The 72,089-nt window shown below is 39.2% G+C and overlaps 2 protein-coding genes across 3 annotated transcripts; one reads left to right on the forward strand and one right to left on the reverse strand.

Annotated features, from left to right (window-relative positions):
• Positions 1–17,842: 17,842 nt before the first annotated feature.
• PPP1R3A (protein phosphatase 1 regulatory subunit 3A) lies at positions 17,843–46,960 on the reverse strand. 2 transcript variants are annotated; one of them, XM_062609587.1, is made up of 5 exons: positions 46,139–46,960; positions 25,569–25,627; positions 25,323–25,459; positions 22,042–23,143; positions 17,843–20,841 (listed from the first exon to the last, which is right to left on the reverse strand). In XM_062609587.1, exons 1-5 carry the CDS (start codon positions 46,930–46,932, stop codon positions 20,624–20,626), a joined length of 2,310 nt encoding a protein of 769 aa, XP_062465571.1. In that variant the 5' UTR covers positions 46,933–46,960; the 3' UTR covers positions 17,843–20,623. The 2 variants fall into 2 exon arrangements, with proteins under 2 accessions (XP_062465571.1, XP_062465570.1); XM_062609586.1 differs by having other exon boundaries at positions 17,843–23,143.
• Positions 46,961–54,585: 7,625 nt separating this feature from the next.
• Positions 54,586–55,859, forward strand: LOC134159039 (forkhead box protein fkh-2-like). The gene has a single exon (XM_062609549.1). It carries the CDS (start codon positions 54,729–54,731, stop codon positions 55,593–55,595), a length of 867 nt encoding a protein of 288 aa, XP_062465533.1. The 5' UTR covers positions 54,586–54,728; the 3' UTR covers positions 55,596–55,859.
• Positions 55,860–72,089: the final 16,230 nt, after the last annotated feature.

A 72,089-nucleotide genomic window follows, 5' to 3' on the forward strand; every position in this document is an offset into this window, starting at 1 on the left:
ACTTCCTTAAAATATATTTACTTAGATGCCCATGAAAGGTTATTCTGAGGAAGAAACGTCACCAGGAAAACTCAAAAGCCCTGTTCCTGGGGCTTCATCCCTTGTATATTTGGTTTCACTTTGGAGATGATGTGCCTCATAGACACTCCAGGCACAGATGTAAGCCAGAGGCCAAAGAAAAGGACAATCCTATAAGGCTGTCCTGAGCAAATGGAGCTAAAAGGTATTCAAGTGAACACATGGATTCAAACTTGGAGGTGGGGGAACTTTGTAAACCCATGCTAGCCTGTTAATCTGGCTCACCAGATTCATCACCTTAGACAATTTTGTGCTTGCTCCATGGACAGTATTTCAGCCTGGTTTTCTTTTCACTGCACCAGTATTTTTCAAAGAAATGCAAAAGATTCTTACTATTTAATAATACATTTGAAATATTCAAGTTAAATATAGACTATATCATGGATTTTCAGTTGAACAGAGTATTTCTACAGTCATATATATCTTGGCATTCTAAAAAAATCATAGGTTGTAGACACCATAATCTAACCATGTTTTTTCCCAAACACCATAGATTTGTCATAAGTATCCTGATTCTGTGCAGTTAAAATTAGTGGGAACTTTTGCACAAACTCAGACAAGTTGTGGATCATCCTACTGCCAACAAGACTTAGAGCCACCTTTGAATTTCATATCTGGAAGGTGATAACCGAAATGAGGATTTCAGGAATATTAATTTGAAATTGTACATCAAAGTTGTTAGCCTCAAATCTTTTTGAGGCTGAAGCAATGTTAAAGAGCACAGTATACACAAGCCTCCTTTCTTCCTACGCCCCAGCCAAATGCACACAGTTGCTTGGATATGAAATTCCAGCAAATAATCTGACAACACAAACACGAGCCCTTTAAATGTTTAAAATATCCTGATTACAACAGTATTAAATGTGTCCCTTTACTTGGAAACTCTGGTCTTGACAGGGACTAAAATGACTCTAAACCTCATCCCTTTTTCAGGCAGAATTTCCTAGCTCCTGCTGTGTGGCATCTACCACTAATCTGACATGCCAGAACAGTGGCAGAACAAAGAGGAAACCATTGTAAATGTATTTATTTCCTAAATCTGCATAAAATGAGTATTTCAGGGATGCACTATTCAACCTCTGACTGCAAAGTTTTGTCACCCCTAATCAGTCTTCAGTGGAGAATTTTATCAGTAAATGCAGAAAGAAACAGTTGCATTTCATAACTCCATCTGGAGGTAATAAAGTGTGGGTCTGTCTGTATGGGGAAGCTACAACAAAATATGTCAGGGTATGAATTTCAAGCACAATAACTGCTGTGCTCTAAGTCTCTATGTAGATGCTCTTCAGCACTAAGACTTCAGGGTTTTATTTCCAGTTTAACTTAATCCATTTTCACAGTGGACTCCTACAGAGGAATTAGTGTCCACACAGAAAACTATTTCTTAAAGGTATTCCGAGATATTTTCCAACTAGACAAGCACTAATTGTTAATATATTTAAAAATATATATTTCCCCATAGTAGTAAAATAACAAACCTGAGTACTTTTTCAGAAGAAATTAGAGTTCCTCAGAGACTAAATCACCCCCATCTGCTGTTTTGCAACGCATGTTGTATGGCAGCCTCTCCTACTTAGACATGCTAAAACAGTACATGAACAAAGAGCAACTCTGGCACATGCATACATTTCCCAAATTTACATAAAATTAGAATTTCCAGAATGCATAATGTGCCAGCCATCTCAAAGTATTGTTAGTCTGACTTGTCTTTGAACGGGGTTGGTACAGTATCGATTATATATGAAAAAGGCTGTTACTTTTGCTGTAGTACATGCTGTATTGCAGAAAATGTCACTAAAATCTAACAAATGTGCCAGACTGCTTGTACAAAGTGGCATGCAGAAAGCAGGCACGTTCCCTTTTTTTCACTTAGGAATTAATTTATTCACCAAATTTTTGGCTTTCCATGCCTGGAAGATGTGAATGTAAGCAGCCAGCCACATTCCCTGAAGCAGGTAGCTGAGTTACCCATTTATTGACCAGAAAGGCTTGCATGTGGTCTATGAAGATGGGGATCAGCAATGAAGCACATCGCTTTTCCTACTTGGGGCATTTCAGATACAAATATTATGCTGCTACTCTGTTACTTAGTGTCAGAACTTTAAAATGATTTTCAATATCTAGAAATTTAATCCACGGCATGAATTGCTCCAGGTCTGGCCTAATGAGTATTACTGGCATATCACATCTTTATTGCTGTTATTTTTAAGACAGATATGTGAGAAGAGGGAGCACACAGAGAAAGCGTTTCCCTCCATTAGGAGTAGAGCAAGGTAGCCCAAATTGTATCCTGTCTGCTGAGGGTATAGCATGAGATTTATTAGGAAAGGTTTCTCCATATTTCAGATTTAAACAACACCACCAAAACACAGTAGATTTTGTGGGAACTCACACTGAGGGGAAAAGAATATTAATGCAGTGAACATTGTTTCAAAATATTCATTTTACATGTATTAGGAGGGAAAACTGCACTTGGAGAAAAATTGCCCCAGCATATATTAAAAAGGCACCCTGACTTTTTTTAGAAATTCTTGGAACAATGAATCAGGAAACATCAGTAGTGTTCAAAACTGTGTTTCCAAAACGAATCTCACTGTTTCTTGAAGTATCTTGCTCTGAATTGTACCAAAAAATGCTAACTCAGCTCTTGATATTCCATTCTTATTCTGTTAAGAGAGTAGTAGTTTCCAGATATGACATATGACTAGGTTCATTTAGCACTTTTCATGGTACAGAAATGCCATGGAATAGAAATGTAAAAGAAAAAAAAACAACATAAATCAAGATTCCTCAATTTTGTCTGTAAATATTCTCACTAAGCCTAGGGGGCAGGAAATCAATTTCAGACTCTAGGTGTTAATCAGATGACAGTAGGCTAATGGAGTATCTCACAGCATCTTGTTATGTGTGAACTCAACATTCCTGTTATTGATACTCAGCAGCCGTTGCTCAGCAGAGTTTGAGGACAGCTGAGAAATTGTTTTTGCAGGCTCCAACTCTTCCAAGGAATTTCTGTGTCTCTGTTCTGTTCTTCAGTTCCAAAGTAATAAACAGATCTAATTATTCATTTAGGTTTAGTGATTGAAAAACATTTCTTAGTACATATAAAATATATTTGGTTTGGAGGTTTGGTTTTTTTTTTTCAGTTTTTCCCATGTAGTGCTACTGTAGATTCACACCCTGGTCATATGCCATAAATATTTATCTTTGAAGTTAAAACCTTGAGAATAAAAAAGCTTGCAGAGACATTATGCAGACATGTTGCTTACCAAATAACCTTTAAAATCAGGACACTTTCACTCTGTTTATCTGTTAAGCATGGCAAGAGTTTGGGGTTTAGGGACTTCTGTTGTTGATTTGTTTTCTTACTTTTGCATTGACAAACTTTTATATTAGTGAAAAGAACTCAGACAAAGAAATTGAAGATCTGGGGAATCTTCTGTTTGCCTTTTTTATTTTTTTTTTTTTTGTCACTAGTCCCAACCTAACTGGGGACAAATATTTTTCTAAAGATGCCTTATGAATAACTAGGGTATGTAATAAGCAACCATTATACATGATTTCCACACTCATGTGGAAAAACCCATAGCTAACTTTTCCAACATGTCTGTATTTGTTTTATACAGTGCCATGTTGAGTTTCCCTTACAGAGAGCATTACAGTGCTAAACTAAACATCTGACTTGATAAAAACTGGAATTACCTTCAAAGCCACAGCCCATGTGTTGTATTTCCAATTTAAAGCAGACGTTTGAAGTACATGGGTGCCTGGGTGAAATGTTCCTGAATATGCATGAAACCCACATTACAGAATCCAAGACTATCTTTATAAGCATGCTGCTTGGATAAGTCATGTTGTGGACTACACACCATTAGCACAACATTACAAATGTACCTTTAGAGGCATTGCTATCTGAGTCACCACTGTAAGGAGCAAATACAGCAGTTTTTAAGGCAGCAAGAGGTACATCATAGAATCGTAGTATAAAGGCAAATCCCCAGCAGGCAAATATGGATGATAGTGAGTGTTTGGACAGGCCACAGGGACTCGCCTTCCTGAAGAGGAAGTTCCCATATTTACATAGCTGAAGGCCTAAAGAGACCCTAAATTGTATTCTGCCTCAAAAATGCACTACTTAAAATGAGCAAACATGAGGCTAAGACAGGCTATGTGGTCGTGGTTGAAGTCCTTTGGATCTATCAGGACATAAAAGTTAAGAGATAATTAATTATGGGTTTTATAAATTGTTTTGAGATATTTCTATCCATGATGATATGAATTTGGCTGTGGGTTGTCCATGCCAGGTTACAGGGTCCAGCAGGTGTGGGAGAGCATCTCTTCACAGCCCTGGCTTGCAGGTTTGGGAAAGTTTTGACTGCTTTTATATGGCTTAGATATGGAATTAACAAACCCAGCTGGCTCCATGGAGAATGAGCTCATGCAAATCTGCAAGGCATTTTCAGAGCTGGAAATACTTAGAAAGTAACAGCAAGACCCAGCTGAAATCAAGCTGGCTCTTACCATGTTTATTTGTTCTGGCCCCGTAAGAGCTGACATGATTCCATGTTGCTCCACAAACTTTTCTAATATTCCACAGCACTTTCTACTTATCCTGCAAGAACACTTTTAATTGAAGCCCAGTACTATTAGGACAATAGTACCATCCCAGGACCAACAGCTCACCCAGCCTGTCGAGTTATGTTGAGTGCACAGCACAGAGTTCTTTCCAAGTGCTGTAGGAACCAAAGAAGGTCCAGGAACAGGAACAAAATGAATAAGCCCATCTGGACCTAGCTGCCTTCTTGGACAGACAGCAGAGTGCCTGTAGTCTCTTTAGCTATTTTATCTGAGCTTTAATACAGCCTCAAGCACTGACTGCCCATTATTTTAGTATGGAAACCTGTTACTTCTCTGCTATGCTCTTGTGTTGAATTAATGTTATTGTGTTTTTAAAAGGCTGCCAAAACTGCCTTCTACTGGCTTCATGGAGAGAAGTATTCATGTGCAGAAACAGATTCTGTTTTGCTTAGGCTACTGCTATGTATTGTGCCAGTAGTATTGGCCCAGAGGAAGAGAATTTGTGAAGTCCTAGAGACTCATAAGTTGAAGCCTGAGGCGCAAAACAATGAGGTGCTTCAGTTGTAACTGAACCTGCATGTATGTGTGGTTTCCAAATTAAAAGCTGGTCTCTATGACTAGTGGGAGAACTGAAGAAATGGGCATCAGACAATTCCTCAGCCATCAACCACCACCTGTGTGAGCAGCAGTGCTGGATCACTGTCATCCTGTGATACTTTGTGACTGTAAAATCAGTGGGTTTGCAAAGAGCTGACAGTATGAGTAGAATCCATGTCAAAGAAAAGAAGTTGCAGAATAACTGTCAGGATGCCAAAACCATCAAGGTACCTGAGATCTGCTCCTCTTAACTACCACAAGGGACTCTTCCTTGCTATTTCAGTCCCCATAGGACTTCACCTTTGAATGACCAACATTTGCTGGCTAAAACCAAAATGCTGTACTGTACAGAGATTCTTAGCGCCCCAGTGTGGGTGAAAATACCTTTTTTTTGTCTCAGCTGTGAAAAGAACTGGAGGCACAGCCTCTGCCTTGGCCTCCTGTGTGGGCACCAGGGAAGCTGGGCACATCCTAGGGCACAGGTAGATCATATCCCTAATGGAGGTAGCCAGGGCATAGGGGGCCCAGGCGTTTATGTCTGATTTTTAGACGTGGATGGAGTCATTCTTTCAAAAGACACTGTATTAAACCAGCTCAATGCTATTACAGTGTGTAAACATTTTTTACTCTTACTCTGCAATATATGTTGGAAGTGTGGTTGTAATATTGACCTGAAATAAGGAATCATCTTGAAAAGACTGAGGAAAACTGACCTAGAACACAAAGAGGTTATTAATGCTTTTGAAAAATATACCACCTGAGCTGCAATCAATAGCCAGTAAGGCAATTAATAAAGAGCAAGGCTAACAATATATTTGTATTCTCTTTGTGTACAAAATGTAACTGAATAGACATAAAATCCATCCTGCTATTGTCTTTCTCTTGCTGTGGTTGTGATGGAAAGGAGATGAATGGATTTAAGAGTGGTTTCCTATAGAGTGGTGGTCTTGTACAGTATCCCATTAACATTACAGAATAGGTTTGGTACTGCAATGAATTATCTGGACAAGAAGCTCTATATGTACTTCTCTATCACCCATTTAGGTTGTGTGACTAGACTTCCATACAAATTCACCAACTTCCCATAGAAATTAAACAGAAAATATGGCTACTTCTGTAAATTCTTTCTCTAGGAAAGCTGGAATCCTGAAGGTTTTTAAAAATACCCATTTCCAGGAAAGTAATTTTTTTTCCCCTTAGGCCTTTTAAGCATTTATTTTGAATGTTTACTTCATAATGTTACACAGCACTAAATCTCTCACTTTACATTAGATCTCGGGATGCATGCTGACAGCTGATTTTAAATTGCTGCTGAAAAGGCAGGTTTCCCTTCTCCCCACAGCCCTGTCTATGTGCATAGAGAGAAATCAGGTCCTTCCTTGAGCAAAAAAGATTGCCAAGAAAAAAGTGTTATAAGTGGCCCAACCACAGATTCCGAGGACCTGTTCATTGAGCGCAGTTTTCCCCATACAAATACCTGCTTGATCTTCCATCAAGCTATTTTCTGTCTTATTTTCAATTTCTATAAACTGCATTTTGCATACTTTAAAGGTGGTGACAAAGAAGATCATATTTTAGAATCTCTAGGAGGCAAGATTAATGAGCAGCTTAACCTCAGTTCCTTTGAATGGGCATTTATCGATCCTCACAATAACATAAAGAAGTGAATGATGAAGAATTCACTTATTCACTTTGTCTAGCTCACTTCTCTGGTGTGGTGGACTAAAAAGGGTTGAGACTAATGGTTGTGAGACTGTGAAAGTAATATATGAGACCTAAGAAACTTGTGTCGTTTAACATGCCAGGCATTCTTAGTGTCCTCTTACGTTCTTATTTTTGTAGTTAGCAAATTTAGGTGCATATACACTATTTTAAAATACAGAATTTGAATAAATTCCCACAAGAAAATTATGTGCTCACTTCACAACGTCAAAAGCTTTTTTTCCCTTTTCACTGACGACTCAGCTTGACTGTGTTGGACATTTAAAATTCAATTTGTGTTCTTTCTGCCAAATCTAGTACATAAGCATCAGCAATAATGATTTGGAAGCCACATATCTGTGCAGACTTAGCTGTTATTCCTAATGTGACCATAACTATAGCATCGAGGTGGAGTACTGATAGCCTTGTTAAAGATTCATGCAGTGCTTAGGACACAGCTCTGTTCTACTGCTACATCAGTGCTGCTGGGCTGACAAATATAGCAGTTTTTCTCACTGTGGTGTGACTCAAAAGCACATCTCACAGTAACAAGATTATACTTTTGTAAACTGAGTTTCTGAGCACTGCAGGATGCAACAATAATTTGTGAGAAAAAAACAACAAAACTGTAAACAAAAAATTAACATTTAAATAAATCATCTGCAAGTCTCATTCTTGTTTAGCTTGGCTTACTGTGGAATTAGTAGCAATTACAATATCTAAGATTAAACTTCTTTGAAAACAGGGATGTAAACTTCAATTTATGCTGTTATGTCTTAGTGTAAATTGTGGTAATTCTAGAAATTTACAATCATTATTCACTACATGATCTTATTTGTCCTAATTTTATACAAGTCAACGTCAACATTGGAAAGACTCTCTATTTACACAGGTATGAGAACAGCAGTGGGCCCTTCTGTGCAAATTTGCAGGTGCAAATTCTGTGCTATATCATGACCCAGACTGCCCTGTTGGCTATGGTGTGACTACATCATGTGTGAGACATCACAGCTAACATTTCCAAAAGCAACCCCTGTGCCCCCTGTGCCCATCAGAGATGCCTGACCCATATTCTATTTCAGCCAAGCACCCACAATCACAAGGCACCTTCACAAATGTGCCAAATGTTATGCCTCTTTCCTGACATTTCACTTGCAAACTCCCCAAACATTTTTTCCCACTGGCCAGCTTAAAGTCACATCTTGACCTGATGATTTGGTGGAAGAGGTTGCACTGCAGTGTGTGTAATCTGCTATGGGAGCTTAGGAAACTAAATACATCCTGCCAAATAGATTTTTGCTTCCATGCCTGTTTCTCTGCTACCTCTTGAGCAACTGCATGGAAAGAACTGAGCACTACAAACTATATTTAGTCCAACCTACATGTCCTATATGTCCAGAACTGGTTTAAATCCAGAGAGAAAGATGCTGCTACAGTCACAGAGTTGTGCTCTGCTCTGAGATGCCGCAAGCTCTCATTGTTCATAATGCATGAGAAGAACAAAGGAAATACACACAGATCCTTAATGTGAGCTATGCTAGGACATACACTTGAGGACAGAAGGCTGGGCTTTGGTGAGAGAAGCCATAATAATAAAGACATCAAACAGCACATTGAACTTCATCATCTCCCAGCTGCAACCCGTGGAAGGCAGGGCCTGATGCTGTAGCACTGCTCTCTCATGCCATGCTGCTGCTGGCAGATGTATTTCCCATCACATGGGCTCACATTACTCCAGCTGTGTGAGGGCTCTAGTCTGAACCACCACAATCACCACCACACATGGCTGATCTTCACACCTGCTACTGATCCTTAAGTAATGTCCGTATTGACTGCTGCTTTCCCAACGGCTGGATGTAGTCACATGCAGTGCCATAGGCTGTGTGTGCTGGCAGGCAGCATCAGTACTGCCAGCAGCTCACAAAACACACTCAGCTGACCAAAGATGTGCTGTAGGGAAGTGTATCATGGGCCACAGAACTGGGTCAGGCACATACCATGACTCTGCATTCAGCGCAGCAACAACACATGGGTCTTAACTTGTTCTAACTTCATTTTTTTCCCTATCTTATTCTTGAAGAAATAAGACTGTTAAATTAGCTTTATTTTGGGGGTGGTCAGGACGGTTTATGTCACACTTAGTGCAGTCTCATTTTGATTGGCAAAACTGTGGCCTTATAACAGTTAACCTGGCAACAAATTACTAACTTAAAGCATTTGTCCCAATTAAAAGAAAATCTTCATTTTTTTATAGAAACAAAAATGTCTTACAACTTTACTTGCTAATTATAGCTTTATTAAAGTGCCAAATTCTTTCAAAAATCATTTTGAGCCAGCTAAAAGGAGACATGAAAAACAGTTTTATCGTAATTGTATAATTGGAAAGTTTTATAATAGAGAAGTATTTCAGAATTTCCATTTGTCTAAAGTGCCTTGTAGATTTCTCCACAGTGTTTTAACTGCACAATCAAAACTGAACACCTGTTTGAAATTAGCATACATCCAAACAAGAAAAAAAGACATGAATTTTTGACAGTGAGAATAATTAACTGCTGGAACAGACTATCAAAGGATATAATGCGTTCTCATTCACCTTCTTTAAATCAAGAGTAGGTCTGTTTTTAAAAGACACCATCTCTCATTCTGGGATCATTTATTTGAAGTTCCACAACCTGTGCTATGCAGGAGATCATAATAATTATGGTCATTTTTTGCCCAATATGTCAAAGAATATTTTGGCTCCTGGGACACTCAAATACCACATGCCTGAGTGCTGGCTCCTGTCAGCTGCCACCAGCCTGAAATCCCTCTTTCCTGCAGATGAAACAGCTAGCAAATTTTAGAGGTATTTATCCCCATTTGGTCTGCATTTCTCACATTGCCCCTAGAACACCGGTTCACCTGGCTTTGAAATCTCTTGTTAGAATAAAAATAAAACAGTAATTCCTCTGAAAATGTTTTACGAAAGAAAAAGCTATCCAGCATCTTTTATTAAGATATAAGAGCCAAATTAAGAGGTGTTTTAGCCATCTTTCATTGATTTCACTGCCCTAAGACCTTTAAAAATATATCTATTACTTCTTAGACTTAAATATTTGGATCTCGTTGTGCCAAGAGTTGTTCAAACACTGAATTAAATGCTGTCCTAGGCATGAATAGCTTACATACCTGCTGCAAAGCAGTGAGCCAGATTCCACTGCAACGCAGAATTGTCCCCATTTCTACTCTTAAATATTTCCCATGCCCCTGCTCTGGCTGGGGATGTGGACTACACCTTCCTCTGACTTAAGTAGCCAGAGGATCCAGGAGCTTAGGGGATGTCACTACCTGTACGAAAGGACAGAGCCAGCCACTTCAGGATCTGTCACCCAAATCCAGCCTACCTTAGTCCTATCCTCCAGCTACTGCAAGAGGACACATCTTGAGCAGGGAAGCTATTGCTGACTTAAGCAGTACTTGTAAGTCAGGTAGAGATTTCTGTTGGGAAATACACCCAAGTACAACAGTATTTCTCTATGACGGTTTCTTTCTGCTTTTTCTCTATCCTTTCTCCTGCTTTCCTCTCATTTCATAGCTAAGTGGAGGTATCTGCAACTCTCAGGCAGCAGGCAGGATCCTCAGAGACTGTCCTTGTATCTGTAATTTTATGCAGTGTTTTTAATTTTCACTCAGTTTTAAGGGGTGAACATGTAGCTGCTGTCTTAAGTATCTACTCAGCCCAAAATACACAGTCTTCATAATAGAGAGCACAAGTAATAATAGCAAGGAGATGCTGTTAATATGATGTAAGGAAATATATTATCACTGTAGCATATGACAAAGACTGTAGCTGAAATTACACCAAAATACACAATGCATCACTGTCAGGCAACACAGACATGATCCACAGGCTGTGTCTTAGGAATGTAGCTTTTAAATATGCATTTTTTTGTCAGTGTTGTCCAATGCTCAGACTTTTACTGGAAATATTTTCCACTAATACTTTGAGAGAATTATTTCCAAGTATCACTGAAATTTTCATTCATTTCTTGAAACTGATGTCTTTACAGACTGAAACATTACATAACGAAACTTATGATTTCTACATTTCTTAATATGAAGTCAATAAGATTTTATGAGCAAATGCATGTGAAGAATTTATCTAAAATTCATGTATTTCAGATTAGGATTTGTGGAAGAATTTGCCTGGCATATGAGTAAATTATCTTCTGTATCTTTACATAAGTATGCCTTTGTGCTAAGCAGAATTAAGAAAAGCCAAATACAGTCCCCATAATGTCAAACTGAATGAGAGTGCTTATGAAATATGAACATTTAAAAGGACCTAAATATTAAAGAACTGGGCACCTAAAAAGGAGGTTCTCTTAATTATAGCTATGATGCCAGACAGGAGTCAAAATCTTGTCAAGATAGAAACAAGGTATTGAAGAGGAAAGGCAAGTTTTTGTTGTCAATTTAATTAAGAGTACAATGAAATTTTATTCCAAAAAACTGTATCTTCTCATGCACTGAATTTGGATAATATTAGCCTATATTCAATAAAGGTCTCATGTGCTTAAACTTAGAATTAGGTGAAGCTGAGTTATGTAAATCTAGTGACTCATGATGGCTTTTCAAGGCAGGGCCCACAGCGTTCTAGTTATTCTCTCCTGGTCATCCCCACCTGGAGACCTGACATATACTTGGTGTCCTCTCCTCTCACTGACCCCAAAAGAAGAAACCCAGATGTGCACAAGCGTGGTAGGGCAGCCCAGTCTTCTCCTGGACTTTGGAGTGAGAAGACCTCTGGGGGTAAGAATCTCCAGACTACTGGCACCTCTTCCCCACTGTGTATACATGGCCATGGCTTCTACCCAAGTCTGGATTTATTTTGACTCACCAGTTGTCTTTCTGTTCAAACTAGAGATGAGTCCATAGCCAGTGGGCTTCTGAGAGGTCATTTTGCACTGCATTGAATAGCAAGCACAGAAGCCTTACTCAGGGCTGTTGGTTGCACTCCCAGCTGGTGGACACCTGACCGTGAAGAAAGCTTGCCCACAACAGTATGACTGGCTTAAACACCCCACAGAACAAATAAAGATGAAGATTGTGACGCCTAGTGCATAGCAAAAAAAAAAAAAAGAAGGATAAAAGCAGCTTTGCAGCCACAGAATAGAACATGGTTTAGCACTGGTTTATTAAAAATACAATTAATGAAGTTACACTTGTCATGAATCTAATTTATAATCAATGTTGATTGAGTGCGTAAACTCTTGACTTCTGTGGAGTTAAAATGAGAGTACATGGCAAGTCATGCTGTTGTCTTATGAAGTATCAGACAACACACTTTTGAAAAATCACGTTGCTTCTCACTTGATATGTCTATGCCAAAAGATGATGTACAGCTACAGGTGTAAGTCTGTCCAGATCAGTTAGCCTAAAAGGTCGCAGTGCACTTGCTAGTGTTGAGTTTCTTGCACTGTACATCTTCCAATGTTTGATAATTTTAAGATAATAGCTGTGTCGTGGTTTAAACCCTAGCCAGACAGCTTGTTCACTCACTCCCAGTGAGTGGTGCTGGGCTGAGAGCAATTGAGCTCTCCCCTTCCCCGCTCCTGGAGGAACGGGGAGGAGGATCGAAAGAATGCAACTCCTATGGGTTGAGACAAGAACAGTCCAGCAACCAATGTACAACACAAATCACCACCGCTACCACCACCGACAACAATAAGAGAAAATAACAAGGGAGGACAATACAATACCACCGGCCAAGAAACGAGTCCCACCCGGAAGCCCGTGTCCTTCCAGGTAACTCCCAGTTACCCCCCACCCCAGGCATGACGTGCTGTGGTATGGAATACCTCTTTGGATAGCCTGGGTCAGGCGCCCCATCTCTGCTTCCTCATGGCTTCCCCTCCTCCCTAGCAGAGCATGAGCCTCACAAAGTCCTTGGTCAGGGTAAACATCACTTAGCAACAACCAAAAACATCGGTATCACCAGCACTGTTCCCAGGCTGGAAGTCAAAACACAGCACTGCACCAGCTACCATGAAGGAGAAACATGACTGCTATTGCTGAACCCAGGACAAGCTGCTTATTTAAATATTTTATACCAAATTACGTATCATGTAATGAATAAAACAGTGCACTACTGTACATGCAGTTTACCATGCACATTAGCATAAGACTGAAGGCGAGTGTCCACTCCAGGACATAGGTGACTTCAGTCACTGATAATGGTCACATAATGGAGTGTACTTGAAATGTGGAAGCAAAGTCCCAGCAAACAGCCACACCATCCCAACATTCTGCGTCTGCAGCATCCTCCTCACATCACCCCCAAGGCAAACAGAGGCATTGCTTCTGACCACAGGAACAAAGTCTTCATTAATTGGCTTTCTATTACTGATGATTTTGTTATTGTTAATATATGAAGAGGAGAAATGAAGAGGCTTACCCGAGTTCATGCCCTTTCCTGGAGTGCAGTAGGTCTTAGAGAAGAGTGCTGATCACAAGCTCAACCTGAATGTAGAAGATAATTCTCCTATTTCTGAATCTTTCCTCTACTATGGAGCAATGCAGACCTATGCCTGCTTGTTTACTTGCTTTTTTTCTCTCTTTTCCAGCTCTCTCTCTCTTCCTTTCTTCCCTCTGTTTTGTAAGTTTTATTAATAATTCTACCATAATTCTACAAAAATACTGCATCATATAAAAGGATTAAACACTAAAATTACATCACAAAATTGTGTAAAGTAGTTCTAGTTAGTACTTAGAAGGTCCTTTTATTAGGCAAATACTTTGCTATGGATAAACCAGTAGTTTATCAGACAGTATTTCTTTTTCACACATAACCTGTTAGAAAAGACTGACTTCTGTTGCCCATAACATGCAATTTTGATGGGTTCCAGGAAAGTACCCCTTTGACTGCTGACTCATTTCCCATAAGTTTTCTTAGTTCTGAGGATGGTCAAGGCATTACTTAGTGTGTCTAACTGCCCCAAGCCTTCAACAGCCTAGATCATTCAGCAAGGCAAGAAACCTTCACAAGATGCCTCCTACCCTTGTTGTCTCTCAGTCATGGGTCTTGGGTTATCCACAACACGGAGGGACAGACAACCATGTAGCTTGTATGAAAAAATAAGGAGTTTTGGAGGAGGTTGATCAAGACGTTCCCCCAAACAGGCCACTGTTCTATTTAAAGAGTTCAAGCTCCTCCTAATTGTCCCTAATTGCTCCTAATTGCCCTGGGAGTGGAAAGTGTTCCTCCCTAGTAAAGGAGCCTTTATTAGAGAGCTGGGTCTTTCACTGTCTATTCCTTGGCAGTTCTCGTCCCCTCTTCAGAGACACTGGGGGTGTAGAGCAGTATGGAGCAGTCTTCTGTCCTCCCCTGGAGGAGGCAGTGCCAGGAGCACAAGCACTTGACACACTCAGCCCCAGAAAGATCGTGTGTTGGAGAAAAGAAATTCCCACATAAATACAACCAGTATAGTGTGGCTCATGTGAGTCTGTATGTCCTGTGATCTCCATGCCATTACACATGCACAAGGCACATTTATGGCCTGTAGGCCATGGAAATCTGAGTGTTCTCCTGGAGCCGGGTACACTAAAACAAAATTAAAGAAGCTCCTAGGTGTCTCTGAACTACACTAGACAACATAGGGGTTGTGGTAGATTAACTATTTACAGGCAGTTTTATATTCTACACTAATAACCACAGGCTGACAAATACTCTTGTTTTCTCCTGATGTCCATAGCATCATGTCATTGGGGACTTACTTACCTGTGTAAATGGCCACAAGGCAGGTTTGTGGCTTCAGATGGAAGCCATATTTCCTTGGAAAGCTATAGCACCGTGAGAAGAATCCTGTGTTTCTGGTCCTCATAGCTATGTTCTAATCTTGAATCACTGAATATTTAGGTCAAGGGCAAGATAATATCCTCTATAATTCCATTAATTGGTAATTGATAAGTTACAAAAAGAAGTTAGCATATACTTTATTTTTTACTACTTTATATATCTAATACCATATTTGTGTTAATTGTCTAACCTACTCAGAACTTATTAAACTTTCACTTCTCTAGAGAAGGCTGTTCAGAAGCTTTGCAATTAGCCTTTTTGTTTATTATTTCTTCTCCATTCACCCATGAAATGTAGTTCTCACCTTTCCACTCACTTATCCTAGTGCTACCCACACACGTATGCATACACATATCTCATATATACCACTAAGTCACATATACATCAGTCGTTAGATGACTCAGCTCACCTAGCTCATGCCTGCTCAGAATGCTGAAATTACCAGTTTCCTTCCATGTACACATCCTGTTTCACAAATTCAGTTCTCACTCAGGCATATGTAGTTTTGGTCAAAAAATCTTCTCTGGTACTCAAAGAAGACTTGAGCTCTGGATTACTGCCTCAACTCTGAGTGCATCAAAACATCTTAGAATAGCAAAGCACCCTGAATTCTGTCATTGTCCATATACTTCTATGATCTCCTTTGCAGACAGTGCTCTCATAAAGACCTTCAAGTCTTACAAAATTTAGCTGAGATTCAGAAAATGACATGGTTTTCTGAAGTGGGACTGTGGTGGGATTTAAGCACCTTTGCAGGTCTAAAAGAAATCCACAAATTCCAGATGTCTTTAGATATTTACACATTTTACTAGTTGAGTTCCTTGTTCCAGTCAATTTAACTGAGCAGAGCAACGTTGACTGTGCTGGAAAAGGAGGGACCTGACCTTAAAGTACATCTATAACATCAAGCTCTTCAAAAAGCACAGTGGCTCAGCCACTGGAGATGCTACTCCTTTCCCTGTGATTTCTTCATGGCTAGAACGACTGTCGAGTCCCAGTTCTTAAGGCACTGGTGTAGGCTTGGAAGAGTGACTTTATAGACTAAGGAAGAAGTCGACTTCACTTAGGAGACATGAAGGTCTTGGTGTCAGTTTTGCATTTTATCTAACTAGAATTTCACACAAAATGCACAAGCTTTCCTTGAAACAGCAATATGCAAGTACGTCCTCTTAGATGAATGTCCCAGTCTATGCTTTAAGGGCTTAAACTTTGCCCTTCTTCAGTCCCAGAACTCTCGGATTGTTTTCTACCAAGTCCTGTTTCTGAAAACAGCAGTTTAGGTACTTCACTGCACAGGAGGTCTGCAGTATATGAAACCTGATAGGAATAAAAACATGTCCCTGCAACCCAGCATTAAGTACCTAATCCCTCTGACAAGGGCAAGGGTATAAGACTTAACTCTGCCGTCAGGGTTTCCTATCAGATAACTTTGGCAGCTCCCTATTTAACACATTGTCTATTTTGATTCTCATTCACAGGTTCAATGAATAGAGAGCTTAGGCTTTTTATTCTAGGATGTAAATACCACCTAAAATTTAGTATCGTGGCTCTGAACATTATCTCTTACATTATCATTAACTAATAACATATTAACTTTAGGGATCTTGTTCATACTCTGTCCCCTTTGTTTTTCATTTCCAATATTAAATAGGCCTTTAAAAGCTGTAGCTTGTTTCTGTAGCTTATTTATTGTTGAACCAGAAGTCACTGACAGATACAAAGCAGCAAGCAGTTAGCAACAACAAATATTTGGGGCATTAGAGATGTAGCTTGCTTTCACTATCCCTTATGAAGGTATCTGGATACAGAACTTCCTCTGACTCCTCTCCCTGCTGCCCTGAATATAGTTTTAAGTAAATTCAACAGATTTAGATGCCTCAATAGGAAAATTAATTTATTTGTTATGCTTACCATAACATGTTATGCTTACCAGCCATGGAAAAAGCCTCCTACAGTATAGGATGTCTATAGCAGTGCAAGCAATCCTTTTTCCATGATATTATTTTTAATCTATGGTTTCTAACAGAGTTCATGGCCTTTCATGACCAAGGGCTAGCCACACAGGATTATGATTTCTTTCTGTTGCATAGCCTGAAGAAATAATTGGAAGCTACTAGAATTGAAAGCATTAACTAGAAATATGTTATTGAGGCCTAGTAGGCAAGCTAAATATGAATCATTGCAAAACCACAACATAGCACTTCCTCCCTCAAATAATTAAAAAGCCGAATATTTTGCCAGTGTTATAAAGGTGTTGCTTCCATTTTACAAACAAAAGTAAGAGGACTGTTAAAAGATAACTTATCAAATGATAAATAAAAAAGATAAAATTACTTGCTTTGTTGTTTTAAGTACGTAAGTACTTAAAAGTTCGGGCACCTGTGTTCACAGATCTGTCTAGAGTCCTGTTTTGCAATAGTAAGATGTGATATGATGACTAAATATCTTAAATATAGAAAAAAAAATCCCATTCCAAATCTGAGAAATGTTAACAGTATTCCACTTGTATGTAGATGAAATATGCCTATTCAAACATTCAAATATTTACCTTAAATTCCAATTCTGAATGACTGTTATGTGTTAAAATGGGAGACCCAGATGTTTAACCTGTTGGACACAGAAATACAGCTGTTTGAAGCTAACTTTCTGTAGAGATTGAAGTGATTTAGCAGAATTTTAGCTGATATTTAGCAACTGGTTCAGGTATATTATGGCATACACTAAAAGCCCACTAACTTTTAATGAATGTCTGTATTAATAGATCCTCTCTATTTATCCTCTGCATTCTTTTTGCAGGTCATATTGACTCTCCTGGGCTCTCTGTAACATTTTTTGCTATTCTCCAGAGATGGATTCAATCCAAGGACTTATTTCCATTCACAGTCCTGGGCCCATCAATTATGCCTGACCCCTTTTCTTGCTGTCCAGTCAGACCAAATATTTTGGGTTGAAATAAATGAAAGAAACAATTTTCAACTTGCACATTACATACAGAGGACCAACACAAGGGTTCCCATGTCAAGGCTCACAGGTAAAAGAACAAACGATTCCTCAGAGTGCACACTCCTTGGAGTCCCCATGATTAAACAGAATACAGCCTCTCCCACTACCATGGTGGCTGAGCTGCTCAGCTCTGCTTGCAGTAAGGCCTGTGTCCAAGATGTTTAAGGTTTTTTAGCTATTTCAGATGCTTAAGTATTTGGACTATATCTGATCAATAGTTCTATAAGAAACAGACATTACTTGCCTCTTTCAAGACCAAATCTCTGGGAGAAGGAAACTCTCCTGGGATGTGAGCTGCAAATGAAAGTGTCTACCCTCAAATTGGAGAAAAAGTAGCTATTATTTTGTTCAGATAACAACTTTCAGCTTAACTCAGCTCAGAATGTAGGAACCCACCTACACAAAGAGGTATTTCTAAACCCTAGGGACCAGAATCCCCCTGAAAACAATAGTGGTCCAATGGCTGAAATATATCCTGCTGGATGGAAGGCCCAGGTTTGGTAAAGCTGAAGATATTCAAACAAGGATTTGAATCCCGTGGCTTAGTGAATAGACCATTTATCTAACAAGATAGGATCCTGGGGTTTGGTCCTTGCTCCTAATTTTCTGAATTTTGCTTTAAACTGTTATGGGGTACATAGATTGAAGGATGTTTTGACTTGGGCATTGCATATAAAGATTCTTATTTCTGGCATGGTGGTTTGAGCTATTAGGCTAAAATTCATCTTATGTGCTTGTTCTCTCTTCCCAAGAATCTGGTACTTGACTGCATGCTGACACTTCAGCAGGACAGATGCAGGGTGTTTTGTTCACTTTTTTAACCGTCTAACTGAAAACCTTGATCCTGTCAGAATATATTAGACACTATTTGAGAACTTCCATTGTACTGGGAAGCAAAGCAATACCTGACATCTCTATCCCAGTGAGGCTGAAATTCAGAAACACTTAGACCAGGGACTTGTCATGCTAGAGAAAGTGAACCGCCAAAAGTAAGGGAATGCCATGCTTTTTAAAATAAAAAGTACCTGTAAACATCGCGAAAAGGCTAGGTTTTTTTAACATTTGTAAAGAAGTGTTTGCTATCATTATTTTGGACTTAACACAGATTCAACCTCAATCCTCCTTTAAGTCTAAGCCTAAGCTTTTTATTGGATCTAGCTACTAATGCCTACTAAATTAGTTTCTTTATCTCAATGAACATTTTGCTCCTATATACCTTTGAACCTCTGGATACAGCCTTCCATGTCACTCTTGAATTCCTTTAGCCCACCTCTGAAACTCATGCATGGGTTTCTGTCAAAAGTTTTCAAGGTATCCAGCCATCAGCAATAGATCACCCACACACATGCTTCAAAATTTTGTCCCTCTGCAGAACAAGAATGCCAAGGTGCCTCCTGCAGCAGTCTCTTAACATCCTGAAACATCTGAATAAGTTTTAAGTAGACTTTAAAAGATTTATTTGGTTGCTAAACAGCTAAATAGCTTCAGCTGTATATTGCAACCATGCCTTTTACTGTTGGTGTGGTATTTCACAGTGGCAGTGAGGACAGACAAATGCAGCTTAAAACCGGGTCTTTTTCCTTCATAGTTTCTAGGGCTCTAGTAACATTATGTAGCCTTGGTGTATCTTTTGACAAACTACATAAGATGGCATTTGTGACAATATCCTGGGAAATGGCTGAAGCTCAAAATAATCTATCCATCCTTTTCCTTCTGGACAATCTCCAGGCATGACTCTATGTGGGACACACTCAGTGTTGGAAGAGTGGAGCCACCAGTGTGCCTGCCCTGTAGGACTCCTACTGCACAGGATCAATCTGGGCTTTCCTTAGGGCAGATACCAGGCTTTTGCACCTCACCCAAACCACAGGAAGTAGTCTCACTGAAAGCCAGGGTTATTCCCTGTGCTTTCAGTTGGTGTTTGATCAAATCTAGGTAACAAGCCATAGAAAAAAGCAGTAAACTGAATTCAGTCATGGTCAACACTGTCATAGCACTTTTGTAAAATTTATTTAATGCTTTGTAGATATGCTCAAGCGACACTGATGAAAAATGTTATCCAAAAGGGTTTGTCTGGAATAACAGATCAGTGAAATTCTCAGTCATGTTACACAGTCCTCATTTACAAAAAATGAAAACATTCCTGCACATGAGTGAATAGTAAAATGCCTGGGCCTTTAATCTCCTCAGGGTGGAAACAGCACATCTATTCTGCTATGCAGTTACATCCTGAAAGTTACATCATGTTACTGAAGTGAAAGCCTTATGTTCTTCCAACAAGGGTACCACTGGAGCTTTAAGTCAAAACAGTGAAATAAAAATTTGGAAAAAAACATTAACCTATCAACAGATGTCATATTTCTTAGAGCACTGGCTAATTACGCTAGCAGATTATCAACTGCAGTGTCAGTACCAAAACACTGAGTTAGTTTTATATCGTTCCTTGTGTTGTTATGTATTACACAAAGTCTTAAAAAAAACCTTCCAGAAATATATGAAGCTTTACTGCAGAAGAAATTAATGCAAGAAAACAGTGGTTTTAAGTACTAGAGATATGAAGCATTGTTTCTTCATATCCTCCTAAGGAGAAAACAACTGTACTTCATTTTAACTTGATGTGCTTCAGAACTCATATTCATATAGGTATTTAATGATCCAAATATAATGGTCCTATATAGTATAATTACTTATACGAAGGCTCAACTTCATATGTAATATTTTAAAAAAGATGCTTTAGTGGAAAACTTTCTTTGGTTCTAACAGTGAATAAGCTGTGAAATGCTTTGGAGGCTATTGACCATAAATTTTGAGCACAGTTGACAATCAATGCTATTCCTTCTTGAGAGACTCTTTGCTTCTTCCTCCTTTGCAGTATAGCCAACACAAGGAGAACAGGTAGAGTGCAAGACAAACCATCAAATCGTAGTGGTAAAGTGTTGCAGCAAAAAGAAGAAAGAAGAAGAAATAAAAGATTTTGAAAACAACATGTTTTAAACCTGAAGACTCACTAGGTAACTTAGGCGCTTCACTCTTCTGGTTAGAAATACCTGCAGAATCAGAAATGTGCAGGTTTTCCTTCTGTGAGTCATCAAACCAGTTTGGTGTTTTCCCCTCAGTTATTAAATGGACAGATTGAAAGCCTGTTCCTTCAGCTTCTTTTGTAGGCTTACTAATCAAAACCTGTGGACTCCATGACTTCTCCTGTTTCAACTCTGCTTGATGGAAACATTGATCCATACTTCTTCCTCTTCGTTCTCTAGAAATTGCTAAGTCTGAAGTGGAAGTTACTTCTTTTTTCTCAGCTTCAGGATATAGGTTTTTATTAATACATGTAATTTCATTTGCTAGATTTAAATCATAGCCTGACTCAGCAGCAACCTTATCAAAGTCTCTATACAGATGCTCCATGTCTCCTGCCCCAGTGGACATTTCAGAAGATGCCAGTGAAGAGCTTATGTAATGGTAGCTGGGCACAGTATTTGCACCAGAAGGTGGCATTTTTGTTTCAGCTTTAACATTTAAATGGCAAAGTACATCAATGTGTCTTTCTTCCCTATAGAGCTTTTCTGCTTTCTCACTGTACAGGTGCTTCTGAGCGCTCAGGGGACACTGAGATACTTCTGAACATAAGCCTTGCTTCAGATCCTCCTTCTTTCCTGTGGAAGAAGCCTTTACTGTTTCTCCTACAGGTAGAATATTGCCCATGTCTGGTTGTGCTTTGGCACGCTTTTCCTTGCTATTGCATACAGACATCGTTTCTCCTTGCAGTGTTTCATGTACGCATGCATTATAAATACCTAAAACTGATTCCTTTTCAAATTCAGTGTCATATAATACACCCACTGTGTTGAGTTGACAAAGAGCATAATGTGAACCATCATTTCTCCCTTCATGTGTATCAAACGCTGTTTCCTTTTCCTCTGTGGGCCTGTCACTTAGTGCAGTCTCTTGAGGTAGCTTAGCAATTACTGCTTTTTCACTGGCAGACATTTTTTCTGGAGCACTTTCTGATGTTGTTTTAATTATATAAGCTGTACCTGCCTCTGCTTCTGCTGTAATACCCTGCTCAGAGACAGAAGACTTCTCACAACTCTCTGCCTCCTGGCAGGTAAACAACTCCCTTGTGGAAGCCGTACTCTGAGGCTCTGTGCTCCCCCTTGCTCCCCACCGAACCTCTCTACCCGTTTCATGCCAACTCCACTCTACGGGGTTTGCTTCACTTTCCTTTCCTATCAGTCTTCCTTTACTTGTGTGTTCTGACTTCCCTCTGTCTTTTAACCTCCTGAATCCTCCGTGTTCCCGCGTGTCCTCAGTTCTTCTTTCATCCTCCGGAAAGGACGCTGGCAAATCTGCAGACCTGGGTGGCTGTTTGTTGTCTTCAGCTGACAGAGGCATTGGGTTCAATGCTTTGGTGGCATGTTTTCTATGTGACTTGAAAGGCTTGGGTGCTTCCTCCTCACCAATTATTGTTAAGTCTGCTACTTCGATGACTTTCTTCTCATTCCCTGCATCAGTGTTATAGTTCTTTCCTGACATTTCACCATCTCCTTTTTTTTGTGTATATTGGCTTTGTGTGGAATCTATTGAGACATCAGCACGTGCAAAAGTGTCAGCATATAAATCTCCTCTTAAGTGTACCTGAACTTTGCTTTCAATCATCTTGATTTTTCCTTCATTTTTGTCAGCGCCTGACAACAATGAATCCAGAGTTTGGTGAGACATTTGCAGTGCCTGGTGCTCCAGAGCTGGATTAGCATTGCCATCCAGCATCCCTGCTATGCATACATTTAATTGCATAGATTCATCATGCTCTGGAGAAATGGTTTCTGGCCTCGTTTCACAGGCCCCTTTTGAGATATCAACATCATCCTCAGTGATGAATAACCTCTCCATCATCTTACTTCCTGAGGCACTATCTCTTTCACCTTTTGAAATATCTGTGTGGCTCTCTCCTTGTCTGCTTGAGACAGTAGCTGTAATATCGATAGCCTCATTCTGCTTTGTCCCAGGAAAATATTTTGCTGATAAAAGGCTTTCACTGGTACCAGTACATTCCAAAGACCGCTCACCACTCTTTACTGAGCCAGCAGCAGCTTCTTTCCCTGATGGCTGACTATCATAACCTCTTAGGGAATACTTGACTTTATCTTTTAATTCTCTTATCCCTTCTGAAGCGTTTTCAGATGAGGAACTGATAGGCACAGGGTGCAAGTGACTGCTTCTTTCTGTCCAGGTTAGCTTTTCCTCCAATCTTTCAGTTTCACTAGGAAAATTAACTGGTTCTATTGTGTGTAAGTTTCTTTCATCTCTGGAAGAGGTACCTCTAGCTCTTGCGAAGTTCTGACTTAGCTGAAACAATAGAACATAAAAGAATGATCAAAAACTGCTTTTGCAAAAAGATTACTAATGAAGAAGGCAGGATTTTGTTATGGAAAGTTTTGTTTTCAATAACAAAGCTTTTACAGAAACATGTTCCAAACCATTCGCAAAATTTGCATTGTATGTATTTTTTAACATAGGTAATGAGCTTTAGGGTGGTGTTGAAAGGAGTGGGAAATAAAACAGCATTCAGAACTCTCTCTTTATTCATGAGTTCAGTAAGCTGCTAGTGCATTTTATACAAATTAAATCTGAAGAGAATATTTCCTTAAAGGGAGGCTAATTCAGTCTCTATAAATTTGGTTCTAGGTTTGGAGGGAGGGAGTTGTGGGTGAGGGGGGAGGATTGGTGCTTAAATAAGGGCATTGATATAGTACATCAAAGCCTGGTAATGTACAGTATTGTCCAGTAAAATAAAGACACATTTCACACTGACAAATACTGGAAGGATTATCTGTGCTTCATTTCTCCCAGGGACCATTTTACAGGCTTCAAACCAGACTGTTTTTAGACAGTCTGGTAAGACATGAGTTGGAAATGAGATTAGCAAAGTAAAAGGCCAGAAACTAATCATTCTTCCTCCTAGTTCCCAAATATCATATTGTATTATTCAGCTATGCCTGCTTGTCATTGCACTCACTTTTCACTTTAGCGTAGTCACACTGATAGCACCAGCTAATCAATTAGAGGCTAGCTTCTTGGGCACCCCTTTATGCATTTGCACTTGCTGTAGATACTCCCATTACAGTTTCTCTTATTAATATGTTTTCTGCAAAGCCTCTGCAAACTATTAATAGTAAAACGTCACTCAAAGAAAAGTGAGGGAGCTAATGTCTCTGCAAATTCTGTTTTAATGACCCTCTGCCAACCAGTGCTCAAGTGTATTTGAGTTCTTCGGTGATGCCAACTGTCAGGATTTAACAGTGAGATGCCTGTGTTTTTTTCCCCTCCTCATAACTGACATTTGCATGATCTCAATAATTATATGCAAATCTTACGATTTCCCCTTCTTCTCACATAAGGCTCATGTTACTTGTCAACTGCACAGCTGTCTTGTGAGCCAATGCCTGTGCGTTTCAAAGATTTGGTTGTATTTCCATCTATTATAAGCCTTCATTGTTTAATTCATTAAAGAGAGCATAGTGCAAATTAACATCTAAATTATAGCTCCCCCTTCATTTATTGTATGGACAATCCTGGCAATCGCCAAACAAATGGTTATATTTGATCCTGCTTTTAGTAACAGGGTGGACTGAGGATTTTAGAGGTCCTCCTTTATATGTTTCACCATTTAAAAAAAAAAGGTCCCAAAATAGGCAACAATTTTCAACTTTTTTAAAGTAAAAGATAAGAAAATTTTATATTCAAATAAGAGGAATTTATTCTCTATCCATAAGAAAAAAAAAAAAAAAAGAATGGTTCTCATCTTCCTTCCCTGTCTGATTCAGTATTCACATTTTCACAGGTGATAGCTATTATAATCTATGATTATGAATCTATGCACCCAAATGATATGAGCTGAGAACAGATACTGAGAATAATAGATTGCTGTACGTGTCTCATTTATTGCCATTTTTTCTTTCATACTGAAAAATGCAAGCCAAAGCACACACACACAAATCCAAACACATTGAATGTTCACTGAGTGTGCAATTTATTTTAAAAAATCTAATGTCGAATACAGATATAGAAAAATCTGCTAATATGAATATATATATTTATTTTGCTCATATAGCATGTTACAGAGTTATCCTTTGAAAAACCCCAAAAGCAAACAGTACCATAAATATAAGAATTTTGCCAAATACAAAACATTTATTTAAGAATATTCCTATCCTACTTTCTAGGAGGACAGGTTTTTAAAATATTACTCTTATAATTCCTTCAAACTGTCCTTCAGAGGCTCTGGCAAAGAAGTAAAATGGAGAAGTCATTAATTTAAGACCAGAAAAAGTTGATGCACTATGTTGAAATCAAAGCACCTTCTATTGTTGAATCGGTTAGAGACTCAATGAAAGTACAGACCAGGGCTTTACATTTGTAAATTAGTACATCAGTCAGCTCTGTTAAAAGGGGGCATTTCACCAGCTTTGAAGCGTAAATGGATTCAAATCATTTAATACTGTAGATATAATTGTATAACACTTACCAGCAACTCTAATTCTTTTTCATCTTCTTCATGATTACCCTGGTTGTATTCTGCATTTTTATCTCTTCTGTTTTCTTTATCTGGTTTGGTGTCTTTGTCTTCTGCTTGTGAATAAACAATTGCTGGGATGTTTGTTCCTGAAGGGTTAACAAAACATACTTGAATAATTTCCATGAGGTTGTTTGTTACACTATTTTTTAATTAACATGTGCAGTAAGGAAGAACTAATTAAACAGGGTGTTGTACCTGAAGTCCTTGAATTATTCCACGTGTCATTGTCAGACGTTGTCACTATTTCTTCTTTGCTGTTAAAGAAAAAGAAACTTGCTGTGTTATTCTGCAAAAATTATTGTTCTAATGCCTCTTAGAGCCAGATATAAAGACCATTAGTTGATTACACAGTATTTTGAATGCTGTTTGAAATACTGAAAGTAACAGCTTTATAAAATATAGGATTTTTTTCTGAATGACCTGATATTAAGCCTTGGTCAAAGAAAATTGGCCAAGAAAATGAAAATGTGTTGACCTTCAGATTACATGGCAAAGCTGATGGGTTTTCCCAGGCCTTTTCTGAGAAAGCAGCACAAAAGTGATTAGATGGGTCAGTGACAGGAGAGCGCAACTTTGGGGTCAAGCAAGGGTCTGGAAGGATATATGTGTTCCAGAGACGGCACCTCTCTCTTGCTTGTATTTTTCAATACATATTTTAATATTTGTACATACGCAGAGATCACTGGAAAAAGACATCTTTGTTACCTGAAATAAATCAAAAGCTTCTCCCTGTGTGTATACAGTATAAATCCTGTTGCTAAGCTGTGCCTGGCCAGCAGGAATGAATTCTACTTCCCTGCAGCCAGTGCAATTTTTACTGTTGCTTTGCTGGCTGTGAAAACAAAGGCCAGGTCCAACATGACAAACACCTACAGAGAGATGCTGAGCACCTGCAGTCCTTGTCAATATCAATGCAAAGTGATAGCAGTTTGAATTGTGTGCTTATAGGGATTAACCTTTAGTGGAAAGGGGAAAAAAATGTAAAAAGAATGTCACTTATATAAAATGTAAATTATTGGATCACTGCTAATGACTTCTCTATGAGGAGCCATTGTTTTCTGTAGGTCTTAATTTATGCGTTTGTCAACCAGCCGTCCACCTCTGTTACTGAAAATTACTTTCTAATTTTCAAATATTAATCTTCTCCCCTTCTATTTTCTCACAGCATTTTTCATTTGAATTGATATAGCATTAACTCTGCTACCTAAACGCTTCATTCAGAAGGAGGATGCTAAATTTATACTCTGTTAAAATAATCTAGACATCGACTGTCACAAACTTCTTAAAAACCAGCCTTTATAGGGATTGCCAGGCTAAAGTAGACAGAAGATCCTGCCAGCCTAGCATCTGATCTCTGACACTGGCCACCATCAGATACCTCAGGAGAAGATGTAAAGCTCTTATATGAGGATACTTGGAGTAGTTTGCACTGCCCTATTAAATTTCCTCTTGGCCTTTTGTTGTTCAAAGCTGTGCTTGGAGCACAAGTTTTAAATCTCTTTCAACAGCTCTTTTTCATCATTAATTGCGGTAATGCTGAATATTCTTTCTATCCATGTGAATGTCATGTCACTCCTGAATTCTGGTACATGCATAGCCTCCGCATATGTCTCACTCTCCTACTCACACTAAGTTGTACTTTCCCCTGCTAGCAGTTGCTACAATCTGCATTTCATCCTGAAAAGGCTTGCAGACCCATACCTTCTTTTCAATAGATCTGTGGGGAGTTTAAGGTAAATCATTATTGCTTAATATTTATACAATTTTAAGGGGTTTTTTTATGGTTTAAATGCTTGTCTTACTGTAACATCTTGTTCCCAATTTTCTTTTTCTCATTTGCATCTTTTTCACCCACCTGCTCCCTTCTTCCATAAGCCTAAGCACTGTGTATCTTGGGGCTTAACCATGAGACAGATGCATTAAAGTATTTAGGTGCCAGTAGGGTGTATGCAAAAGCCCCGAATTAGGAGCCAAGACAGGTATAAAGCATAAGTGAGTTAGTCACCCAAAATGATACCAAAACCACATGGATACAGCAGAGAACCTCCTAATACTATCCAGTGGGGTCCAAAAAAAGGAGTGTCTCAAAGATTTTCTTTCAGTGTAACTGGCTACCTGCAGCACTCAGCCATGTGCAGCAGGGCTGGAACTAGATGATTTTAAGATCCTTTCCATCCCAAAACATTCTATGATTCTGTGCAGATGCAACTCTTGGGGAGCAGGGATTTCATCATTTGCTGCTAGAAGGGGCCCTCATCTATTTCTTAAAGGAATGGATTTTGACATGCTGTTTTCTTTTAAGAGCCATTCCCAGGAGGGGAGAGGTTAATGCCCATATCTGACATTATAGTCTACTGGAAGCCAGAACTTGCACCCAAGATGCAGAGACACTGTTAGCTTCTACCACACCCTAATGTGATTAAAAATTTCACTGCACACACATCCAAAGAATGACCAAATTACCAGGATGTAGACAACTTAGGGAGAAACTGGAGGGCAGATTTGCTTACTGTTCTTGAAGTTGGATATACAAGCAGGATCCTTAGTCTTTAGCTTGTTTTTTATTCTCTGGAGAAAAAAGCAATCCTGGATTCTGTCCCCTGTTCCCTGTATTACCTATGCAGTAATAATTTGAGGGGTTTTATTAGCAACTTTTCAGTGTAAAGTATAAACACAGTGTTTGAATTAGGATGCTAAGAAGGAATACCTATTTTCTAAACCTTTAAATGAACAGGTATAAAGCTGCTTAGAGCTGGATGCTTATGGGCATGTGTTGGCATGGGGTTAACCTTATCTAGCTGTCTCAGACAGCAGTGTACATCACCCCTATCTTCACTAGAGATATTAAAACTTAAAGAGGGAGATGATCTATTCCTTCTGTCATGGGCATCACAAGTGAGATGGAGTAACTCATCCTTCAAAGGAGCTTCTCTGCCTCTGGGAGAGACTGACCATAGGGAAACCTAAAGTGACTTCCTTAGGCTGGAATGATAGGTTTTAAATAACTGAAATTAGCTGACTGAACCTCACCTTGGAACTCTAAATTCAAACTAGAATATATCTATTGAGTTTCAGTGGCTGGGGCTGTTAGTGTGTGACATGGTCCCCTCGGTTTTATTTCTGTTGTGATTAGAGTTGAGTTTGTCCTTAACTCTTGTTCTAATAGAATCTGGAGCCCTGGTCTGCAAGTTTCTTTTCACAACTGCAACACAGGTAATAAATACCAATGATGATAAAGCTTCACAGCCTGGACCCACACTGCAAGGCTTGTAACACAACTTCTTGCATGTTGCACTGAATTTTATAAAGATTGCTGGCTTATAGCCCATTTTCTGTGCACACCTATCCTGCAAATACATCACTACAGTGAAAGTCAGTGTAACAGCTATTTTCCTTATTTTACTTGTACATCAGAATGTCTGTCCTCATATAATTATTCTGCTGGGAAATCTAAAATTAACCTAAACTGAGGATACTAACACTGAAGTTTTTGAGAATCCTTTGAGTCATTTAACAGCACTATTTCAATCTAAGAAGTGATATGAAGATGCTGAGACTATGAGTGCATACGAATATAGAACAATCTCAAACATATATGTACACCCTAAAGAATTAAATACTTCCCAAAACCTAATGAAAATTAGCCCCTTCATCAAACAGTGGCAATTAGAAAATGTTTCTTTAGTTAGTATGATTTTTGACTGACTTTTTTCTCCATATATCTCTGAAAAGTTCCTAGCTCACTATCAGAATTCCACGAGTAGATTTTTAAATTATAATATTAATTAAGCATTTGGTTTATAAATTAATTATCTTGCTGTGTTATGGAAAGTGGTCTAAAAGTGCCTACATTTTATAGTGAAAGGCACAAAAACTGTGTTCTTTTAAAAATGTTTACTTTTATCTTTAAGTGGTCCAGCCATTCTAACAACAGTGAAAGTCAGAAAAATCCATGTTATCAGCTGGTGCAGTTCCTTTCCAGCATAAGTATCTGTACACCTGCAGAAGTTCGGTTGATTTTTCTCCTTCAGCTGAGACACATCCTCATAAAGTAAATCAGGAACTAAAGAATTTCTAACAGCTTAAAAAAAAAAACAACTCCTTATGCTCATATAGTTCCTTCTTGATGGCATTACCATTCACTTGAACTGAGTGATAAAAAGAAATCAAGAACAAAAACAGGTCATCGCTATAATTTGTCATTAAAAAGAAAAAAAAATGGAAGTTCAGGGGCCAGTTAGTAAAACTGAGAGGACTGAAAAGTTGGTGGACGTTATGCAGAGGAAGTCCTAAAGTTATGTTGACTTGGCATCCCAGAGAATGTTAAACTTGAAACCTAAAGATGTGAGGAGTAGATAGCATCTAAGTGATAGGGGGAAAAGAATTATTTAGCCAATAAACAATACTTCTTTGACTTCAGAAAGGGTTTGGATAAAATAAGACATGTCCAACCTCTGGAATTAGTCTTTTTAAGGTAAATAGGATTTTTTTTAGAAGTTTAAAAGTTTGATGAAGATTTCAGATAATCTATGTATAACTCCACTACCAAATACTTCTCCTAAGCTCTTTTTAACACAGCACTAGCAATGGGTCAGAATCTTGTAGGAACAGAGATTGTACAGAGTACAACTGATAGAACAGAGATTTAGAAAATTACATTATTTCACCCAGTCTGGGAGCAGCACTTGGTGTTTAAATACGGTCCAATTAAGAGGAGCAGATAATATCCAACCCAAAATACTGAGAGACCCAAAAGAGGGAATCACACATTGTTTTAAACTATTTGCTATTCAAATCTATCAAATTATCCTTGATGCTACTGTAACAGTCTCAGAAGACTAGGAAAAGTAGTAGCTATTTTTAGGGAAAAAAAGAGAAGTAGTGCCAGGGCAACTACAGACCTAGGTGTCATCAAAAAATTTTTAAAAATATTTAGAGCAAAACTTAATGAGAGAATAAATAGAGATAAATGAAAAATGGCATAAAAATGCCAGACTCACCTGATAATATCTGGTTTTGGTAAGATTACTACATTTCCCTTGTCTAAAAATCTAATCTATCCGGACTTCATTAAAGCATTTCTTGTGTAGCCACATGGGAAATTTATTAATTAAACTGAAAAAGAGGGAGATGAGTACAAGAGCTGGGTGGTGGGGGAGAGGCTTGGTGCCAAGTGAGGTCCCACAGGCTGGGCTGCGCAGAGCTGGCAGACATCACTGGGGAATTGGAGAGGACCGGTTGTGTAATCAGACTTACTCAGTCACGTTATTACAGACCAAGGCACAAAAAGTCAAAGTTAAATTAAATCTGTGACAGATAGGAAGTTGGGAGGCATCATCAACACAGAGGACGATTGAATGAAATAGGTGGCCCGGAGGATCAAAATAATAGACCTGGGATGAAAAAAACAAAATTATGAAGTGCCAGGTTATACATTTAGGGACTAGAGTTTCTGCCACAAAATGAGGGCTCTGAAATTGGAAGAAACATTAAAACAAGAAAAATCTGAGTTTGCTCTTGGCAGAAAACATTTCCAAGCCACTGGTGTGAGATGGCTGCAGCAACAAGTTCTCCAGTAATGTGTCAGAGATGGTTTTTCCAGTAATGAAAGATTTACAGGAAAGATTCATGTCTCAGTACCAGGCACTAGTAAGAACTCCTCTGAAACATTTGTATACGATGTTCAAGAAAGATTAGTTCAAATTGAAACAGGTGCAGAAGATGACTACAAGAAGACTGGCAGGATGAAAAATCTATATTAAGCAAGGAGACAAATTGAGTATTTCTATTTTCAGCCTAGCAAGAGGAGAAATAAACGCCCTCTATTCTTACAGCAAAGGGGTAAATACTGAGAAGGCAAAAAAGATATTAGGCAGAAAGACTCTAATAATGTACTAATAGAAAGATTTCACAAAAGCATTTGTTGTGGAATCTTAAAAAAAGATCTGTAAGCACTGGAAAAGTATACCTTGCTATTTTTCAGTGCAAGTACCAGGCACAAGAAATTGAGAAGGTCTTGGTATGGAAACATGGATACAGTTTTGTGAATGGGATTATGCAACACATTTTCCACAGGTTAAGACATCATGGTCCCATAGTCCCAGTCTAGCCCTATTTCAAATGCTCCTATGCAGATACATGCCCTCAGAGTTATGCTTCCAGGAGCACATATTTCACTGTGAACAGCAGGTGCTTTGGTCTGGTCTGAAATAGGTTTGGGAATATAGCCAGGAGCTGCCAATCTCTTCATAATTCGTGAGGTTGTTGTAACTTGCCATAGTTTTAATACACGCAACAATATTTGGCAAAAGTTGTGTATAATCAGTAGCACCATTCACAGTGTTCTGTGTTATATCCACTTATGCTAGATCTTAACACCTAATTCACAAGATGTTTCTTTTACAGAGTGTGGGAAAAGGCTAAAATTTTTAGAATACAGAATATGGAAAGATGAAAATATACCTGTAAAACTCTTAATGCAACTTGAACAAATTTATACTATCTATCTCAAATTTAAAAGAAAATGTGGGAATATATTATTTAGCCTGAAATTTAAAAAGAGGTAAGGGGACATTAAAGTATTTAAAGAATACATTTCTCAAATATTTAGTTAAAAACACTCGAGAGGGAAAAAAGTTTTCAATATAATTTTATTTTTAAATCCAGATAGGCTTAGGGTCTCACAGAATCTTTCATGCTTCTGTTTTTTACTTCAAAGCGGATTCAAAATCAAAGCAATCCTTTTCTACCTTGAAGTTGAGGTGAAGCTGAAATGTCCTCATGAAAAGATCTGGCAAGATATAAGCTGCTAACCAAACAGTAATTCTATTTTAATTTCAGGTCATATTTCTAAATTTAAGAGTAGCCTAATACAGCAGCAACCTTCAATATAACTAGTGCTTTTGGATCTCGTGCTGAAAATAGCCAGCCTTTCTGAAGAATGATGCCACTGGGATGTAAACAACGTAAGAGATCCTTCAAAAGAAGTAGTTAAATATGTCAGCAATGTTTCACTGAGAAGAAGAAGAGCAAAAAGTAAATTAGTGCAGGTAAGTGCCCAGGTTTGAGGTATCACTGGAGCCAAACAAGCATCCTGCACAAAACTGTAACCCCAAAAGAGCTGGGGAGAGGAGGAACACATGGAGTAGGAAGGGCTGGCAGTTTGGTTTGGTTATTTTTGTGTCATTAGCAACAGACGTCATGTCAAAAGGAAGCATAGAACAAAATAGCTGCATTTATTAAAAATGGAACAAAACAAAACAAACAAAAAAAAACCCCAGACCCAAAACAAACAAAATCAAAACCAAGCAACAACCAAAACTATTTTTAGTTGGATGTGCACATCGGAAGCAAAAAGTCTGTGACAGGGTTGGACCTTTTGGGTTAAAAGAACATTGATGAGAAGGTAAATGAAGGACTTTCCACATGTAATTCTGAACTTCCATACTATTGTATGCAATGCCATTCAAAAACCACAAACTTGCAGCAAAAATAAATTTTCAAGGCAGAAGGAATTTTGGAAAGCAGTATGAAAGATTGTGTATGTGTAAAGTTCTAAACAGAGCTTTAAGGTTCTATGAAATTGTTTCTAAGACTCAGTAGACTAAGAATTCAATCCATTTTTTTACTAACATAACCCTCTGCCCCAATAGTTGGCTTACTGGAAAATTACATCATAAATAGTGGTCCATTTATACTGGACTTAAAATACCAGTGGAACAGAGGAGAAAATATTATAAAAAGCAACTAATGGAGAGAAGAAAATGCAAGATGGGAAAAACAATTGGTACTATGGGAAAAAAATGGTACTTGAAAATTAAAAACATAACCTTGATTCTGGTCTCATTCCCATAGTGAGAAGATACATCCCATCACCCTCTGGGATCTAGACCTCTCTGTCTTCATATGATGACTCATGAACACCCATTGGGAGCCACCCAGGATGCTGGTGTGACTCTCCAAACTGCAAATTTTGACTTCTTTTGTGATGGTGTCTCCATAGTTAATTCTGTTACATCTCCCTCACTGAATATATGAACTGAATATTTAACAAGCAAGGATAAACTCATTCCTTGCCAGCATAAAGCTCAGTCCAAAACTCATTACAGGGACAAGTTTCCTACTGATTTAAATTGACAACCATCTTATCTGCTGTTAAGTTGTAGTCTTATAATACAACCACTGCACAATTTCTTATTGCACATGGTTTTTAGTCTCAAGCCCTACTGCTTCTAGAGAATTCACAGCCTAGCTCAAGAAGGGGAGGTACAACCTTGGCTTGAAGCCACCTTTGTGCTTCCCGGGGCCTCTCCTTATTGCACCTCAGCACAAGCCATGGTCTGTAAGGTAGTGTGGAGATGACAAGGAGGCTGACAGCCCATGCGCTGGCATAAAGGAACATATACCTTATTTTTCCTCTGGAGAATTCCTAATGTGGGAGACTGTGCCTTCTGGCAGTGTGCCAAACAGCCTCCCCACTGAGCAGCGCTTGACCTCTTATTTCTGGACCCCTGTAAAATGTGCATGCCACAGAACACCTGCAGCAGAGCCACGTGTGTTGGGACACCTTTATGTGCAGCCACCTATGTGTTGTGAAGTCATTAAGTGTGTGCTCAGCTTCCCAGGAGCAGACCAGCTCCAGGCACGGAGGCTCCAGTGCCCAGTAGGGCCGGCAATGCTGGCCATGCTGGAGCCAGCCGGGCTGGTGCACAGCTGGGTCTGCCCTCACCCACAGGTCTACCTGCAAGCTGGCAGGCTTGGAGCTCCCTGTGGCTAAAGAGAAAGAGACTTGATAAAGCTAAGGAGCAAAATCATTGTTATTGCAGGAACTGCTGCTTATTTCTGATTTGTTTACCTGCACGTTTTGTCTAAACAAAGGCAGAATATTATTTTTATGAACAGTATGCTCTCATTTGGAATTGACACTAATGAATGCAAGGCCCTTTCCCCCTCTTGTTTGTACCATCAAATTAATTAGCTCTATTGTGACATCAGTATTTTTCTCAAGCAGTTCAAGGCCTGAGCATTTTCCTTTCTTTTCCTAAAGGGCATCTTCAGTGCCCTTTGTCTACCATAAGAATCACGCATCGCTTGTATTTTTCACAACTAATGCTGTTTATTATAAAAACTGATTGTGATGTGAAGATTGCTATACTGTGTGGCAAATTGCCCAAACAATTACTGTAAATGCATGAGCCATAAACTGCACTGCCAAGGACACTGGTAGGTTAGCTCCTATAAAAGAAACAATTAGAGTCTGAGGTGAAAATAATAGAGATGAGATGACAGTTATTGAAAAGGCAGAACATCCAGTTTAATGTTGTAAATATAGGTTTGTGGATTACACTGATGGTTTTAAAGTGTTCATGTCTTATTGAATGGAATAGAATATTACATACTTTAGAATGGGGCCATAATTATTATTCCTTTTTAATTGTGATGTCTGATGCATTTGTGAGCAGTTGTTGAGAACATCCTCACATTATACTGATTCTAGCTCTAAATTATCATCTTGCTCCAAGAGTGTCTTTTTTTTTTTTTTTATTTAACTTTTTTAGCATTTTGTTGTTCAGGGTCTGTTCTGAGCAAAGTATTTTCTCTTGAGGAACTTAGAGTGCTTAGAGGGTTACAGCAATAATTATTTCAGTTTCAGCCTACACACTTCACTGCTTTAAATCATCATTAGAAGTTTCATCCCTCAGCAACTCCTGCTGAGACAGTCTTAAACTCTTAGAAACAATTAGATAAGAATAGCTTATCTTTATAGCAATTTGCATATAAACGTATTGATAAGAATTTGCTAGAAATTAGGGAAATACATTCTTTTCTTCGGAATCATCTAAATGCACAATAAGGCTTTTTATGATTGCTAAAAGATTTCAATCATTCAAACCAGATGTGCAACATACGAAGATTAGGGTGCATAAGAAAATATGTGCACCCTACAAGAACTGCTGTGGTAGACTATGGTACATATGAAGAAAATACAAGAAAAGTGACATTACTTCATGAGCAAATTAAATGGCTCTCTGCTCTTTAAAGATAGGACATAGAGATAAAGCCCAATGAAATAAAATTCAAATATTAGACACTATGGAAAGCACTAAACAACTGGACACAGAATTATGACTGGACAAAAGGCAGAAATGCTGGGCATGTAAAATCAGAACTGGGGAGAGTCTGCCCAGTGTTTGGAGGAGAGGACAAAGTGAGCACAGTGCAAAGATGGCAACCAGCAAAAGACAGTCGGTGTCAACACTGCAACATGTGTTGCATTGGGGCGGGGGGAAGCAGTAAAATGGCTCTGAAAGTTGCAAGGAAACTATGTACACATCTGCACCACCTTTTAGGGAAATGCTCTAAGCCATTTTCAAGCTTTTACATCCTGTTAAGGGAGGCTGATCGTAATGCTGGGTAGGGCATCACAGCCCTGCTGGAAACTGATGGTGCTGGGCAGCAGTGCAGGGAGGGGTTGGGGAGCAGAACTGGGGAGGTGGCTGGGCTGTGGGCCTGGGCAGCTGGCTGTGTCCTCAGGGTGAAATATCTGCATCCTACAAAAACTCAAGGTAGAGTCCTAGGAACTAGACTGTAGGTACAGCAGAAACCAACAGCTGCACAAGTTACAGACAGACGAAGACTGCAAATCAGTGTGAGCATGGCATGGAGCATTGTTGTCCGCGCTGCCAACAAAGCAGAGAGTGACTGAAGCTCAGTGAACACCATTCCTCAGTTCTGGGCCCCTAATGTACACACCTGAATTTCTACCTGCCAGGTGGCTTTAACCTGAAAAGAGCCAATTCCTACCTAAAAGCATTTTGGCTTCAAATGACCTCTCCTTGTGGAAATGTTGTATTATGCACACCTGAACCATGACATGTGTGGCAGTATCATTGCCTTCTGTTTATATGGGGTTCTTTGTTTCAGGAGCTATTTAACAAAGATAATCACAAGAGTAAAATAATTTCATTTAAACAATGCAGAAAATAATAATTTAAATTACATTGTTAGATTCCAAACTGACTGAGTCCTCACAGGAAAAGATTCAGAAATTAAAACAAAAACTGTGAAGAAAATCAGCAGCCATAAATGAATAGCTGAGTGAACATTAAATAGAAATTACTGAATAATATTTTAAAATATTATGCCATTACAAGTGATCCTATTAGAATAAAGCTGTACGTAAAATCAGAGCCCTTATTACAAATCTAGACAAGATTGATTTCATTACATGACCTTCAGCTACCAGCAGTGTTAGGGAAGGCTCAATCTAGTTCTTAATAAATAGGTGTCACCAAACAAACAGGACTGACACTAATTAGCTCCCTTGTTGATAGTCAGGACACAAAGGAAAGAGGCAGAGACACAAAATGACCTGCTCATCATTAGAGCGTAGGTGAGGATATTTGCACACTGGCATGGCAATGGAGGCTTGAACTGCTGCTACCATTTTGAAACTACGCTGTGAATAGAAGATTGCATTATCAGGAGACTCAGTCCAGCAACCTTCACAGGTATCTTGCATGAAAAGAATAGAAGATCTACTTTAATGTTTGAAATCTGAGGAAGAGAATATTGATTCATAGTATTTCTCCACCTTGAGGAAATAAATAACCCTTAGTTTTGGTCACCTCATCTAAAGGGCTGACACCAGAACAGAAGAAAAGGTAGGTCTGCAAAAGTACAATAAAGGACTGCTAGTAACTTCTAAAGAAGGAGAAACTGGAAAGGAAGTTTAGAAAGAAATGTGGAAAAAAATGATCAGAATAAGTGGTATATAGTATGATGATTAATAGTATCGAGAGGGACAATTGATCAAGAGAGCAGCTGTAAGGGAATTCAAGTATTTTTCTGAAAAGATAATTCCCAGTTGGGTTCAGGCAATGTTTGCAATAAACCTATTTTTATTAAGATTATTGGATTGGTGCTATCCAGGGGATTATATTTTCCAATTACTAATATTTTCATTTTTCAGTCTTAGTTTATGATTGAAGCGGGGACGTAGGTGGCACAGAACAAAATGCATTGGCCTGGTTTGGGATGAGAATAATCATAGCCTCAAAGCAAACAGAGTCCCAAGAAATTAGTCTTTATTTTCTAGCTCATTAAAAAAGACCTTGAGTTTTAATGGCAAAACATTTGTACATTATTTTTTTTTACCATAGATTTATATCTGTCTGTTTGAAGCTTTTAGTGCCATACAGTCTGAACAGGGGCTCAACACCAGTTTCATGCCAGGCTTAAACCTTTAATATAGCCCTGTCTATCTGCAAATCTCATGCCTATAGGTATGAAGACTGCAGAAACCCCCACATCTAATAAGTCAGTTATACCTCAACTGTAACTGAATTGTTACAGCAATTATGATTATGATTATATATTTTTTCAGATTCCTTTATAGCTCTGTCATGATTCTTGTAGCTTATTACAATATCCAAATAACAATGTTGAAAAGAAGACAGTTCAGAAGTCATGTTCCGCAGCTGTTTAATACATGGATTGGTCAGAAAATTGTTTAAGCCCTTTGATGAACAGGTTAACTACTTCAAAAACAAAGAATTTCTTTGAGAATTAGTAATGCAGCCCTTACTGTTGAGATGCCTATCTCCAGAGCCAAGCTGTTGAAAAAGAGGAAAAAGTGAGTCAGGACTCGAGTTTGGCCTAAGGTCAGAGAATATGCTTCTTAGGTTGCTATTTTGCCTGCAAGTGGCATGATCAAATATCAAAATGGTGTTGTTGAAAGGAGCTGGGAGTAAAGCCTCTCTGTTCTCTTGCTACTTTCTCCCACTGCTTAAAAGACAGGAGAGTAAAGCAAGTACCACCAACAGGTCTTGAACTTCAAGTTTTTGGATACATCCAAGAAAAAGACCTTACCCTGTGTCGCACCTGGTCTTTCCCTCACATGGAAAAAGTAGAGAAGGAGCTGTTCCCTACTGGCATGCCAGAAAAGAGTCATTTCCTAGAAGCTGACTGCAGTATGCTGAGACACCTATGCATAAAGGTGACAGATGCCTTAGAGAGACATCTAGATAGATGGGCGCTCAGGTGAGACTAAGACACAGGTACCACCCCTGGGGAGGAGAACAGAATGGGTGACCACAAAAAAGACTTAGCCAGTCATTCTTGAGAAAGGACAACTATAATCTAAATCTTGGAAAGCATGGTAAATTCAGTAAGTATCTCAATAGGACAAAATTCCCAGGTGTTACCATGACAAGAGACTTCTATAACCTTTATTTTTATTTTCACATGTTCTCTTACTACCACAGAGGAAGAAGGCAGCTGTGTGATAGGTATTAATATTTTTATCAGGAAGACATGTAATATAACCTAGGAGACACTGTTGCACATTTACTAGGGTAGCTGGGGAGAGAGGAAGACTGACAAGCTCCCCAGCCCTCTACCTCAACATCAAGTGACCCAGGCTTGAACATCTTATGCTTATCATCCAGCAACCATAAAAATTATTGTAGGGTCAATTATTATACATCAAAGCAAAATGTAAATTCAAAGCCACTTGGTGCACCTAAGTGTAAGGCAGAGAAAAACCTATCAGCTTCACCCAGTTCACATTGATTTGCACAGCTCAGTACTCTCCAGTGTTCTTTAGGACTATTAGTAACCAGCAGCAATAAATCTTTGGGTTTAGTGTCAGAGTATCACCTGATTCCACAGATCAGGAGGAGGGTGGAGAGACACTTAGAAAACCAAGCCCCCCATTATGCTTTGGCATATCAACTACTGTTTTCTTGTGTGTCAACTGAAGGCCTAGGGATCAAATAGCCACTTCTAAAATGCTCACATGGTGTTTAAAAGGTCTTTCTCTTCCTCTGCATTAAGACAGGGACTGCATTTAACTTGCAAAGTATTTGTTTGGACTGTTTTTTCCATTTTTCCTAACTGAGAAGATAAACCACATTTTATCTCAAAAAATATGATGGGAGACTGGTTCTCTGGACTTACAGTATAGCTGAATCAATTGCTTCAATTTCAGAGCTGCAGCACTGTGGCTGGATCACAGCTTAAAGTTCATAATCAGAATAAACAGCTCAAATGACACTGGTAGTGAATGCATTGATTAAATATGACTCCAGTGCTCTCAGTTAATGTTTCACTGGTGTTAAACATCTTTTCAAGACTAACATTTAGCCAAGTCAAGGTGAATGTAATGGAACATTTTTTCCCAACTGAACATTTATGAACTGCAATACCTGAACAGTGGACAGGAGAGAGATTATTGAAATGGTCATTATCAGAATGGTTTAATCTGTAAAACAGATATCTCCCTCAACAAAAGAGTCATTAAATAGAGGAATATGGGTGTTCATTTAGCAATTCATTCTATTTGTCTGAAGGTTCTTAATCAGTGATCTGAAAGAGTGTAGAACTAAGCTCTAGTCCTGTAAATATTAACATTCAAGGATAATTTTACACATGCAGAGTTCTACAAAGTCCAGTGAAACTCCTGATGTTCATTAAATTATTTATTGTGCCTATTGCAGGATCAAGACAGTTGCTGCATTAAAGAGCTTTAAGAGTCAGTTGTGATAGTATTACAGTACTGGCATATGTAAATAAGCTGATGAAATAGTAGCAATTGCAAAAAAAGAAAATAAAAACTTTACAAGTGTAAAGCCAAGCAATGCATCTATAATTACAAGTACTTACCATGTGGTTGAGAAATGATACAAGCATCAGTTTTATATAGTTCTATGCAAACAAGTGAAAAAGTTTTATAGCACAAATTTCTGTTCTGTAACATTGGTGAGAACAGTTTCGAAAGCAGGTCGTGGAAGTGAATGAGAAACCACTGATACTAAGATCCAGAGTAAATACTGCACCAAGACTGACAATAAAGTAACATGCTATTTTCATATGTTGATACTTAAAAATTTAGAAACTTCTTTTAATATTTCTAGTGAAATAAATGGATAATATGCTAAAAAATTAGTAGCACAGTTCACAAACAGCAAAAGGAAAAGTGAGACAGTTTGTCCATCTTCAGGTATTCTCTAATTAGGAGACTGCAGGTATGGTTAGCAGGTGTTTATTTGCTTGTGCAGGCCATTCTCATCCATAACTTCCACCTGTTTCTTCAGCATTTCTGTGATAGCATTCAAAGCTTTATGCCATTAACTTAGATACCTATCTTTAAGGTCTTTAATATATTTCGTACTTCAAACAGTAAGTATGCCCGGATTTTGGAATATTATGATTGAACAGATAGAAAAAAAAGGACCATTGAGCATAGTTCCTGGCCAAGTAGGTTTGTTCCCGGCAGAACATTTTTCAAGTGGTTTATCTTAGCGTATTTTAAATGACTTTGGAGAGTTATGCTGCAGCAATTTCCTAAAAGATAACCCTAGAGTCCCCATTAAGAAGCATTCCTAATACTCAGCCTCAGTTCCACAGCTTGCTTTTACTCCTCTTGTTTGAATAGTATATTTTTGATCACCTTAAATAATTATCCTGTGTCCCTGATAATCAAGTCTTCAAGTACCTGAAGAAGTCTTATTTTGGTGCCAGTGCTACCTACTTCTACAAGACAAAGACTTCTACATGGCAAAACTAGCAATGACCAGGAGGTAAGAGAAGGGCTGGGAATACTACATCACATTGAACAGCAGAGGAGTGCCGCTTTTAGCTGGCTCCCTGTGAATGGATAGCTTCTCAAGCAGCTGCGCTCCTGGCAAAAACAGTGACTGCAGTCACTTCCTAATAATAGTAATAAACTTTAGTCAAATCCCATATCTGTATGCTGATCAAGGTGTAACTTGTGACTTGAGATGTCAGAAACAACACTGAGATTAAATAGCAATACACAAAGATTTTTTTTTTAACACCTTTTCTGCTCTCCTTTCCTCTTTCTGATTATGATGTGCAGTAACCAAAGGAACAAGGATTAAAGAAGAACATAATTTAAATGCATATTTTAAATGGACCAGCTGGGAATAATACAGTTGTAGCGAAGTACATGCAAAACTATTTCCAAACATCTAACTCAGAAGTCTTGGATTTTTTTAATTACATCATGGGGTTGTGAGAAAGGCCAAGAAGAGCTGATGCAGAACTGCTTTTTTTGGGACAACCTAGGCACAGCTCTGCCACCTGCCTGAGAAAAACTGGCTGAGCACAGGGCAGTCCTGCCAGGCTGGGTCTTCAGCAGCTTACTTCCTGTGCCTTCCCTCAGAAAGGGGTGAGACAGCAATTGAAGATGGGAGAGTATTCATGCACAGAAGTTTTTTCACTGGCAATTGTTCTAAGACCACTCAGTATTTATGCTCCAGAAGTTAGCATTGGCAGCCCACAGATGCAGGGGTTTTAACTCTTCCTTCTCATCACACATTGTACATAGAGCAGCTCTAGTACAAGATATTGCCTTATTTTGTGTTCTGTTTTAAAGTGGCATCATGAAGAGAAGTGAATTGATGCACTACCACTCAACGAAAGATACAGTCTAGCAATTACAAAAAAAAAGCACAGGACCAACATCAGTTCAGGGTGGCACACTTGTGGACTCAGAGTGCTAAGAAGAGGATAACTCTAACAGTTCTGGTAAAACCAGTAGCTTCTCCTTTCCTTGTCAGAGAACAGGAGTCCAAATGCACATTTTACTGTTCTGTGAAACAAGTCTCATGCTTGTCAGCCATTTTCCTTGTGCTCTTGCTCCCGCTGCTCTCTTGACAGATGGCAAACCAGGACCAAGCACAGTAATGGGGCGCAGCCTCACCAGTGACGGGGCAAATGGTTTGCAGGTTGTTATCACTGCGCCGTGCAGCATGATCTACAGGAGTTTGCCTCATGCAACACACAACCAATCCCTGTCTGATCAGAGCGATGCAGGAGCCTGGGGTCCACATCAAAATCATGTGGTCCAAACCTGACGACCGGGAGAAATTTGTGTTCAGAATCATTATCCATGTCCCAAAAGCATGAGAGTCAAAAAAAAGAGATAAGAGTGGAGCTGATACAATTAATTTACATTTTTCTGAATGTAATATACAATAGAACTCAGGGCAGTTTACTGACAGAAGCACTTTCTTTTCGAGTGACAGCCTTAAGGTTTTTTTCCCAAAGTATATTTATGAATGCAAGTTAAATGCACAATTTCACATAGACTAAGACATAAATTAATTAATTCAAATGTTATCTTTTCTAACTTTATTTTGTGCCTATGAATCCTTTTTTGAAGACTACAAGAATTACTAACATTTAGGTTGGAAAGAATTTTAGCTTGGAAAAATGCATTTACAAGCAAATACTTTCTGAAATTTTACGACACGACTATCTGTTCATGCCTAGACAGAGAAGCAAAAGCAAATGAAACATGGAACGAATCAGCAGGGTTTTAAGTCATGTGGTTCTGAATATCTAAATCTAGACAGTTTTCAGTATTAATTACTCCTTGCAGTTTTGCTTTTCACTATATTTTTTTTCAGTGCAGCTTTTTAGGGTTAACTCCATTTTTATTTTAGTTCTTAATAATGATGTCAGAAGCCATCCCATTGCCCTCATTCACACAACTTTGTGCTGGCTCATATTCCTAAGGGTAACGCGATATGGTCATATTGTGTTTCCTCAGTAACTTCCTCTGAAAGTGCATATTATTCCTTTCACTTGACTAATACAAATAATCCTCACTAATGACATTTAATAAGACACACAAGTATGCCCTAGAGTGTATCAAACTCACTGCTTAAAAAATATAATTCTTTAACAATCCTATTTTTCAAGTGAAGAGGTAAATTGCACATTTTATGAGCAAGTATAAATATCTCAGAGCTAAGATTAAATTAAGGAAAAAAAAAGTGATAACAGGTTTCTAAATTTTAAACAGGGGCCCAAATAAGTGTCCTGTTAAAATATCCTTCTACTCAGATTGCTATAAAGGAATCTTTAATTTTAGATGTCCAGCTCATGAGCATGGATAAGAATAGTCCTTGTCTGTGTATTTATTGTGTGAACTATAGGTAAAATTGTTATGACTTCAGTGTGTATGTTTACATTGCTGCAGCTCCTAAAACAAGCTAGTTACAGTCCAGGACTCCCACTTTGCTAAGCGTTCTATAAACATCCAGCACAGCATATATAAACGCTGCAGAGCTTATTATCCGAACATAACACATGAGGTGAGAGGGAGTTGGGCTGGTGGAGTAGAGCTGGGAAACAGGCAGCACTGTTCAACATGATATGAAGGAGTCATAGCACATCAGGAGCCTCCCTTTGCCAGTTTTGGAGGGTTTGTTTTTCTTGCGCTTTTTTCTAGGCATCAAAGCAAAGGAGTTTTAATGAGGGTCTGAAGGAGAATAATGAGGTACTTTTGCAGATGTCTGCAGGGTGTTCCTCCTCACTCAAAGGGGCAACATGTACAAAGACACTTTGAAAAACAAGTGAGCAATGGAGGCTGGCATCTTAGTTCTTTTGAAATAAAAAGCCCTGATGCTGACCTCATTTACACTGGTGAAAGCTGTAACTCCTGTGAAGTCAATGAAGTCCCTGTAGCATAAAATTGGTCCTGGATTACAGTCTGTCAGAACAGTCTATCAGAAGCCTTGGCAACCACTGAAACCATATTCCAAAAATACCTTCAGCTCATTTTTGCATTTACTGCAAGGAGTCTCTTTACATCCATCTACCACTAAAGAGGGCCTTGAAACAGTTAACTATTTGCCAAAAATGTGTAACAGATCTTAACATAAACAAGAATATGACCACTTTGGCTTTAATGTCACAAATATACATACATATATGTGTATATATGAGCAAATATGCACATATACATTTATATATACATATATACGTATATACACAGATATACATATACTCCTCTGCAGGCTGATATGGAAGGAGAAAACTTTGCACTCTGATTAGAGACAAGGTAATTTCATGTTAACTAATAGATATCTCATTTCTCATTTTTAAAAAAAATTCTGACTTGCATATAACGCATTTAGCCTATACATGTAAAAAAGGATGCCCTAGAAGAAATGCTTCTACAGCTTGTGCTAGCATTAAGCATGTCACAGGAGACTTCAGGGACTTAAACTTTTAGGAGTCATTTGACCTTAGAAGTCAAATTGTACCTAAATATGTAGGTCAATCCTGAAAGATCCTGGAAGCTCAGGACTCACATAAGTTAAGACTCTCCATGTCCATCATCTCCTCTCTGTGGGCTACCTGAACTCAGACTGAAGTCACACTGCCTGCATATGCTGTGGTATTTGATATCATGGCCCTTCTGCAGGGAATCTCAGGCTATCTTATTTACCCAGAATGGGTCGTGTGACATTTCTTGAAGGACACAGATGATGTGCAGAGCGAGGCACAAATGTCAGGATCTAACCACATGGCAGGTAAAGGCTTCCTTTCCTCTGCTCTGATGTACTGGGATGTTCCCTCATGGAAGCACCATTATGGTGATTCCAGAGCTTGCCCAAGTGGCACTTATCAGGATAGCTTTGTGGGCTGGCTATGAATCTGGCCTCAGGTTAGCCCCAGAGCTGCTCTTACACCACAGTGTTAATGCAGGCACTAAGCCATATTGCACACCTCTCCTCACAGGGCTGATGTGTGGCATTAGGAATGGCAGAGGCTCTCAGCACCCTCAGTCTGGGTTTTGGGAAGGCTGTTTCTGCACAGGGGAAGCCCTGGCTGTCTCCCTTCTCCTTACGCTGCCACCACTGCTGCAGTTTTGTTCCCACTTCTCCACCAGCTCAGTCCAGTAGAATAGCACCAGGGAAATCAAACAGCACTGCCTTACTTGGAAAGAGTATAGGAACTAAAACCTGAACATGGATGCAGTTCTAGGATCTAAGTATTGCAAAGGCCACTGCAGGGAACATAAAGATTCAGTTCTGCAGAACTCCAACTGATCTGTAGCAAATTTAGTGAGCAAAAAATTGAGACTAAAGTTTTGCAGAGGCAACATTGTTTTGCTTACAGAAAGAAATTAAAAACAGAGTAAGAAGCCAAAAGTTATTATTCCTGAGTGTTTCTGTTTATGTCTGGTTAAGTTATAAGAAGTTAATCACTGCCACTTTATAATTAACATAATACTTGCCTACATTTAATTAGAATAATATAAATGAGAGAAATCCTATATATTTTTTCTTTAATAGATTACCAATTCTGCCTTATCAATCATTATTCATTTCACCATTCATGAAATAGAAATATCAACCAGTGGCAGGAAAAAGGAATTATTACCATAATATACAACTTCCAGAATAGCCCAACCACTTGCAGAAGTTTGTATCAGCTATTCTAATTACATGATCTTTCCCTAAGTTACCAGCTTCCTGAACCACCAGTGTAATTTCTGTTTCAATAATTGCATATACAAAATGAACCATGAAATAAATCATGTGAAAAACCTGTTAAACTTTTGTTGTCTTACTAAGGAAGTGCATGTAAAGTGTTTTAACTGTACAGCTACCTCAGTCTGGAGCAAAGCTCTCACTTATGTCAGCTCAATTTATACCCTACAGAGACCAAAATCAGTACACTCCATGATTTCTAGTCTATCACTCTACTTTTTGATTGAGAGGCATGCATGCCATATATTAAAAGTATGAACCAATCTGTCTGCAGAAAACTTCTCGCTGATATACACAAGAGTTTTACCAAAAAAAAGTCTTGGTCTAATTTATCATTAGAAAAAAAAAGACAGAAGAAACCAGCATGGGCAGTCTTAGCTCCAGCAAGCACACTTAGAAAGTTAGAATTAGTCAGCTCTATTTGAATTAACAAAACTTAAGGCATAACCTCACCTGCTTTGTGTCGTCTTTAGGCAGCCTTTAAGTTGTCTATCAGTAATCTCTTTGTGTGGTTTATTATCCACCTTGGACACAGTTTCTTTCTTGTGACAAATCAGTGTGTAATTTTTATCGTTGTTGTTTGCCCAGAAGGTACCAACCGATGTCTCGTAGCGTATACAGAACTCCACCTTAGCTCCATCTTTCTGGTAGGGAGGCACCAAAGAAATCTTAAAGCAGAACTGATCAGTTTCACTGCCACAAGAATTAGGCATGAACTCTGCAAGGATATCATAATAACTGAGCCAGTTATTCAGTGTCATTCGAACATACACCAGTTTTTCAAAGGATACATTGAGGACTCGTATAATGCCGTTCATACAGGTAATCCCAGGCAGGAACACGACTGACTCCAACAGTACTTTCTGCTCCCTCACTTTCTGCAAAAGTTCTTCTTGTGAAGCAGGCAACATAAACTGTTGAGAGAAAAAATATTCCTCCTGAGGGAAAACTTCATCTTCTATGCTGTCATTTAGACTTGTGTTTGGAACTTCCCAGGTATCAAACTCTTTAACAGACACGAGATCAAACCCAAATGCATCAGCAAATGAAACTTTTCTTGAGATGGTGGTGGGGGTATCTGCCTCCTCCTCTGAAGAAGAAGCAGAATTCCGCCTTCGGGGAAGTGGAGAGAAACGATGTTTAATATCAGGTTTAACATCTTCATCCTCTGAAGAGAAATCATTTATTGTGGGGACTTCTAAGAAGTTAGCCCTGCTAACCTGACTAGGTCCTTCAAAAGACTCCATTGGGCTCTCTGATATAAACTGAAAGAGAACTGTACAACTAGTAGCAGCTGATATTTGAGACACTGTGATTTAAAACAAGGATTAATGTTACAGTTGACATTGCAAAAAGGAGTCAGGCCTATTAATAGATGCTGTGGTGTATGAGCTATGTTGGCCTGTTCACCATCTGAGAGTATTAGGTGTTACAATTTCAATGAAACATTTAAAATTTTGCATTCCCTATTTTTAAGTGGCTTTAAGTGTCAAGAAGTAAAGTAGTATTTAACTTTGCATTATTAAATTGCACATATGGAACTACTTTTAGATTACCAACTTATGTTGCACAACAGATTTATCATATTACATAAACAAATCTCTAATTCGGATGTATACATCATCAGGTAAATAGTTTCTGTATTGTAAACCATTCCTACATAACTTTTTAAGGCCATGTTTTTATTGTATTTTCAGACATAAAAGGGCAATGTCACATTCTACCTGGCTTCCTACCAAGTTAAGTCAGTGGGCCATATCGTAGGACTGTTAGCTTTTTCAAGCTATGGACTAGCCATCATAATTTAAATGAACCAGGAATGCTACGAAACCTTAAAGTGAGTACACTGGAGATGAACGTGCAATGCTCCATTGTAAATATGACTGAATTCACCACTAATTAGATTATGAAATCATCTAGTGCTTGACTGCATTTATCATCATCCAGCCAAATGGAGAGAAAAGCAACTCACAGAATTAACTTGTGCAGCCAGCTGTGAAACACAAACCCTGTTGCCACACAGCTATAAGCAAGAGGAAGAAACACAGTGCACTGCTTAAAGGGTTGTCAGCCTCTGTGCAGGACATCGTCCCATGACATGAAATAAAACTATGGCTTCTCAATTGTCCTCAGTAATCAGTTAGCATTTGGCTTTTACTTTTATGGCATCCCCTGCATGGAAAGATGCAGTCTTTACGGTACAAAGAATATGAACTCAAATGTCAGAATTTCCCTTCATATTATTTAACCTCTCCTATTTCCCCCTATCTATGTCAAATGGTAAGCCTAGATTATAATGTAATGGCACAGTGTGAGCTAATAAATATAACAAGCCATATCAGAGACTGACAGCATTAGTGGCCTCATCAAAGATCTCAGCACAGGCTAGAAACCTAGTTCTTCACTCACATTTTCAAATGGCTCAGGTCTTGCAGGCCATTTTGAGTCCTTCCCATAACCACCACTTCTGCCTGCTCCCACTTACTGCTCTGCACATAACTGCAAAGATGATTTGCCACATGCATGTTTTGGCTTTCTACTGTGTGAATTAGGTACAGTTTGGAAAATGAGGCTTCTTGCTCTAGGGGCAACTCAATTTCTTCTGTCAACACGTAATCTAAGAAAATATTACTGTAGTAATTATGCAAACAAGGAGAACTTTTGACACTGTTACCCTAATGGTTACACCTGTTTCTGTGAAGAGCCATTTCCCCTTTCTCATTCTGCATGTTTCTTTAGAAAAGGCTGCATAGACAAATATAAATGGGAAGGTAACTTCCCCAATGGACTCTGGTGGATCACAGAGATAAGAGGTGCAAGCAGGAGGAGGGCTGCCCACCAAATGTGCTCAGGGAGAAGAAAAGCATACCTCAGACAAAGACGTGATTTGAGAATGAGTGCATTTCTAGTTGAACATCAAAGAAGCATTGCTGCTAGACTGTAGGAAAACAGATTAAAGTTTGATTAAAGAGGGGTTTGATCCATTTATTTGCTGTTGTTGTCATTGTTGCTGTTGTTGAAACCAAAACCAAACAGTGATTTGTCTTGGCCCAGTTGAGCACTAGTTCAGTTAAGGATACCCTTTCCATTGGCTTCAGCGAGTAGTAGGATAGACATTCTGCCTAAGCCATCAAACAAATCACTTCATGCGATGCCAAGGGCTGTTTAGGAAGGAAGGGTGGGCAGCAGGATTTCTGAAAACAAAGATGTATTCAAACACATTTTTTTCTTTTTTTGAATTGAGTAATATTAGCAAAATTAATTAACTCAGATTATTCTGTGCACCTGTGTAACTGTCTTTTCATTCATTGAGTTAAAATCCTTTACTTCTGGGTGTAAGGAAACATTGGTACTGAGAACCAATAGGTTATTTAATAGTTTAGTCTACGAGGTACCACTGAGAAACATTATCTAGTGAGAAAAGCAGCATCTATTTAGTAAGGTCAGTTAAAATAGGAAATAGAAAAATGTTGTAGAAGAAATAAATAATATAAAATAGGGAAAAGATTCTGACTTCATACAGGAAAGAAATGTTAGTGTTTATAAAGGTGGAGACCAACAAGCATAGCTGAGAACAGAGGAAGGCCACACTCTTCCAGAAAGCAATTTCCAATCCACAATCTTCACCTATTTCAGTGCAGAGGGGTAGAGGTTTATCTCTGTTCTTCACCTGAGTTAGGTCCTACCTGGACAATTTGTACTGGGTCAAACTTTTCATGACGGTGTAAATATTTTATCAAAAGCGTATATAGATTCACACCAAAGCAAGCATTGTTATACATACAAGAACTGCATTAACTGTTTCTATGTGTGAAAATATTTTAATGAAAAATAATATTGTTTTTTCTTTGCATCTTGCAAAATGGTGCCCAAAATACCTAGGAGCAGACAACAGACGATTTTCTTTCAGCCTGTAACAGCAACGGGTAATTTTAGAACATTTTAATGGAATAACTTCTCTAATTACTTCTTCTCTAAAATGTCATCTTCAATACAAATGTTGAGTTAAGACAAATGGTTTCCAGGTGTCCTTAAACACTAAGTAATGGGGGAGAAAACAGGTAGAACTGAGGAAGAATGTGTAGAGAATAAGACAGCTCTGTATGGGGTAGCTTCTCTGTTGAACAGCATAGTAAGAACATCACAGAGTTAGCAGGCTTGGGACTTAATTAAAACACACAGCAAAGCAACAAACCCAATAACCAAACAGACCTTTAATTAAAATATACTTGCACCTGCCTATGTTTTTGGCATATCTATTATTAGCACAGGCCAGCTGATCTTTCTTGGTCTTAACTGGAAGGATAGAGAATACACCTTTCTGTGTTAACTGAGAAACAATTATGTCTTAAGCACGGACTAAAGATGAGCAGTATAAAATCTGGTTCCACTTGGCTTCCTAACAGTGTATTCCCTAGTGTCCTAGAAAACTACACTTCTTCAGCAGAGACTGTGAGATGTATTACTTTGCTGCTATTAAATAAACCTATTAGGATAAGGCATAAAAACATTCTCTCCTTGCAGAGAACACTATTCTAGCTGACTGTTGAATGGTCAAAAGTGCTGAACAAGAGGTAGAAGAAAGATTTTAAAGGTTATATTCTTCAGAAAAAAAACATTGCTGCATACTGTGGGACATATTTTGAAAAAATTCATTCTCAAAGCATGTAGAGCTAGGGAAAAAAGCACAGCATTTCACTTAAGCAAGAGTTTCTCTCTAAATTCAACATGATTGAAGTTAAATATCAGTAATAAAGGCTGAGTGAGGACAAAGGCTGCCCTCAATTGTTTTCTGCTCTATAGCTTGTATGCACTGTCAGAATTTTTTAATGAAACTTTGTCCAATGACTGCAACTGGTCTTTGTGACCCAGAGTAAAATCCAGCTCATTGTTTAAAATTTGTTCTGTTTTCATAATGCTAAGTAGAAAAAAATAAAAATAAAAATGCAGTTCTTAAATATATATATGTATATAAATAACATATAAAGCCAGAATGTTCTATGCTATGGTGTTTTGTGAGAAATCACAGATTTCTAACCATCCAATGTTTTAGTACCACTGTAGAGACTGCAGTAACAAAAATGGGGATATTTGTAGAAAAATCTGCTTCCCCGGGTTGGAAAAAGTCTATATAGTAAAAGTAGACAGTAAGCTTTCCCTGACTCAGATTCTTTTTTTTCAGATGAAACCAGACATTGAGCTAGTGAAGGTAGTTCTCCCTCTAACGTGAAATCTTTGCAGACATTTCAGGCAGTGACAAGAAATTTCCCACAAAGAGTAAGGATAAACCAGGAATTTGCCTTATAGTTTTTAGAAGTAACCTTGACTTGGGGAAAGAGAGAGATTTTCACCCTTTCATCTTTAAAGATAGGACTCAGAAGAAAATAAAAGTCACTTCTAGAAATAATGTGGAGAAGTATGGGATTAGTATTTTCCTTGAGGTCATATCTGGGAAAAAACACAATCTTTATCTTGGAGATCAGAGATTTCAGCCCTTCCAAATATATCTCTTCTTGCTCACACTTTTATCTTTAATTCCCTGTAGAATCTCCCTTCACGTATTGAAAGGCTCGTTCATCGGTTCAAGTATGAAGCCCTTTCTTACACATTGTTTTCTTTCTGCTTAGGGTTTGAGTTCAAGTTTCACGTTGTCAACTTTTGGGCATTTAGTACTGTCCTGGGTTCAGCAGTAGCAGTCATTTTTCTCCTTCTTGGTAGCTGGTGCAGTGCTGTGTTTTGACTTTTGGCTCGGGAAGAGAGCTGATAACAAGGATGTTTTGGTTTGGCCAAGGACTTTGTGAGCCTCATGCTCTGCCAGGGAGGAGGGGAAGCCAGGAGGAAGCAGAGGCAGGACACCTGACCCAAACTGACCAAAGAGGTATTCCATACCACAGCACGTCATGCCCAGGATGTAACTGGGAGTTAGCTGGAAGGACTGGGAGACTGCAGGGTTGGAGGAGGTATCGGTCAGTGCTTGGTCGGGCTGGTGGGGGGGGGAGTTATCGGTCAGCTGGTGGCGAGAAGTTGTATTCTCTTCCCTTGTTATTTCCTTTATCATTATTATTATTGGTGGTAGCAGTAGTGATTTGTGTTATACCTTAGTTACTAAACTGTTCTTATCTCAACCTGTGGGAGTTGCATTCTTTTAGATTCTCCTCTCTGTCCCTCCAGGAGTAGGGGGAGGGCAAGAAGGGGGGGAAGTGAGCGAACAAGCTGTCTGGCTGGGTTTAAACCACGACAAGTCCATTTAAATTTCTAAACTCTTCAGTCTGGTTTCCTTTAATAACATCAGTTTCCTCAGTTTCTGAAAACCTGCCCTTAAACTTGAAAACTGTAATAACATGGTTTTGCTTGTTTGTGATATAATTTGGCATTTGTAAACAGTCAAAGTGCAGTCTCAGTGCCTAGTCCTTCTTTAAAATCCTCTCCATTTTCAAAGTCACTACTAAAATGGCAGAAACATGTGATTGATTCTGTGGTTCTTTCTTGAAGACAGGGGGTATGGAAATAGATGATCCTTGCCCTAGTGAGTAGCATTTGTTCTCCAGTTCCATAAAAACACAAATCTCAGTAGAAATAACCTAATAATCTAAAGTGGATCTAGTATTTGTAATTGAAATCAAACTTTTGATGTTATTATTATAGGAAACCCTTTAGGCATGATCTACTTACAGTTGCATCAACAGAAAAGGGATGATTTGTAATAAATAAAGTGCCAGATCACACATTTCAGAGTTAATCTCAGTAATTTCTGCTATGACCTGGCAACCATTCTGCTGTAAGAGGAGAACAAACTGGGTAAATCAGTCGTCAGACAGCTATGAAAAGCCACCAGTAATGGAAAGATGATGGCAACTCTGGGATGTGCCAAGCAGGGAATTCCAGGTGGGGGCAGAGCAGGAAAAATGAATGCCTTCAAAATAAATTATTGTTGAGACTTTGGACCCAGGAAAAATAATTATCATCTCATCATGTCATCATTAGGATTTTGAAACAGCCAAGGCTGTTCACCCCATTCACAATGGTTAGTGGAAAAGTCATCTATTAAATCTTGCAACCAAGAAAGTGGCAATTCTGTCAGGACAGAAATGCTGCGTAACCCATGGGAACTATAGCACTGCACTGAGTCTTTTTCGTGATCTAAAAACATTGTGGCTGCCAATTGAAATATAGGTTGGTGGATGTGAAAGTCTGCGAAAAGACTTATAAATGTCCAGTCAAGATGATCAGCCAGAATGAGAACTTCCGCCTCAGAGTGAAAGTGATCAGTTTAATGGATGCACCATTAAACTGATGCCAAAATTAGCATCTATAGGAAGCAACCACAGATCATTTTCAGAAACCATCAGAGCCTGAACAATACCAACTTCAGCCTCATAAGGTTAAGTCTTTGAGGCTGTTGATGCATCAAAACAGATCTCATTTGGGACTATGTATTTTGATCCTCAAAAGTTACCCAAAAGAAGACAATACATGGTCTTTCAAAGCTTCTACCATTTTATTTTGTTTTGTTTTAGAACACAATTCAACATATTTAATTACCTTCCTTGACTAACCACAGGATGAGCCTCTTGTCCTTAACAGTGTCAGACCTCAGGAGGCTGAGGGCAATGGGAAAGTTCAAGGGACACCTCATGCTTTGAGGGTCCCAGAGCACAGTGCTTGCTTGCTCTGAGTGGTACTTGCTCCCTCAAGTGGTTTCCTGGGTCAGCAGGACTGGTCACATGCGTACTCATCATGAAAACTAGTTGCACAACTGGGATCAGAGAGTTAACAAGAAAAATGGGGAGTAATCATAGAATAGTTAGGGTTGGAAAGGACCTTAAGATCATCTAGTTCTAACCCCCCGCCATGGGCAGGGACACCTCACACTAAACCATCTCACCCAAGGCTTCATCCAGCCTGGCCTTAAACACTGCCAGGGATGGAGCATTCACAACCTCCCTGGGCAACCCATTACAGTGCCTCACCACCCTTACAGTAAAGAATTTCCTCCTTATATCCAATCTAAACTTCCCCTGTTTAAGTTTTAACCCATTACCCCTTGTCCTGTCACTACAGTCTCTAATGAAGAGTCCCTTCCTAGCATCCCTACAGGCCCCCTTCAGATACTGGAAGGCTGCTATGAGGTCTCCATGCAGCCTTCTCTTCTCCAGGCTGAACAGCCCAAACTTTCTCACCTATCTTCATACAGGAGGTGCTCCAGTCTCCTCATCATCCTCGTGGCCCTCCTCTGGACTTGTTCCAACAGTTCCATGTCCTTTTGATGTTGAGGACACCAGAACTGCACACAATACTCCAAGTGAGGTCTCACAAGAGCAGAGTAGAGGGGCAGGATCACCTCCTTTGACCTGCTGGTCACACTCCTTTTGATGCAGCCCAGGATACAGTTGGCTTTCTGGGCTGCAAGCACACACTGCCGGCTCATGTTCATTTGCTCATAATCTATAATTCCATTTCACTAAATATATGTCCCCTGCAGCTACAAAATTTGATAGCAAGTTACATTTCATATGCTACTTTCTTTTAGTGCGTAAAACAAATGTTTATTGTACTAAATACAACATGTTTGTCTAAGTGTAAAACACAGGAACCAACATGTTGGTTTCAATTTGTTCTGCATATCACTGGAGGGTCTAATCCTTTCACAACTCTATCTAGCCACCATCACTTTCTCATTAATCATTATGTTTCAATGGGGAACACTGGAGGGTGTTTTCACAGATTATAATGAAGTGAGAGGCTAACGTCATGGTCTGTTTATCTTCATACTTAACATAGTATAACTGTTTTGTATTTTTTTTTTTCATTCAGCTAGGACTTGCACCTTGACTTTTGTAAACATAGGCAGTTCAGTTTTCATTGTTAAGGGTGTTGACTTAACAGAGTATAAAATAGGAATCTGAGTACATGAAAGCATCACATTTAAAGTCCAACTTTCATTTCTCCTGCTGGTTATATTCAGTGGACCAGTTATTCAACTGGCTACTTGCAGAAAAATATCTGAACACTTAAACTAAATGCTAGATTTCAGGCTGCCATAATGAGTGAAGACTCTTCTGAAAACAATGATGGAAGTCTAGATATCAGTACAGCAGCAGGAGAAGAAGGAAAACTCGTTCACAGGATTCCAGCTCGAATGCCCAGTTCCCTCATACGTGCCAAAAAGGGTCTTTCTGTGACTGTGGATGAAGCAAGATTTCTGGAAAAACCACCCCTATCTTACATAGCCTTAATTGCAAAGGCAATTCTTTCTTCCCCTACAAATAAATTGAATTTAGCTGCTATCTACAAATATATTGAAGATAACTTTCCTTTCTACAGGAGCAAAGGTCAAGGCTGGAGGAACAGTGTAAGGCACAACCTTTCACTAAATGACTGTTTCATCAAGGTGGGAAGATGTGAGGATGGCAAAGGAAACTACTGGAGTATTCACCCATCAAACTTAAATGACTTTGTTCATGGGGACTTCAGGCAACATCGAAGGTCGCGGAAGCGAGGGCGTTTAAAGGAGCTGGAGCATTGCCTTGCTATGAATTATTTCATGCCATGGGGACACTATCCTTCCTACCCAGCATCACAGTGGCTTTACCAAACACATTATTTTCTGGATCCTCTGTGGAAAATGCTGAATGCTGACAAACTGCAGTTTGTGCATGAATATCAAAAGTGGAATGTAAACAGTGATTCAATCATGGGGAATTTTTCACCTCCACTGCAGACTGAAAAAACACATGGCATTTCTGTGGACTGGTTTTATGGATCTCCTGCTACTTCAGTTATGCAGCAGAACATTTTCCTAAGTATTCAACAGGGTTTTCCTAATTCCCTTTTCTTTTCCACTCAAAAGCAGCAGCAAAGTGAAGCATTCAGACACATCTGTAAGTACCAGAAAGTATTTGAAGTGTAGTAACTTTGCAGGCAGGCTGGGAGTCTGTCAAGATAACAATATATTAATATGTCTTGCACATTTTTTAATACTTGTATATGTTTAAAGGCAGCAAAAGAACATATTTACCCAAGCCAGTGATTATGAATGAGTGTATTAACTTTGAACTTATAACAATGAATACTGTTTTTAAATTTCTACTGGTTAATGGCCTGCATAGGTTATTTTGTATAAGAGTAAATCCATTAGCACTAACCAATAAAATTATTTTTAAGTTGTCCTGTATTAATCATGTTACTGTATACTACTCTGTTAGATTCAAATTAATGCACATGTTGTGTATTTATAACTATATATTCAAACATTTACACCCATATATTTACTTTAATACCTAGTGGAAAGCATTAATTTTTCTTTTGTCAGTGAATTTCTTTGAAATGCCATATTTGTCACTTCCCACACTGCTGGAAATACTATGTGAGTTATTCTTCTACTCATTTAACTGTATATCTTGGTTAAGACTCGCTTAGCACTATTAATTCTGGTGTCTTGTACTGATCAAAAAAAAATCACTGTACATTTATGTATCTTTAGCAGCTCGGAAGGTACTGCTTTTGTTTAAATAAATGTTCAGATAAATAAATATCCCAAGTGAAATAGAATTGCAATATTATCTTTAATATGTTTTTGAGTTCAAATCTGGTTTTTAAATGCATGGCCAATACTAATAAACTACTTAAATGATTAGTTAATGATAGCATGACTAATTACAAGTTTATCCATTTAAGAAATTTTAATTTTTCAGATAACTTCACTTACACAAAATTTCTTGAGCTTATATCTATACTTTCAGTTTACACAGTAATATATATGTACGTGGTTGCCATATATTGTGACAAAAAGCACTCACTTAAATATACTTATTAGATGTATGTATGTATCCAGCAAGATCATTGTAACAGGCAATTTATCAGGAAAGTGTAGCAAGATTGCAGTGAAAACACCCAGCTTTTGCTAAGTCATAAACTTCCAGAAAAACTTGCTTTGAGATACTTGCTCACTTAAGATACAGATTTGAGTAGTAAAGCCTCAAAGACCCTGCTATGCCTTAGTCATGAAGAGCCCGAATGTGTGGACAAAACTTGAGACTTGGACAAAGATGGGGAACATGGGGTTCAGGTTTGGACAGATGACGAGACTTGGGTTGAGGAAATGATGGAAATTAACAGAGTTGGGACAAGGAGCCCATACGTGGTAAGCAATGAGCTGTGAGAAGCTTGAGGAATACAAACTGTGAATGCCAGGCAATTACAATCAGACAAAAAATAAAGCTAAGGATAAGAAGAGTCTGGGCAGGTTTGAGGAGCAGCAGGTGGGAAAAGTCGTTGCCTGCTAAAGTTTATGTATCAAAATGCCTGGGATGGAATTTCATGCAGTTCTTCAGCTGTCAGCAAACTACTTTAAAATTACACAAAACAACAAGTAACTCCTGTCTGATCTCACTGGCTCCATTAGCTCCCTTGGCAAAAGCTTGTGAAGTGTACCTGAGGACATTCCTAGAAGGACACAATGCTATTTGAGTTCATCTTCCCTGCAAAGAGTCAGAGGAGTGGAGTAAGGGGAGTAGGTGTTAACAGGGCACTTTTGTGACTTATCACCTAACAGTACATCCTTTAAGCCTGGAGTAACCATTTCAGTTTGCTCTGGGAAAAGAATTTCATTTTAACAGATTAGCGATGGTGGAAACATGGCATGTACTAAACCACACACATGCTTTCAGATCTTTGCCCCAGTTTCCTGTGGGAATGCAATAAGAGCAACTCACGTACAGGAGGAGACGTTCCTCTTCTCAGATTTTATTTGAAGACCACTTTGAAATAGTTTTCGTATCACTAGTGGTACATGTACCATAGCCTGAGAACTCCCACCTTAGATATTTCCAGTTTGATCATGTAGCTGTCAGTATGCTTTCTTATGGCTTTTTCTAAAATGTGTTTTAACTTCTTGTTTGTGTGCAAAGCACCTGAATGCTGCAGTGGAGGAGGATTCTTTTTATGTAATGAGCAGCTCTTAATTTTGTTTTCATCATTCAGTGGGTATCTGTAGCTTTCTTACTTTGCATAGTTTAAACACTGTTCTGAAAACAAAACTACCCAATCCCTATTTGATTATAAACCTTCAAATCCATAATATAATTTACTTTCAAAATAACCTGAGAGATGAGGAACATCTTGAAACGTACGCATAAAAGACTGAGGTCAAATGTACACGCTCAGTTTGGACATCACATTTGTGAAATCACTGTGTGGCATTCTGTGTGCTCAAAGCCCAGCTCCCACTTCCCTGGCTTTCAGCTCTGAATGTTCAGAACATTTCCAGTAATCTCAAGCAACGAGGAAACCAGTGACCATTGTCACCAGTCCAGAAATACTGCAGTAGATGAAAGAGAGCAATCTGCCGCTGCCATAATACAGACAACCCTTTTTCCACTGGTAATCCCTAACTGAGTTTGCTAAATACCTTACAGCTTCTGCAACAAAACCTGCTTCATGTAATTAGAATCATTTAATGAAGCATTTCTTCATCACACGACTCTAACCAATCTACAAAACACTCTTACTTTGGATATTAAATGTGGCAAGGGAAAAAAATAGACTTTTTCATATAATTAAAGGCAATATTGTAATGTCTTCAACTGAGGTAAGGGCCAAGTTAGGAATGCGCTATTTAGACAAGATGCCATTTTTTTTCCCTAGCTTCTGAAAGCTTGACATTGCAATCTTAATAATGTTTTTCATCACAGCTGAAGGGGTAGGGTTAGTATGTCATTTTGTGATGAAAATGTCAAAGTACTAATTTGCAAACAAGTTGAAGTAAAAATTTAAAAGCAATAAGAAACAAATCAAGTTGTGTATTTTATCTGAATTCCAAACCCAAAATCCACTTGGCATATGAAAATAAATAATTTTCTGATCTTGAAATATCATCCTACAATTATAGGACATTAAATTTCTGATACAGGAAATTACCATGTAATGAGAAGACGGAGAGGTTCTTGAAAATTAAGTGGATGAATTACATGCTTGTACGGGAATGTCTGAGGCAGTACATGTGGTGCAAGGGACTCCTTTAGAAGCAAAACCAGCAGTTACAAATGCTGAATTACAGAACGTTTGACAGGAACACAATATCCAAAAGCTGTGTGTTGACAACTTCAGCATTTTCCAGCTGAAATGCATTACTGGGGTTGATAAAATGTCAGGCAGTTCAAATCTCAGCATTTTGACCATTGTCACCTCTGTTCTGCCCATAAGTAAGACAAAGGTCATCTTTTTAGAGCAGATCTACTTTTGGAGTACACAGATGAAATGCCAACCATATCACATAAAGCTGGAATGGAGGTCACGTACGCTCTCATAAATAAATACTGCCAATTGCTCTCCTCTTCTTTTTGCACCAAAGAAAATGACTTCTGCATGATGAAATTATGTTTGAACCATACATTTGCTAACACTTTCAATAAACTGTGTCTTAATGATAAGCAGTAAGAGAACTAGGCCTGAACATGAGAACCTTTTATTAAGGTTATTACACTTCACAGGTAATAATTTTAAGCCAGATAATAACATTGCCTTTGCAGCTGACCTTCACCAGTTTATACAAATATTTATTCTAAAAGTGCAATAAAATGTCTCAGCCTATAAAGCCCAGAAAGTTAGTATACAGTTTAATTTCTGATACATTTGCTTCCCGGCACAACTGCTGAGTCTGAGACTTGTCTTCTTTCATATTGAAAATAACCACTGTCCAGGATCACAAATAAAAGCTTTGCAAAAAAAGAAGCCTCCGAGCTGTATAGCCACTCAAACTTATGTATAATAAGTTATGCCTACCCAATAGTTATCCATTTCTTGTACTCCTGTCGCGGAAGACAACTCTCCCCTTTGGAGTTAGCAGAGCACAAATACCTCTTCCACTCTGGTGAAGCTTGTGTACAGGGATGCATGAGGGTAAGTCAGGTTTGGTCTGTAGTGACACCATGAGGGAAAAAAAAGAAAAAAAGAAAACACTCAAGGCCTCTGACAGTTGTTCTGGTTTCATCAGGAATGAGATTATGAAAATGAAAATGCCCCAATCATACAGCAACAATACAGCATCACTGTACAGCACAGCAAGGGTTGATTGATTTATATGTGCTCTCCTGTACCTAAATCTTTGAATTTCTCTGAAATGTAATTTTAACCAGGACTTTCCCAGGTCTGTATTATCTGGCCTGTGCATGTTAAAATAATTAAACATTTGTAATATCCTTAATCTAAATGATATGCCAAATAGTGATAATAACTTACAAATCAAGTGCTGTGACAAATTGATCATGCAGACCTGGGTCAAAAATCACAATTTTTGTACTAGAAACCAAGTTTTGAATCTTTTTAGCCAACACAGACTCCTGATCAGGTGCATCCAAGCACCAGAGAAATGCCCTGGAAGGCCCACTTCAAATGGCTGAAAGCCACCATGGCACGTCATGTACTATCTTGTCTCAATGTTGCTTTGGCATAGAGGATGTGGCTGAAAGCTGGAGGTCAGATCTTCTGTGATTTTTGCAGTTCTATGCATTTATGTTTACACTCTGTTTAGGTAGGAAGTTGGATATAAAGTCCATGAATGGTTCCTCTGCACCTTACCTGTTCCCAGTACAAGTGAGGACCTGAGCAGCTGCATTAACTATTTCATTCTCTGTTCCTCCTTCTCCAGTGTTTACTCTGTCCTTATGTGTCTGTGTTCACTTTGCTGTCTTCCAGTTCCAACCTGAATTTCTCATTTAAGATTTCATGTGGCCCAGCCCTATTACCTTCTTCTTATGTATTGCTCAGCCAACACTGTCAAAGCGGAACCCTGCATCCCGATATTCCTAGTTCATCAGAGACAGAACAAAGTTTATATCAACACACAGGAATTAGACTTGAACAATTATTCTAAGAACAATGTAGAAAGATTATATAGAGCCTGATTCTGATCTTACCAACAACCATGGAAACAAGAACTAGTTTAATTAGAAGCACAGAGCATAACGTTAGTAAGACTCAGGCTTGTGGACTTTGTTTCAACCGTAAGACCATACTGTACTAATTTTGCTGTGCCCCCGACAGATTTCTCAGCACAATGTGCAGCAAACTTGAGTCAACCTGATAGCTCAGCAAGCCAAGTCTCAGTTAAAGCACTTGCTCCTGGGAAGTTCTTGTCTCCAGCTAGAGCTGTCAGCCATTCAGAAACCCTCTGGAGCTTTAAACACTTAGCATTTTTATTTAACTGGTTTAACATTCATTTTAGTACTGCACTTTCTGCACACAGAGCTTACCTATTTGTGCCCTTTGAAGACAGTGCATGGTTTACACTACATCTAAGGTCAAGAAGAAACAAGACAAAGAGCCAGGCATGCTATATTTTTAAATGGCTGCTTCTCTCCAAGTGAAGGAGTAGAAAAATAATGGGGGAATCCTCTACACATGGAAGAAACATCAGGCAAATCTGAACTTGCAGTGAAAAATAGCTTGAGAAAAACAGCCTAAAAGAATATTGGTTTGTTTTGGAGAAGGAGACATTTGCCTTTCGAAGCAGTGAGCTGCAACAGAAAAGCTCCCCCACTTTAATTAGTAAGAAAAAAAACACTAATCTGCCTGCTGGAAAAATATTTTCATGTTTCCATGCTGCCCAAATGGGTGTAAGGGAAATCTTTAATAAATATATGATATTTAACAAAGCCACAATGGGGGGATGGAGGGGAAGGAAAGCCCTATGTATAAGTTAGCATATACCTAATTTTCCAACTTGCAAGAAGGAAGAGAATAGAGCCACCTAACTTGTAAAAGAAGCTGAAGCTCTTGAATGTCATGCAGGACTATGAAATTGGAGACTCCTGATCGTCAGTGCTCTCCCCTGTGCTGGCCTTCTCTAGGAGAGCCAAGCTCTCCATGCTCAGGAGAGCCCAGTTCCTCTTCTAAACAGTTATACATCAGAATTTTGGACATGAGAAGCAGCGATGTAATAGTAAGTGAATATCATCCTGAACAAACTGATTTAACATGCAATTAAAGCATTTTGCTGTCGTAGAATACAATCCCACTGCAAGTCTAAAAAGAAATAATTAGTGTTGCAGCATCCTACTCCAAGTAATTCAAATGCTCCACTCCACAATGCATCCATTGGTGATGTTGACACATACATATATATTTCTGTAATATAAACAGATTAGACTTAAGTGTATGTGCTCAGACCTGATTTTTAATAATAGAATATGCAAATTAATTTTTAAAATAAGCATATTAAAAATCAAAGTACATATCTGGAATACTGTGCTGTTTAAAAAAACAATAATTATAACAATGTTAGATACCAATTAAAAAAAAAAGCAGTACCCCTTAGCCTGGGTTATACAGCTCTACTATAGGAGAAATTTTTACTATCCTTCTTTGCTCCTCTTCCATAAAAATTCTGAAGCTGTGGATCACAACCCAGTTTGTTCAAGGGTTTCAGAATTATTTAGTCTTTCTAATACACATGCAACATGCTAGGGTCCTGCTATGACAGTTATACATGTAAATACTAAGGACAATAAAATTATTTAAATAAGCAAATAAAGCAGCCATTAAATGCAACTGAATCAACATGTATTCCACTCTTCCCAACCTACATATGAATTACACAATTTTATTTCTAACTTTCAACTTTCTATTAGCATTTTCATGGCTATCATTATTTGTAAAGCCATTAAGTAAAATTACTGAAATAAAAAGAAGATGTAAAGGAAAACCATTGCAATCAGAGGTGGCTCTGAATCTGAAGACTGTAGAAGGAGTTTGAGAGAGGCCTGCAGACACTCTGAAATAGATTTTCCTGATAATAGCTTCTAAGAAAGGTTATGAAAGTATTTTTACAGAAAACAGACATAAGCTGAACTTCACAATCCAGATGAGTTTTTAGTGTTGAGAAAGCAACATTGCATACCAATTGAACTATTCATATATTTTCTATATAAGACACACTGTAAACAGCTCATCAGTAAGTTATTTTCAGTAAGTCACTGAAATTGTTCATCTAATATAGCAATGTTCACAGACATTTGCAGAATCTGTGTGTGTCTGGGTGTACATGTGTGCATATTTATGAATTTTAAAAATCTCAACCTTAAATGCTTCAACTTTATATAAGTACAGCTGGTATAAAAAGCAAATCAATGATGCTCCAGTATAAATAGCTAGTGTATGTGCTGCCTTCAATGCTCCTCATATTAATGAAAGAGAAGCTAGACATGTAGAGAAAATGATCCCATTATGTTAGCAGCACCATCTTAAAGATGAGATTAAAAACTGTAATTCTACTTAATCCCTGTAGCCTGTGACACAATCAAAGAAAAAAGGTAATGAGAATACAACTCACAAAGAAGTAAAAATAATGTCACAAAGAATGCTCCATCAGTTAAAACCTCTAGATGTACATCTGATTGCTGCAGACAAAAAAATCATTGTATGAAACATCAAGCACCAGGTTCGCAGAACAATTCTGAAATGCAAAGCAACAAATTAAACAGCACACAGTAAGAGTCAGAATCAATCAGGACAAAATTTCTGTCATGCTTGAAAGCCTTACTAGAATTCATACAGCAATGCTTCAGTTAGTAGATCTTTTGTTAATTGAGATACAACAATGCGTACCAAAATTTAGTAAGAAATGGCAGATGTGCTACTAGCTGATAATTACTTTGCAAATCTGAATCAAATAATAGCTTTCTAACAATTAGAGTAATCATAGTAATTTTAAGGGTGGAGAGAACAAGGATGATACCAAGTTTGTGATATAAAAAACTGGAATTAATACTTGAATAATCTCCATCATTAATCAAGAAATAAATCCATCTTGCAAGTGGATTTCTTGAGAGCAGTTAATAACTGCCATCACACTTTCCTGAGCCTGCAATCCAAATATAGCTAGAAGAATGACTGATATTAGTTGTCTGAAAGTGACAATTCCCTTCTGAATATCACCAGAACATGTGACCTGTATAATACGGAGTTTTGAAGTTAAATGATCTTATAAGGAAATAATTCAGCAGCCAGCTTGATGACTACTGTGGATCACAAGCATAGAGACTTAGGTAAACCTGCTGTAGCTTAAAGCTGAAAATATAGTGTTTATTTGGTGTGTATTTAGTAAATTAAAAAAATAAAAAATTGGTTTATACCAATTTCAAGACATTGAACTGCATTCCTAGTATCTGGAGATGATCTGAACCTCAGTTTAGAGGAAGATGCACCACCCAATGGGTCACGGGATATTTCTCCAGCATGCTGATCTTCATGGTGAGTCTGTTCGCCTTGGCATTGCAAAGCTATGCAACATGCAGTCAGTAAGAGCTTAACTAGATATTGTATGTTACTACAGCCCAGTGGCAAGGGCAGCTTCCTGCAAGAAGGGTAGTCTGAAATGCAGTCCCTGCTGAGGCACAGGCTTCACTGTTTACTCCAAATACACGGCAGGTCAAGGGCTGTGAAAGAGACCTTCCTCTGCCTCTCGAAAGAGTTTCAGAAACATACTCACAAAGCTAGGTTCTCACTTGGCTTTGTTCTTTCTCCAATTCTCTTTCCTCTTTGATTGTTTCAGACTGTAGTAAGTACAGAGCATATTCAAGACAATCTTATGGTAGTTTGGGGACCTGACGTGTGAACATTTGAGCATGCCAGTAGCACTGTAGCTTGTTAAGAAAAGAAATTAAGCAATAGAAAAATAGAAGAAAAAAACAACCCACAACAGAAAACCAATCATGATAATTCTTAGAATACAAACTGCAATTCTATCTGTCAAATATATATTACGATTTTTTTTTTCCTGATCGTTGACTCATGGAAGTCAGGTCTGATTTTTGTGCCAATGTGAATGACTGTGGGGGGCAGTAGATAACAGGTCCAGTGTACTACAGTGAATACATTAGTTTACAGATTCAAAACATGTCTAAATGCGTTCTTTAAATCCTTCACCAGTGTGCAGCCTGACAAACTCCACACAGGCCAATGACTGGCATATCAAACATTTCAAACAATTAACCAGGGGAAAAATGTATGAATGTGACTAGAAGATATCTATTCATACAGAACAAGAACAGGGAAATGAAACTGCTACAAAAAAATGAGGTGGTTTGAGGTAACAAAGTAATCTGTTTGCGAACAAAAGCAAAGACACGTTTCCAGGATCCAACATGCCAGGCCAAGGATTTGTTCCCAGAGAATGGCAGTTTGATGTATGCATGCAAAAAAGCAACTGCAAGGGCTAATTTTTCTAACTGTACTTCAATAGAATACTCTCTCTTGAAAGACCAAAGAAGAAATATGGCCTAACATGGACAGTGGATGTTGCTGTGAATTTATGCTGTGATTTAAAGAGTACCTTACAAGGCACAAATACAAAAAGAAGAAACAAAATTTTAATTATACTTCAAAACAGAACTTTGTTCTTTATAATAATTTTTTTCTCTGAAAACTATTACAGCAGCTACTCTAAAAATCAAAATTACCCTTTTGTCTGCAGGATGGCAAGCTTCTCTATAGTATCTTCACAGAATTCCTGAGACTTGACTACATCAGGGATAGAGTCTTCCAGGCAAAGTACATATGCAAACCTATTGTAAACAAATGGTGTCCTGGATTTCACTGAAGGAGCCACTGCACTGAGCCTGCAGCAGGGATGGGAAAACTTTCTCAGGAGGGAGAAGACAGGATGAAGTGGAACAGGCTCTGGCAGAAAGTCTGTCCATTCCTGAATTAGTGAGCTTACAAGTCACAAACTACAGCTGCTTCTCAAAAACCTTGTTCAGTCAGGAAGACAGGAGAAAAGAGGAGCAGCAGTGACCTGGTACAAGCTAAGCTACTGCATTCTCACAAAGTTTCATTACTACTTTGGGTCCATTATGTCAACAGTGACAGTCAGGGAACTGGGGACAGTGCTCAGAAAAAGTACTGAATCACAAAACAGTGATCTGCAGCTACGTCTTAGATAACGTCACAGCCTGCCAGACCTGTGACCTTTAATTAAAGCATATGCAATCATGCCTTTCAGTCCTCTGACTGAACACACAATCCACATTGCATGAGTGATCTACTCCTGTAGATAACCTCCTCCTTTCCCCTAGACTTTTGTAGTGTCAGTGCTCCCATTCCTTCAAATGTTGGTGACTTGGTTAGATCTGACAGCAAGGGTTACCACTGTTGCAAAATGCAGTGGTGGTTTTCTTCAGTGACATACTGAGCTTTCAAAATAACTGAAACTCCCATGTCCCTGCAAGTTCACAAAAGGGGAACTAAGCTGTGATTCTAACCTACAGATGAGAAGCACTGTGTTCCATTATCACCATGAAAACACGCAGCCCCTGGATTTGGCTTTTTTTTTTTTTTCCATATATTTATGTGAGAATTAGTTGGTCAAAAAAAAAAAAAAGTGCTTATCAGTCTTACATTAAAGGTTATCACTGTTGTGAGGGAATTGGAGAATAGCATTATCAACATCTTTATCAAAACCTTTGCATCTTCCTGCAAAACGTAGTATGTCCTACAATGTTTTCCTGATGCTCCTATTTGTCAATGAGTTAAGTACATGCTGATTTAGGGATACATTTTCTACATATTTACCTCCTATTTCTGTCATTTGCATGTCTAATCTAAGTGCAATGCACTGTTAATTTACCCCGTAGTGTTCCTATGGAATATAATTTCTATGCACATAAAAAGTCAATGTAATATCTAGAGATGAAATCCAATGGAAACAGTTTACTGTGAAATCCAGTCTTCGTTCTCTCATTTTTCCACTTCATTGACTGTTGCTTTTTCAAAGTACTCCTAGAGCTCCCTTGCACAACCCTTCATTGTGCTGCATTATTTCTTTATTTGGGAAATAAAACTAAAATGTATTTTTATACAACCTAATTTCCCATAATTGTTGGAATGATAGTAAGACTGTTTTTCAGGAGAGAAAATGCTAATCGATTTCATTTCAAAACCACACTGAAATTCCACATAAATTGGTGCCAGAGTGCAAATGCTACTCAACTGGGAATGGAGAGGGAGGGAAGAGAAATATATGCCAACTCTCACTTTAATAGAAAGGATGTGAGATACATTTTATTTGAATCAAATGCTATTTGACAACTTAAACATCTGGAGCACATGTGATAACTTGGGCAAAATGTATTGATTTGTCTATTGATTTTTCTAATATACCTTCTCTATGAGGGAGCTAAAACTTAAAGTAGCAAGTGACTCAGCTAATGCCAACTCTAAATAGTGTGGAGACACTCAGATATGCAAGGTGGGTCATCAGTGAATTGCAGAATATGATGGATCCTTGCCTTCCAAGTAATACATGGCATTGGCATGTTCCTCTCTCTCAGCTTGCAGGGTTCAATTTTTTTTCAATATTAATCTTTTCATGCATTTTTTCCATTGCTACAAGCAAGTGGCTTTGTTCATAAACTAGATGTACACATGGATTGAGAAAGTAGATAACTCTTACACTACTAAACCTTAACTTTAATTTTAGGATCGAGCATATAGAGCCTTTCTCTTCAGTCCCAAAACCAATTCATATGTGAAAGAAACACACAGGAGTATATATAACACCTGTGGATTTTTGGTCAGCTTATTTCCAGGAATAACTCTGAAACTCTGCAATGTTTGTCACTCTCTCTGGGTGGTTTTACATCAACAAAGGATAGCAGGTAATTCTTGTGCTCTTGAAAATACAAGAACTTCTGCCATTCCCTTCAATGGGACCAGAATTTCCTGGCCACCAACAGAATTCACCACTACACTCACAGTGAGTTTTACTTTGTGCTGTTGGAGTTAGGCTTATACTCTGTTTTCTGAAATTTAGATCAGTCACAAAACATGGCTCAGAAGCAAAGGACTTAAAAAAAAAAGGGGGGGGGGAAGGGGGGGACGGGGGGGGGGGGGGACGACAGGGGGGACGGATGACAAGGGGAAACATAAAGAATCCAGGAAAGGCAGCCTTGAGTTACACTGTTACACTTTGTATTCTACACTTTGTATTCTAACTGTTTGCACATGGCAAGTAACACTTGAAATACACTTCTAGCAGTAGGCACCCAGACTGTAAGTTTCAATTCTAAAGGTCCATGAATGGAGTTTCTAAAAACAGAGTATTCAGATCTAAGGTTTTCTGCATGCACTAATTGTGAAGAGAAGGCTGATACTGCTCCTCACATGCTAGTATCATGATGGAAAGGGAAGAGCTGGAACAGATAGGTAAATAGCTGCACCATGAGAAATCTTTGCTACTCTTGGTACAGACACATCACAGAATTAGTGGTCACTCTTCTTTCCCCAGCAAGCATTACTATTACTCCTAATTTCGCTGTTGGACTTTACTGAGACGTTGTTCGCCACATAAAATGGAGTGGAGAGGAACAATTCAAATTACACCACCTTTAACACGCTCTCCAGATTAGGCTCAGGGCTTCCGGATGAAGCACTGATGAGGTGGCACACACCTGATTTACTTCAAGACTTCCAATTCCAGAAGTCAAAATTTACCCTGAGATCCCTACTTTTATCACATTTTAAAAGTGATTTCTGACCTCTGTCACAATGTTAGAACATTGCGCCCAGCAAACCTAAAAGATGCCCGAGATAAATAGTCTGTAAAAAAAATGAGAATACGCATTTTCCAAAAAGAAAAGTAGACAGAGAAGACATCTTAACTCTGCCCACACTCCAGGCATCACAAACCACCCCGAACCTCCACTGACATTGCAACTGCTGGTAGGGGGTCACCTGCGTGCAGAACCCATTAACAAGCAAAGTTTTATGTAATTCTACACCAAAAGACCCCACAACAACCAACAAAAACCAACCAACCAAGCAAAACACACACACAAAAACCTAAGAAAACAAAAACACAAGCCCCCCCCCCCCCCCCCCAACGAAAAAACAACATTAACAAAAATAAGCTCCCCAAAGCCTCAAGAATTTTCTTGTTAAGTGCTACAGAACCCTGGGATCTGTACATCCCTGTACATCTCACACAATCTCCTAGAAACGCCACATCCTTACTCTAGCGCGTTAATTCTACAAGGAGTAATTAAACAACGGGAATGGGGCAGGGCGGCCCCCGTCCCCCCTGCGCCGCCGTACGCCACGCGGTGGCACCAAAGCGCCGCTCTTCCCTCTGCCACCGCACCGCACCTCACCTCACACTGCACAGCACTTGCACCGCACCGCACCGCACCGCACCGCACCTCACCTCACCTCACCTCACCTCACACTGCACAGCACTTGCACCGCACCGCACCGCACCTCACCTCACCTCACACTGCACAGCACTTGCACCGCACCGCACCGCACCTCACCTCACCTCACCTCACCTCACACTGCACAGCACTTGCACCGCACCGCACCGCACCGCACCTCACCTCACCTCACCTCACACTGCACAGCACTTGCACCACACCGCACCTCACCTCACCTCACACTGCACAGCACTTGCACCGCACCGCACCTCACCTCACACTGCACAGCACTTGCACCGCACCGCACCGCACCTCACCTCACCTCACACTGCACAGCACTTGCACCGCACCGCACCTCACCTCACACTGCACAGCACTTGCACCGCACCTCACCTCACCTCACACTGCACAGCACTTGCACCGCACCTCACCTCACCTCACACAGCACAGCACTTGCACCGCACCGCACCTCACCTCACCTCACACTGCACAGCACTTGCACCGCCCCGCCCCGCACCTCACCTCACACTGCACAGCACTTGCACCGCACCGCACCTCACCTCACACTGCACAGCACTTGCACCGCACCTCACCTCACCTCACACTGCACAGCACTTGCACCGCACCTCACCTCACCTCACACTGCACAGCACTTGCACCGCACCGCACCTCACCTCACACTGCACAGCACTTGCACCGCACCTCACCTCACCTCACACTGCGCAGCACTTGCACCGCACCGCACCTCACCTCACACTGCGCAGCACTTGCACCGCACCTCACCTCACCTCACACTGCACAGCACTTGCACCGCACCTCACCTCACACTGCACAGCACTTGCACCGCACCGCACCTCACCTCACACTGCACAGCACTTGCACCGCACCGCACCTCACCTCACACTGCACAGCACTTGCACCGCACCGCACCTCACCTCACCTCACACTGCACAGCACTTGCACCGCACCTCACCTCACCTCACACTGCACAGCACTTGCACCGCACCTCACCTCACCTCACACCGCACCGCGCCACGCTCCTCTCGTCCGCACCTTGCACCGCGCTGCGTTCCCGAGGCCCAGGCTTCTCTGCGCGGGGGTTTCGGCGGGCGTTTGAGCGGAGAAGCCCCCTCGGCTGGGCCGCGCAGGGTGTGGTGCCGCGGGCCAGGCCGCGGTATGGGCAGACACAGCAATGGCCCGTCAGAGCGGAATCTACGTGTCTGTGACTGAAGAGAAGAGCCATCTGAAGGGTGTCGGGGCCGATTTGCATTTTACTGCTCTTTAGGTCAAGTGTGAGTGGAGTGTTCACAAGTGGCAGTGTTCAGAGGGTTTCTCTCACACCTTTTTAGCTCTTCCGTGCCCTTGTAATCCTTGTTATTCTGGGCACATAGAAACAGGACAGCAAGTCATCTGTGTACACCAGAAGAGCCATAGGCCCCCTCCTTCTCTGAGCGTGGCTCTCCCCACTACAGCGGTGGTGCCAGCAGAGCTCATGCTGCCACGAGTGTGACAATAAGCAGACATGCTTTTAAGGACTGCTTTTAAACTGCCTTGTCATTTGCCCTGGCTTTTTACTCTACATTCACCAATCATAATGGTGTCTAAGACCCCAGAACTCTGTCTTGCTCTATGTGGATGCAACTTCATGGCTGTGCAGAGCCCTGGTGTGAGTAAAAACATTCAAGCAGGGCCAGCATCTCACATCTCAGTGACTGTATGTGATATTTTGCTGTTATTACATCTATAACTTACAAGTCTCAATCAGGCTCTGACTCTTCTGAGCAAAATGATGAACAAACAAAGCCTCACCCAGTGCCAACTGAAGGCAGCAGAGGTTGGATGGGCCCCATGGGGAGTGTTCCTAGCCCGAAGAGCTTACAAGTCCAAAAAGACAAAACAAACAATGACAGACATAACAGGCATGCAGGCAGCTGCCTTGGCCCTGACCCTACAATTTTTTCTGGTCTGGTTTAACCCTGTCTGAGAGGGTGCATGATCTGGACTTTTATTTTAAATGCAAATCTTGCCTGCTTTCTAATCCAAGAAAGCTGAATATACTTTCTTTAATGTATTCTAAGTTAAGCCTTTAAGAGCAGTACCAGTATTAAATATATTTTCATATATTTAAAGCATCAATAGAAAATAATCAATGAAGTACCATTTTTTCTGCATCTAATTTGCTTCTTTAAAAAATTATATTGGCCCTTCTCTTTTCTTTCTCCATTTTTCATTATTTTTTTTTTTTATTAATTATTTTTGGTATGCACAATTTCCTATTTCAGGTTTCTATCTTGTGTGTTTATCTTTACCCATGTGTATCCCCACTAGATATCAATGAAACTATTCACATGCTTAATTAAGTAGAGACAAAATTTTGTAAAATGGTTATTTTGCTTTTCATGCAACCATTAATCCCCAGGTATTCTTTTCCTTGGCTCTTTCCATCTCACCTATCTTCCTATTTAGGCTCTAAGGCAGTGGTTCCCATGTCACTTCAGGTCCTCAACCTTCAGCCACACTGACCACACTGGAGTACAAAAGTCTGCCTCCACCTGCCTCCAGAGACTTACAGCATTCCCAAAGACTGGTTGTCCCCCTGCACAACCAACCACCCTCCCTGCCGAGGAGGTATCTCATTGCTGGACAGACGTTCGCTATGCAATCTCCATGCAAACACCACTTTGCCTCCCTGTCCACATTGATTCACACTAATGGTTACAGATTTACGAGAAAGAGAGGATGAGAGGAGAGCAAAGCAGGAAAGGGAGGTAGAGGCAGAAAAGAAATGGAGTTGATGGAGAGCAATTGGATGGAAAATTCCAGAGGGTTTTGAACCTCCCTCAGCTCCCCTTCCTGTGGTAGTATTCCCTGCCTGCTTGAGATCTGAACTGAGCTCAATTTATTTGATCGTAAAGACATAAACCATGGGAGTGCCATACCTTTCCCCCTTTTTGTGCAGCCAAATTCTATATTTCAATAATTAGCTGAGCCTGATTTCAGACAATTGTTCAGGTTAGCCTCTATCCGTGTTCAAAACTTCTGTCTGCAGTTCTCTGTCCTCAGAGTAATGAGACTATCACAGGGAAGAAACCTTTGGGTTAGTCTTCACGTTTTGAACACCTGAGGACTTTTTTTTTACCTCCTTGATCATACTGTCCCAGGAGGAGCTGTAGTTGCTCCTGTTGGAAGCAACTTTGTGTGGATCAACAGTAGGCATCACA

This window comes from Pezoporus occidentalis, unplaced genomic scaffold (genome assembly GCF_034315485.1).
Source record: "Pezoporus occidentalis ecotype Australia unplaced genomic scaffold, CSIRO_AGI_Poc_V1 ctg14, whole genome shotgun sequence".
Lineage (NCBI taxonomy): Eukaryota > Metazoa > Chordata > Aves > Psittaciformes > Psittacidae > Pezoporus > Pezoporus occidentalis.

Bases quoted from the DNA above. Each gene is read 5' to 3' on its own strand.
- LOC134159039 (XM_062609549.1), top strand. From the start codon at position 54,729: ATGAGTGAAGACTCTTCTGAAAACAATGATGGAAGTCTAGATATCAGT.
- PPP1R3A (XM_062609586.1), bottom strand. From the start codon at position 46,932: ATGGAGTCTTTTGAAGGACCTAGTCAGGTTAGCAGGGCTAACTTCTTA. The intron at 25,628-46,138 runs GTGAGGTTATGC...TTTCTTTAACAG, and splicing joins CTAAAGACGACACAAAGCAG to CAAAGAAGAAATAGTGACAA. The intron at 25,460-25,568 runs GTACAACACCCT...TTAACCCTTCAG, and splicing joins GAATAATTCAAGGACTTCAG to GAACAAACATCCCAGCAATT.